The sequence below is a fragment of the Setaria italica genome, chromosome IX, assembly GCF_000263155.2.
Source record: "Setaria italica strain Yugu1 chromosome IX, Setaria_italica_v2.0, whole genome shotgun sequence".
NCBI lineage: Eukaryota > Viridiplantae > Streptophyta > Magnoliopsida > Poales > Poaceae > Setaria > Setaria italica.
The window spans coordinates 31,874,516-31,946,179 of record NC_028458.1 but is presented as its reverse complement, the minus strand read 5'-3'; the positions used below and the strand labels follow the sequence as shown (position 1 = coordinate 31,946,179).

At 44.5% G+C, this 71,664-nt stretch overlaps 4 protein-coding genes and 1 pseudogene across 5 annotated transcripts; 2 read left to right on the top strand and 3 right to left on the bottom strand.

Annotated features, from left to right (window-relative positions):
* Positions 1 to 28,563: 28,563 nt before the first annotated feature.
* Positions 28,564 to 31,208, top strand: LOC101764317 (aldose 1-epimerase). Of its 2 annotated transcripts, XM_004983321.2 has the most exons (5): positions 28,564 to 28,763; positions 28,846 to 28,895; positions 29,668 to 29,794; positions 30,180 to 30,284; positions 30,372 to 31,208. In XM_004983321.2, exons 1-5 carry the CDS (start codon positions 28,658 to 28,660, stop codon positions 30,989 to 30,991), a joined length of 1,008 nt encoding a protein of 335 aa, XP_004983378.1. In that variant the 5' UTR covers positions 28,564 to 28,657; the 3' UTR covers positions 30,992 to 31,208. The 2 variants fall into 2 exon arrangements, with proteins under 2 accessions (XP_004983378.1, XP_022685522.1); XM_022829787.1 differs by lacking the exons at positions 28,564 to 28,763; positions 28,846 to 28,895 and adding an exon at positions 28,919 to 29,330.
* Positions 31,209 to 33,786: 2,578 nt separating this feature from the next.
* Positions 33,787 to 37,792, bottom strand: LOC101763910 (putative amidase C869.01). The gene is made up of 5 exons (XM_004983320.2): positions 37,220 to 37,792; positions 36,876 to 37,090; positions 35,931 to 36,173; positions 34,517 to 34,715; positions 33,787 to 34,429 (listed from the first exon to the last, which is right to left on the bottom strand). Exons 1-5 carry the CDS (start codon positions 37,733 to 37,735, stop codon positions 34,064 to 34,066), a joined length of 1,539 nt encoding a protein of 512 aa, XP_004983377.1. The 5' UTR covers positions 37,736 to 37,792; the 3' UTR covers positions 33,787 to 34,063.
* A 5,482-nt stretch (positions 37,793 to 43,274) lies between these two features.
* LOC101779213 lies at positions 43,275 to 46,262 on the bottom strand (annotated as a pseudogene).
* A 261-nt stretch (positions 46,263 to 46,523) lies between these two features.
* Positions 46,524 to 48,068, bottom strand: LOC101763506 (acyl-[acyl-carrier-protein] desaturase 6, chloroplastic). The gene is made up of 2 exons (XM_004983319.2): positions 47,840 to 48,068; positions 46,524 to 47,705 (listed from the first exon to the last, which is right to left on the bottom strand). The coding sequence occupies exons 1-2, from the start codon at positions 47,974 to 47,976 to the stop codon at positions 46,571 to 46,573; spliced, it is 1,272 nt and encodes a 423-aa protein (XP_004983376.1). The 5' UTR covers positions 47,977 to 48,068; the 3' UTR covers positions 46,524 to 46,570.
* Positions 48,069 to 69,136: 21,068 nt separating this feature from the next.
* Positions 69,137 to 70,958, top strand: LOC101778805 (anti-sigma-I factor RsgI6). Its single transcript, XM_004986655.2, has one exon. It carries the CDS (start codon positions 69,137 to 69,139, stop codon positions 70,787 to 70,789), a length of 1,653 nt encoding a protein of 550 aa, XP_004986712.1. The 3' UTR covers positions 70,790 to 70,958.
* Positions 70,959 to 71,664: the final 706 nt, after the last annotated feature.

Sequence of the window (71,664 nt, the reverse complement as noted above, 5' to 3'; positions counted from 1 at the left end):
AAATTCAGATAGAGTTTGCATGGTTTCAAACACTGAAGAAGTAAAACATGCAAAAGCTAAACGTCGATACACGATATCAAGACAAAGCTGATCATGACATCAATGACCCTTGTCCTCACCGTCCGAGGAGGGATCCCACTCAACCGTCCAACTCGGAGGGAGCTGGGTAGGCCAAGTGACGCTAGTAGCCAATTCATTGACATCTAAGTTACCTGAAAGTAAAGCCACAAGCAAGGCTGAGTATACTAATACTCAATAAGACTTACCCGTGGGTGGCAACTACTCCACCGACTCCTAGACATGCAAGGCTTTTTGGCTGAGGGGTTTGTTTTGCCAAAAGCAGCTAAAGTAGATCCTTACTTTCAAGTTTTAGCATTAGGTTCTAGTCGATTAACCATTCTAGGTAAGCACCTATTGTAAGCAAGCATGTTTGAACATCAATTTAATCAAGCATCAGCATTATTCATCATCCTTTGTTTCACTTCTTACTCAGTGCAGAAGTGGGTCAAGGAGTCTCAAACTGTGAGAGGCAGATCATTAGAATTGAGTTTCTTAACCTTGCAAGGTGAACCTAATCCCACAACATTGCGTACCACGACGTGTCCACACATATCAGCTGTCCCCATCAATTCCCAAGCGCGTGGCTAGGGCCCACTTCCCTTGGATACAAGGCCCCACGGTCCTGGAATGTCGCCGTACCGTGACTGCACTTGTACCCACATGATGCATCAGAGGAACTCCATTCCAGAGAGAGCGGGAGTATGCCCACATCCCGGTTCAGTCAGGTACTAGGCTTCCCTATCCCACACAAGGTATGAGATTAGTACTTTCAAACACTTGACCATAGCTCTAAACACATTTCAACCTTAACATCTTTTCCTAGACAAATGGGGCAAAAAGTCCACCGAAACAGAACCAAAGCTCGGCCCCGTCCATCATCCTTATGGTTGCAGCGTAAGTAAACAGGAAACTCCTATAGCTTGCGAGTGATAGGAAATCACTCGACTTTTACCGAGTCCTATTTAGCACAACAACTACTCGGCCTGTCATGCTAGTATTCAACCATAGGCACCTGAGATCATGCAACTAAGGTTTCAAGCAACTCCTATGAACTTAAATGCACAAACATAAGCACATAAGTAGTGCATAAATTTAGGAAACCTAGGTTATGCTGGGGGGCTTGCCTTCCTGAACTATGTTTGTTAGCGGATTGTTGGAAGCTTCGAGAATCTCCTGCTTGGCCTCGACGTGGTGCAGCTCGGCAGATCCTTCCTCCTCAGCAGGCGTCTGTGGCGTAACTGCCCAACTGAAACTGGCTTAAAGTCGCCTAATCGCTGTCAGAACAGCAATTATCGAAAACGCACTTAAAATAGTGTAAGTCTGTTAGTCCGTCGAGTGTCCCTAGGACTCCGTGAAACATCCACGACATGTCTCATAGCCATACATCAGGATCACTTCCACGATGGGAAAGCATCAACAGATATTACATTTTTACATACATATCGAGATACGGATTATTACAAACCATAGTTTGAAACAAACTTAACAGTGCAGGTTAGATTTGTACTAAGAGTTTAAATCATAAACCAGTCTAGGCAAATAATTAAACAACTGAGTTTTCATTCTAGAATATCATGAGACTCGTATGATACCCTAATTCTTCAGAGCTTCTCCCTCAGTGGTCTCCTGCTGAGTTTCTGAAACAACAATAAGGATCCCCTGAGTACGAGGGTACTCAGCAAGACTTACCTGACTAACCAAAATAAATAGATTTCAAAAACTGGATGATAGCTTTATGGTGTACTGGCTGACTCACATTTTGCGAAAAAGCTTAGTATCAGTGGAACCTTGGTTTTGTAATTTTATTTCAGTTTGGTTTTTATCTAACAAGTCTAGATGAATAAAACATTTTGAGCACTCAGTGGGACTAAGTCATACAGCATATTAATTCCAGGAAAAACATTATACTCAACTGGATTACACTACGATGCTTAACGGTGATCAAGTGCATTCATAACCGAAAATTGCAGTGATCCGGACCGATTTACATCCTGCAGGAGATACCCGACCACCAGCTATGTACAACCGTCCGGGTTGCACATAACAACCTTTCGATTAGCCATACCCAAAGATTGGGAATATGACTACCTAAACCTAGGGACGCAGCCCCACATGGGACCCCACGTCTGGCCTAATCTTCATGTGAGTTTCAGGCTACGCCCCTACCATTCTCCAGCACTTCAAGCACAGGTACAAGATATTCCTGATCAAAGAGCCAACTAACCTACCGGGCGTTACTAGCCCCATACCTAGTAAGCAACCAGGTAAAATCACTTGATCAAAGGTTAATTTAACAACCTAGCCTAATTAAACCATGTATAACCTTAAGTAAGGCCATTAGAGCATTAGAGAACAGTTGGCAGTTGTGAATACAAGTAAAAAGACACATTTGCCCCTCACAAGCTAAACAACTGTTTATGCCATAACTCAAATTTTTGCTTAAGAACTTAAAAATCTGTAAGTCTGAAAGTTCAAGATTTTGACAAACTTTGAAGTGTTGTATCTTCAAATCTGCTGTGAATTGGAACTCGAACCAATTATAAGATTTGAACTTGAACCTTAGGACTACAACTTTTGTAAAGGGAGTTATTATCGCATAGTTCAAAAATCTGAGTTAAATCACGCATGAAGACCGCCCCATCGCCTGATCCCGCAAATCCCTCGCGCCCAGAGCGCGCCAGAGTGCGCGTGCACTGTGCTTCGCTCACCATCCGCCCCATGGCGCAAGCTCACCGACGCCGCTCTGTCGCCTCGTCTTCAGCCATGACAAGTTGGGTCAACGCACCGGCCACCCAGTCGAGTGTGTGGTCACCCTGCCCTCTGCCTCACCTCGCCTCGCTCGAGGGCGCCCCTGCCACGACTCTGCGCGCTCACTCCCCCGTGATGCCTTCGCCTCCGCCAACCGATGCCCCAGCCACGACAGCTCCTCCCCGCCTCGCCAATGATGCGTCCTGGCAAAGCCGTTATTTCTGCGCACACTCGCTTCGCCCCACGCCTACACGCCTCGCCTGCAGTGCCCTTGCCTGCCGTGCCACCCCTCCCTCCTCTGCGACAATGGTGCCGCCACCATTAATGGTCGTAGTAGCATGCGCAGCTCCCCTCCGGTACAATCCGCTAGCCCTGGAGCTTCGCCTCGCCTATATATGGCTCGCCAGTCTTGCCCGTGCTCTTCTCCCCTGCCCGCAAGCTCGCCGCGCCCTTGCTCTGTCTTGACAATGCGCCATCAAGCCACCTCTCCGCAGAGCTCCCACCTCTGCAGCTCCCCGCTCCTCGCCGCCGCCGCCGCTAGCTCTGCTGGGCCCACGCGAAGCTTTCCGAGCCGCTTGTTGGGCTCCCGAAGTGCCGACGACGCCGGCACACCGCTGAACTTCGCCGCCACCTGAGCTTCCTGTCCTTGCACCGTACCGTCCCCACCGAGCCTCCTCCGTGCCCCCAACCGCCGCCAATTGACTCCTGGTGAGCTCCCACGCCTCCCCCGCAACTTCTTGCCTGAGATTGGCTGGCGTATCACTGGAATTTAGCCGGACCGCCGCCGTGTGTGCCGCCAGGGACACCCTTGTATCTTTTTCCTTTTTCCATGGGCCTTAGCAAAAATATCAGGGACCCCTGCATGTTTAACCCGTAGACGTAAGGCCTAGATCGCAAGTTTACCTCGGTTTTTGTTTTGTTTGCGGCAGAAAATATGTTGAAGTTTGAAAATGCACCATAAATTGTAAAAAAATCGGAAAAATGTCAAATCAATTTTGCCAGACTTAGTATTAAGTGTAGTTTCTGATAAAAAATACTTTTGATACATGTCTCTGCTAGAATTAAAGTTATATGTTTTAATCCTTCTGTAAACTTTTTAAATCATAGTAAATCATAGAAAAATGCTAAAATGATGAATCCAACTCACAAGTGTTGGTTTCAGAGAATGGAAGCTTATAAAAATAATTTGGAGCCTAGCTCAGATGTTTATGTCTTTGTTTTAGTTTTATAATTGAAATCTAAGGATGCTTTTATCTTTTTGCATAATAATTCATCCAGAGGTGAGAAAAATGTGAAACCACATGGAGTGAATTAGTGGTGAAGTTTAGTTCACAAGAAAAATATGAAACCCGGTTCATGGAGCACACTTTCCTTTTTAGAGAAAGATAAGTAAGAGGAATGTATGGAATATAGATGTCATTCATTAAAAATCCTGAAAAATTCACCAAAGGCTCTGTTGCATCTTTGTAACACTCTGTTAAAATTTCAGCAACAGACTCTCTGAACAATTCGAGTTAAAAATGATTAAGTACTTGTCACCTTGGGATGATCAAATAATTTTAATTATTTTTGTACTAATCCAATGCACCCCAAATTTTTACAGTAACCTAATGATGTTATGTCTGATCTACTGCTAAATTAGCAATGTCATACCTCACTGTTTGATGACTGAAATAAAATTTGGAAGATGGATCTAACTAAATGGAAGAAAGAAATATTAAGTAATAATAATGGTAATTCTCCGAAGAGCTACAGAAAAACATTCAGAAATAGGATAACTTTCTGATCTAAAGTTTAATAAACTTAAGTTATATATATGTACATAATCACCATCAAGTCAACCCCAGGTTTTATACCACAACACACCTTACCTCATGAAGATAAGGAAAGTCTAGAACCTTGTTTAGGTGAATGTGGTCGTAATGTAATTTACACTTCAGCAATAATTCATGTTTTGCATCCTGTATGAGAAAGCATGGAAGTTTGAACTTAATGCATTTGCATTTCGTGTAGAAGTGAACCTTGCTAATGGAACGTACGAGCTGCATCCAGCGTCGGAAGAAGAAGCCGTAGCGGATCTGCACCACGCCGGAGTCGAGCCCGTGCTAGAGCAAGCCAAGGACCAGTTCGCTAACTCCCCGTGCGAAGGCAAGCCCCAGAGCATAATTTCCTATCTTTAAATTCTTGCAATACAATTTATTGCTTTGCTTGCGCATATACGTTCCAGGAGTTGATTGAAACCATAGATGCATGAACTTAGTACCCTTGATTTGAACACTAATATATTAAGTCGAGTAGTTGCAATGCTTAATAGGACTCGGTAAAAGTCGAGTGATTGCCTGTCACTCGCGAGTTATAGGAGTTGAATGCCCTTTTCTTTAGCTGCAACTATAAGGACGACGGGCGGAGCAGGGCTCTGTGAACTATTTTTGATGGTCCCCGTCTGTCTACATAAAATTGGACTAAGGTTGAGATGTGATGGTGTTCGTGATCAAGTGTTTGAAAGTACTAATCTCATACCTAGTATGGGATAGGAAAGCCTAGTACCTGATTGAACTAGGACATGAGCGGATCGCCCCACTGTCTCTGGAACGGAGTTCCCTTGTGGCCGCATGTGGTGACAAGTGCGGTCATAGTACGGCGGAGATCGGGTCTATCGAGCCTTGTACCAAGGGAAGTGGGCCCGACACGAGTCTGGGAATTGATGGGGACGGTTGACAAATGAAGCGACCACTCGTGGTGCACGGATGTCGTGGGATTAGGTCACCATGCATGGTTAAGGTATTGGAATCGATTCGTCTGCCTCTCACATTTTGGGACTACTTGATCGCTATGCTACATTGAGTCAAAATGGAATATGATGATGAATTAATGTTGTTACTTGTTATTAATTGGTTGAAAAACTATGCTTTTTTAGTATAGTTGCTAACTTGGAATGGTAACAACAGTAGAACTTGTGGCTAAAATATTGAAAATAAGGACCTACTTTAGTCGCTTTTGGCAAAAACAAACCCTAGAGCTAAAAAGCCTGCATGTCTAGGTGTTGGTGGATGTAGTTACCACCCGTCGGTTAAGTCTTGTTGAGCATAGTTGCTCAGCCTTGCTTGTGGCACATCTTTTTAGGTGATGTCAATACCTCTGAGCTCACTACAAGTGGTACTTGGCCTACCCAACATCCTCCAGGTTGGACGGTCGAGTGGGATCCCTCCTCAGACAACGAGGATATGGATCATTGATGTCATGATTGGCTTCTTCATGATATCCTGCAACGACGTTTAGCTTCCGCTTATTTATTTCTGCTGCTCGAAAACTCTGCAAACTATGATTGAATTTCAAACTTAATATTGTAAAAATTTGATGCACTTGTTTAACCTAGATGGACTGTTGTAATCTCTGTAACCACTCGTGCAAGTCTTGCTTTCTCGATCCTGAATTGTGTGGTTTATCGGATGAAATCCGACAGACAACCAAGTTGACTTATTTAAAGTACATGATCGCATGTTAGGCGACTTAAGTGTGCTTTAGCCATGTTAATTTGGACGGTTCCGCCACAGCTAGTATCAGAGCTTGAAAGCATGACAGAGAAAATAATAGATCTTAAACACCTTTTCTATTCTAAATAAAACTTGCAAGAAATTAGTTTGAAAATCTCGTAGGGTCGTTAAGGATGAACTTAGTACGAGAAGCCCTAGGCGAATTTTGGGTTATTTAAGCTGGCTAATAGCTATTGGTTATTTATACTGACTCCTAGCACTTTCGCCCACATGTATCGTACGTGCGCAGCTGCATCACGAGTATGCAAGGGGTGATAGGAATTCTCTTCCAATGAACCTATCATCGCGGTTGTTTTCTCCCACGTTTATTACACGTTCGCAAGGTTCCGTATGATAAATCATGCGAAGGGTGGTATGGTTCGATTCAAACGAGCCTATCATCACGGTTGTTCGCCCATGTTTATTATACGTGCGCATGATTCCGCATCACGAGTATGCGAAGGGTTATATGGTACTATTCAAAAGGAACTATTTCCACAGTTGTTGCACTGTCCATGCAGCGTTAAACGCATGGGTATCATTTCTATAGCGAATGATAATGAATGAGGACGCTTTCATGAGTGCTGGCATGAAAGGTTCAAGTTATATTGTGATCTTCTGTAGGTACACTAACCATGTTTACGTAAGAAATGATATTAGAAACTCGACTAGTTATTATAGAGAGAGAGACGTAATTGTTGCTTGCTACCGCTACTAGCCACGTAAGTTCAAAACTTTTTGGCAATTGTTTCGGTTGAGAGGACGATTTAGGACATGCATGCATCATGAAATAAAATTTGTGAAACCAAAAAGCTAAATCGATCTCGCACATGTGTTTAAAATTTTACCTCGCGTTAAGGATTTTCTAGCTGTCCTTTGCAGCAAATGCTCACCTTGTAAAAATCTTTTGGATGTTTCCATGAGTTTTCTCTAGAAACTTTATATAAGAAATTTGTGTCAAAACCTTTATTTAAGATGCTGGAAAAATTTGGTAAAATTTGCCCAAGAGAGTTGTGAACTATGGTCAGTGTTTTAACTCCCTGTTGTTGAAACACACAGTTTGTGCACCTGCTGAAGTTTTACTTTTTCGACTTCCTTAAGGACACTTTCTGCTAGGAACCTTTTGAAAAACGTTGTAAAGCACTGAATGAAGAACATTGTGGTAAAATTTCGGCTTATTTGGACCTCTGGTTTGAGAGTTATGTTCAGTTCACTTCTGCACTGTACCACCTATTAAAAACCTTAGCATATCACCCTGTTAGGATCTGTTTTTGCTCCACCTCTGAATACCAAACTTTCTACCAACTTTTTGAAGAACATGCTGGTGAAATTTGAGAATTTTTAGATGAACACTTGCAGAGTTATGGGCTTTTCTCTAACTTACTAGAAACCTATTGCTAATTTTCAAGTTTTGGTCTCATGTCTCACTTATCGATCTTTGGTTCTAGATGGACACTTCCGGGTAGGTTGTTCTCAGCGCGGATGGTACCTCCCACTCTACGTGCCTCCATTTTGAGGGCTTTCCCGCTATCTTGTGGGATATTATATGCTCGTTCGGGTACCGGTCGCCGCCCATCTATGCGGGACTTGAGTACCATTAGCACGGGATCCCGAGGAGCAGCGTACGCGTGATTGTGCCCCCGCCCCTGGAGCAGCCGCAGTGGCCACCGATCGAGATTTTGGCCTGTGGACATACACTTGAGGACACTGGGAGTCCGCAGCCTTATAGGCACTAACCGAGTTCTGCAGGCTACACCCTTTTGAGATTTTCTTGGATCCGATTGGCTTATTCCACGCTAGGGACAAGCGAGATGCTGATTGGATTGACAGGATGAATAACATGGACGTGTTGACTGCCATGAACCCACAACGCACGATCTTCACTTCAGCTTGGTGCATGAATGCACTCTATCGACTAATCGAGCTACAAGGTAGAGCTATGGCTACCTTGGCTAGGTTGGCCGTGGACACCCAAGTGGCTCTTACCACCACCAAGGGACACCTGGTGGACCGGTTGCTTGAGTTTATTCAGAGGGGCATACGGATTTCTGATATGGAGGCACGGATCACTGAGTTAGAGGGGGAGGTAGCAGATATGGAACATGACATGGAGGTGCTAGCAGAGGAGAAATTGGACGTTGAGATGGAGTTGGCTGCTGCCAATGCGCACTTGGACGAGCACCATGCCAAGTGAATGCAATCCATGCACTTGAGCAGCAGGAGCAGAATGAGCTGATGGAGGAGGAGGAGGAGGAGGACCCCGAGGAGATTGAGGGTGTTTCGAGCATGTACTTTGAGGGCATTCCACCTTAGCCTCGAGTTGGCGACGCTCCTTCTCCGGCGCCTAACGCTGCCTCCATGGGCAACTTAGATGAATTTTAGATGTTTGTTGATTTGAGTAGGTCTCTTTTGTTTTACTCTATGGCAACCTATGTTTTGGATGGTGATGTAACAGGTTAGCCCCGATTTGAATACCCCCTTGTGTTGAAGAACTTGTCGCAAGCACGAACTTGCTTTTGTCATGACTTAGTTGAAATGTTCGGAAACTTGGCAGATTTTAGTCGTTGTTTTGATCTCATTTTTACTCTCACTTCCGTCCACTTTTAAGCTGAGATTTGAATACCAAAGTTGTGTGAAAACTTGTGTTCTAACCGCTCGTAAAAATTCAGTTCCTTTGGATCTGTCGGATTTGCGTTAAAACCAAATTTTCCACCACTCAGCTCGCTGAAAAACAGCCTAGATAGCAACGCGCTAACCTCACTTTTCAACCACGTTACTTTCCTTTTCAGTTAACAAGTGTGAAACGAAAGTCACTGGGTATGAAATGTTCTAACCACTGACCAAGGATTGAAAGAAAAGATATGCATCTACTCAATAAAAGATAAGAAACAATGTGCATGACAAAGAAAAGATATGCACCTACTCAATAAAGAATTTTTCTCAGCCATCTTTGATTTATTCAAAATTCCTCTCTCACTTTTAGCCAAAATTAGAACCTAAACCCACTACCCCGTGGTTGAAATCGAAATTGCTTCATCTCAATTCATGAGAATGAATGATACCGGAGCAACTAAAATTGATGTAGTCGGAAATCTTTTCAACTTATATTTGTTTTTGATGCTTCAAAACTCCTCCAAAATATATTTGAACTCACTACTAGCTCTGAGTTAATTTTTAATTTTCAAAATTAGAGGAGGATCAACCATCTAAACATGATTTTGGAGGGTTTATGAGCTTCAGTAACACTAATGATTTGATTTGAGATCACTTGAATCATTATGGAGACACTCCTACCTACCACCACATGCAAAGGAATACAAAGGAGTGGGCAGCCATGCCTCTTTGTGCAGGTCACAAGACAAGATGATGGGCATAATTGAAGAAAGGACACCTATGACACATAGGTACCAAATAATGAGAAAGTTGACAACATTTTCAGTCCAAAGGAGTGAAGAAGGTTGTTTTGGCAGTGCCATTCATGTGAAGGATCCAAAAAATTCATTGCTATAATGGACAAGCAATCATGTGAAGAAAGAAGACAAGCAAAGGAGGAGGGAAGGCACCAGGCCGATCGGCCTAGTGAGCCTCAGGCTGATCGGCCTGAGCTCTTTTAAGCCTCCTGGCGTCCCCCTTTGGTAGGTACCACCCTCTCTCATTTGTGCATCCAATGTTTTGTCCAAAACATCAAACACACCAACACATAGGCTCTGAAAAATTCGAGAACCAAAACTCCATCCAAAATTCTAGCCACCAAAAATTTCAGCAAGCACCTCTTGTTAGTCCTTGCACTTGTGCATATTTTTCATCAGCAAGAAACCCGGCGGAGTGTTTTTCTTGAAGTGTGCAACAATGAAGAACATTGGAAGGATTTTTTGGAGATCAAACAAGTCATGTTCATCAGCTAAGGCTCTATCCATGTCAAGCGATTTGCAGCAACACATAGTCTTTGAGTCACCACGGAGCAACAACGTCGACATGGCGCCACCCCGGAGTGACCAAATGCTCCTCGACGGAATGCGAGAAACTAGAAACTCTTCCATGCAGTTTGGTGAACCATGTGGAAAACCCGAAGCCGCACCACAAACTTCAAGGAGAGCAACTCGCTCTCAAAGTGGCTTCACTGAGAAGAAGTCGAAGTACGGCTTCACAATAAAAGGCAAGAATGAAGAGGAGAGTCTGAAAAATATTGAATGAACAATTATTTCCAACCACGACTTTGATGATTATTTTCTTTTAGAAGATTGGGTTTCACAATGACATATACAAGCTTCCGAGCAACATTTGGTGGATGCAATTTGCTCTCGTCGACCCCGTCAGCATGCAATTGGACGTGGCATGTGAGATGTTCATGACCATAAAAAAGGTCATGAGGTGGAACGAAGAAGGGGATGCACAAATTCCATGCCTATCCTTTAGAATAAAGGATGAAGAGAAGATTATCACATTTGAAGGCATTACAAGACTACTGGGTTTCAATCCACAGGCCCCAAAATTTGGAGAAGTAGAAGAAGAAGACTTGAATGAGTTTTGGAAGAATATTTCCAAGGAAGATAATAGGAAAAGGAAAAATATTTGCAACCCCATCCTGCATATATTTCATTTCTGGATGTGCCATCGTAGTATCTCAGGGAGGATGAAGGAGACCAAGATTATTAATTATGACATTAACTAGCTTTATTGTGTAGTAGTGGGGAAGCATAGAACCACACTATCGGTTCAGGATGCTACCTCACCATTATAGCATCAAGTTTGAAGCTGAATATTGAAAGAACCTGTAAGTGGTTAATAAAAGTAGGAAGCATAGACGCTAGGACTATGAAAAATGCACATTTAATTAGAAGTGATGAAGAAAAAGGCTATACAGTTGGAGTCACCAATGTTAAATTGCTCGATAGAAGACTGGGAATATATCATGTGGGCAAAACAAACTAGAGAGAAGAGGGAATATTAATTCCTGCAAAGAAGCACAAAAGAGGACAAAGAATTGAAGAAGGCTCATCTTCCCAAGCAACTTAAGAAGTACCATTACCTCCACCCAACTCAAGCTGCTAGCAAACTGAGTTCCAGAGTGCACTGAGTTACGAGGGAATCCCTGAAGGATGGCAGCAACAGCAGTGGCCAGAGGTGCCAGCAGAAGCATGGGCGCAAGGCCCATATTCAGAGCTAGGATATCAGCAGCCAGCGTACCCACCACCACCACCATATGCTTATCATGGGTTTCTGCCACCTCCCTACCAAGGACGTCCCCCGCATGTTACACTGTCTTCTCAATTTAGCAACCTGCCACAGCCACAGAGAGGTGTGTGTACCATAGGCACATACGTGCAAAGGAATTTACAAGATGCAGATACTATGAGGCAAGCTGTCGACAGGATTGAAGATGGAAACATAAGTATTGCTTATCAGTTCGGCATGATGGGGATTGCACCTCTGGACCAGTATCAAGGTGGAGTGTAGGAGCAGTACAAGAAGAGATATCACGAGCACCAGTAGCAATGGGGCCACATTATGAGCCGCCGCAGGATGATTTGGATTAAAGATCGAGGGACCAAATAAATACGCACACATGTGGTTTGAGTTTTCTTTTCTTTTCTTTCTTTATTTAAGCATATGTGTTGGGTGTGCTTAGTATTTTTTGTTTATTTTTTTTCTATTTTATTTTCTCTTTATTTTTGGTTGGTGTGTATATTTCACCATGGCATGCTTAAATAAAAATGCATCACCTGAACCTAATGATATCGCTATTAATTGTGATGGTTTAAGTTCTTGTCATAATGAAAGATGATGGTCGTTGCCGCTTTGTTTAATTTTTTATACTTGGTTACTGCACCATTAAACTAATGCTCTCTCTAACACGAACTGAAATTGACTTAAATTCCACCTTATCATTTTGAGGAGGTTATGATAATTTGGACCCATATATTTATTTATTCATTTATCTTTTAAATGGATCAAATGCTCTTTTATTTTTAAATATAATTGCTATGACCTTGTCAATGATACTTCTTGCAATTGCTCTACCTATCCAAAGCCAAATATTTATGAACCATAGATTGCAATATTTATTTTTGGGTGAATTGATTCAGGATTTACTTCTATGGCATGAGACTTTGTGTAACCTTTTACTGCTAGCCTTTCTATCCATGCATTGTTGATTTCGACATTGGAAATCTCGCAAACCTCGCTGGGTATCTAAACCTAAACCTAAATATATCATTTTTGTGACTACCTCCTTGACTGCAACCCAATATGAGTATGGAAAATATTTCGACAAAGATTTAGAAAATTAATAACTGCCTTTTCAAGAAAATCAAGACCGGGAGGCAACCATCAGTGCATGGAATAAAAAATGAAGGAAACGGAGGCTAGAAGGGGCCAGGCCGATCGGCCTAGGGTGCTTTCCCCTCTACCGCCTCTAAAATTTGACGTGGAAGCCCTCCAGAGGAATAAATTAATTATTGTAGAAGATTGTAGATTTTGGTACTTACATCAGCAGTTTATCTTTCTTCCTTTTCATGCTTAAGGATGAGCATCATTTAAGCATGAGGGGAGAGTCACCGCATTATCTCTGACTGCTACTAAGTAAGTATTATGTTGCAAAGAGTTCTGAGGAGCAAAAAGAAAAACAATATATGAAAAGGAAAGAAAGAAAGAAAAAGAAAAAATGAAAAAGAAAAAGAGAAATAAAGTACTCCTCAATTCTTTGAGCTTCATAAAAATCCCTAGTGCTTTCAAGGTTAAGGATTATTCCATACTCATTTCCAACCATGTGCAATCCGATTACGAGAACTTCATCTGTGTCTCGCGATCACCCTTTGCCCTTGCACATGTCCACTATCTAAATGTGTGTGTTCATTCTCTCCCTCTCCATAAACAATTATTTTCCTTGACTTTTTGATAAGTCTTAGTAAGATCCATCAGAAGTCTTTATTATTTTGATCCAAATAAAGCCTTACACATATTATATGAGTGATGACACGTTGAAGAAGTTCTAGTACAGTTTTGAGAGCCTTGATGAGCTAAGAGAACAATGAGCAATTGCAATGAAGTTTAAATTGTTGATCTCGGTTCACTTTCTTTTTGAAAAACTTTTGTTGAAAATCTTCTAAGGTTTGTTTAAAGTTGAGAGCAAGAGAATTAATTCATTGTGGGATGTGCTTATATGATATCTACTCTCAATATTAGAGAAGACTGGTTGCAACTTGGATTTTAATTAAAAAATCCTATGAAAGCATTATGTTTTCTTGTGTGTGATCACGTGTAGGATTGAACACTAAAAGGCAACGCTGATTTCTATTGAAGACTTACTTGAGAACGAGCAAGGTTTAAGCATGGGGGATTGTTGACGCTCGTTATTGACATACTTTTACCCATGTTTATCTTCAATAATGACATGAATTTAATACCTAAACTATTGATTACACCTAATAAACCAGTCATTTTCACATGTGCAATATATTTTGGAGGATATTCAGTTTTTGCGGGAAATTGAACCTAAAGGTACATTTTTGGATAAAGCCTGAAACAAGCAACAAACTAGATGAAGTCAAAGGCCAACAGGCCTAGGCCGATCGGCCTATAGGGGCCCATGCTGATTGGCCTAGGGTCTCCTAACCCCTCTTGAGCTCGTTTTTGATAAGCAATCCTCCAAGATGATTTAAGGGCTAAGTTTGTGAAGATATGGCAAGGATTAGTTCGGGATCAAAGAGGATCAAGCGAAGATTTAAAAGGTTATCAAGGATCAATCTCATCCTGAAGCTATCGACGTGCCAGGCCCAATGCAAGTGAAAAGAAGATTCCAGAGCACCTGAGATGACATGGGAACAAAGCAGGACACAAGGGGCCAAAGGAAAGGCACAGGCCGATCAACCTAGCCCACCCAAGCTGATCAGCCCAGCGGTTTCCTTCACCCTCTCGCCTTCCAATTTTTGCCACGCACTCTCCAAACTATAAATACCCCAAAAATCCATCGAGCCCCATATCCAAGATGACGTACTCAGTGTGAAGCAGCAGAGAAGGAGAAGGAGCTTGAGGGACACCTCTTCGGAGAGCTGAGGGCCATGTAGTTGTCTAGGGATTAGCGTAGCTAAGCCCTGGCCGGCATGATCACCTTGCGAGGAAGATCCACGCCGGGGTTCTTAAGCTAGGAGTCATCAAGATCAAGGTAGGATCCCAGTGGTGATCTTGTGATGTACAATCATTCATGGTAAAGTAATAGATGTGTTCATATTTTTAGCGATCTTAGTATCTCCTTCTATGGTTTTATGCTCTTTCGAGTTTGCTTGATTTTCAATCTATGAATCGATGATAGATTTCCTAGGGTGTTCTTGTGGTCTTGGTGACTAGATTTGCATGCGTGATCTACTGATGAGTATAACATGTTCTTTTGATCGTGCCCTTAACCTGCTTGTGCTGATAGAGATGATCGTGATAGGATCTTTCTTGTGTAACGTGGGAGATTTCGAAAGCTGGACCGGAGGTGTAGATTTAAATATGCTTTTACTAAGATCATATCTGAGTTGCTTTGCTATCCATGCTCAGAATTACAACATATGCATAGTCTAGGTTGCTCTAGATTGGTTACCTCTGCTCTATCTATTATTTGTCTATACATGCTTAGTAGATTGGATCTGAATCACTAATCAACACCAAGTTAATACTAACAATGCTAGTTGAAATAGATCTTTTGTTATAAGTTCCATAGATTGATAAACCTTGGGGGAGTACTCTGAGGGAAGAGCTACAACTGATCCGTGTGCTTGAGGTTCATAAATTGGCATGCTAATTGCTGTCAACACCCGCATCTCTAATGAGTGCGTCAGTCATTGGAGACACAGGTTGTTAATACGTGTCTCCTTTGTAGGGTATAAAAGGATACACATATTTTTAAAGTGTGGCGAGATCATAGGAGACGCGCCTTGTCAACCCGCGTCTCCTATGATTGTGCAAATCGGAAACGCATGCTGGAATTAGCTGCGTCTCTGTGCTCTTCAAGCCCACGCGCCAAGGGCCAGACCACGCCAAGCCCTGCTCAGCCATCCACTCAGCTGGCCCAGCCCGATGCCCACTGCAAGGGCCTCGGCGTCACGCACTTTGTCATCTCCATTATCCTTAGCTCTCAATCCCTGGCTTGAAGGCTACCTCTTGCTTGCTTGCAAGCTCTTGCACATGGCAATTGGATCCAAGGTGCCTAGAACGTGAGGCCGCGCACCCTGCTGCCAATGCCACATGTTCCATTATGATAGCTAGTGTGTGTTTGCAGGAAGCAATAATCTTGCCTGTCTAATGTTTTATGATTAGCATATGGCAGTAGATAGTCAATTTCTTTACTATGTGATAGCACACTCCTCATTGGAACATGCATAGGAAGAGACCCAATAAAGTTCTTTGCATGGCTTACTTCTTCATGCAAAATATGTATTTTAAACTAGTTAGCATTATTTGTGTTGATCATGCTTTGCCTTTTTACCACTACCTTTCATATGAAGTAGTCATGTTCCATCGATTTGTGTTTCAGTGATGTCATAATTATTTGCTTGGATATTTATTATTTTCTTGCATGACTGTGTAGATGGCAAACTGCACCTGGATATATCTTGATAACCAGACTTGTGGAGCGTACTTAAATGGTCTAAAGTCATTCATAATCGTGGTAGAGGTGGACAAGTCGAATAAGAGCAAGTATGCCATGTGCTGTCCATGTGTTGATTGTGAGAATGTTACAAAATTCTCAAGTTCAATGCATGTGGATGCTCATCTCATCATCCGAGGGTTCATGGATGACTACAAATGTTGGAACATGCATGGCGAGGGCAAAGTTAATGATCGAAACTTGTAGGCTGGTTGTATGGGCCAAGACATCTATGAAAATCAGCAAAACACTGGTTAGGTTGGTGAGGAAGGACTCCCTAACATTCATACCTCTCAGAGTGGTGAAGCAAACTGTGGCAGTCATACTGCAGGCCATGATCTTAGTGAAGATGACTTGTTTGGTATCGGTGACAATTATGTTAATATAGCAAACAAATTGGAGGAGATGGTGCATGACGTCCTAGGGTATGCTGGGTATAATAGTATAGAATTGGAGAAACTAAAAAAGATGGTGATAGATATAAAGACCCCACTCTATCCTGACTACAAGGAAAATTGGACAAAGCTATTCACGTCACTTAAGCTCCTCCAGTCAAAGGCCACCCATCATATGATCGGTCGCTATTTCGAGGCATTGTTAGATTTGCTAAGGGACATGCTTCCAGAGAAGAATGAGATACCCATGACCACCTATGAAGCTAAGCAGAATGTTTGCCCTTTGGGACTGGAGGTGGAGAAAATATATGCTTGTAAGAATGACTGTGTCCTATTCTGTGGCGATCATGCAGATGCAACTGAATGCCCTGAGTGTGGAGCTCCTCGATACAAATGAAGAAATGATGGGGGTGATGAGAAAATACTGCATGGAGCTCTTATAACACACACAGGAGACGTAGCTTGAAGGTATTCGATGTCTTTCGCAAAGGAGATGCGGATTTTCCTCATCTCCTTTGACATGTCATCTGTTGACGCTCGTTATTTAGACACTTTTACCTTGTTTATCTTCAATATTGGCATACAAATGATATCATAACTATTGATAATACTCAATAATTGGGCCATTTTTGCATATGCATTGTATGTTGGAGGGCATTCTATTTTCACAGGAAATTGGACTAAATTGGAGTATAATTGGATGAGGCTCAGGACAAGTGATAAACCAGGGAAAGACGAAGGCCAGAGGCCAGGCCATAAAAAGGGCCTAGGCCGATCGGCCTAGGGTCCCTAGGGCCCCATTTATGCTCATCTTCGACGGGGACTCCTCCAAGACGACTTAGAGGCTAAGTTTCACATGCCAAGTTGACTTCGGGATCAAGATGAAGGCAAGCGACACTTTGAAAAGTTATCAAGATCCATACTTATCCCAAGGTTATCGCCAAGCTAGGCCCACATGCAAGTGAAAATAAGGTTCTAGAATATCGGAGGAGACTTAAGCATGTAGAAATTGAAGTTTTGGAAAGTTATCCATGAGATCAAGTCAACCCTAGAGATATTTGCGCCGCCCAAGATAACATGATCTTTCGGTGCAAATTCGGAGATCTAAACTACCTCTACTGAAGAAAGATTGACTACCAAAGTCGTCGAGAGCTTCGATTTGAACATATGGAAAGCATAATTTGGATTATGGAGCTAGGAGATATGACCCCCAAAATACATGTTTTGCAGAGAAGTCCGAAATCAGATAGATTTTCTTGTGATGCTATTTTGGGAACCTTAACTTCGTTTACATCAAAAGCAATGAATACCAAAGTTGAAGATCTTTTCGTGCTACATAGTTTAGGCACCGAATTTTCCCTATTTGGAGTTAGGATGTGGGCGATATGACATCGGTAAGGAAGGGCTATGTAAACGAAAATTCTAGGTGAGTTAGGTTTTATGGAAATCAAGGTTGCTTAACTCTCAAGCAAGGAGCTCATGCAAGGGAAGGTGGAGCACGCCCCAAGGCTTCCCAAGGGTGTAAATATGACCCTCTAGGTGCCCCCATTTGGGGGGGAGGATTGAGATTCAAAGCAGAAGAAGCAAAGGAACTTGAGGGACAACCATCTACAGAGAGTTGAGGACCGTGCAGTTGTCTGGAGGCTAGCTTAGGCTAGGCTCTGACTGGCGTGATCATCGTGCAAGGAAGATCCACGCCAGAGTTCTAGAGATAGGATTCACAAGTCGCGGGTATGACCTCAGTGGAGATCTTGTGATGAACAATCATTCATGGTGAAGTAATAGATTGATTCCGATTCAATAGCGATTTATATGTCTCCTTTTATGATTTCTGTCACACCCGATTTTAAGGACAAAATCGAGTGCATTAAATACATGTGCGCCAGGATCAAGTTACACACATGTACAACAATAGTGAATAGCAAAGACAGTGCTAAATCGAATAAAGAGAGTATTAACCATTATTACATGACCGAAAGTCTCACATAAACCACAAAGTCTAATTATTACGCAGCGGAACTCCAAAGATGACGACGACTCCACAGGCAGCTGACTGAAGAAACGTACGTCTAGAACTCCTCGAAGTCGTGGAAATACTCCTCTTCCCAGTTAACTTGGTCTAAACAGCGGTTTTGCAAGGGTGAGTACACTTATGGTTGGTACTCAACAAGTCGTGGGGAATAGTGTAGTGTAAGGCTAATTCAAGGTATGGCTAAGGCATAAATAGCATTCGCTTTTAATTAAGTTGGTCAAGTTTTATTAGCAATTAACTAAGTATAAGTTCATACCACCCGAAATTAAACATGATCATAAATAAAGCAACAAATGCATGAAATGATAACAAGTTAAGTCCATCTTCCGATAATATTATCATGTGAGGGTCCAGGCCGCTCTTAACCGTGAGCACGGCTGATCGATCAGTTTAACACTCTGCAGAGGTGGCACATCTTTACCCACAAGTCGCGTAAAAGCTCAAAAGAACTTTGGACCCAACCATGCGATGCTAGCTAGGCACCATACCACACTTCCGAGGTGTGATTGCATAGGGACGCTACGAGGCCTTTACAAAGATTCGCTAGCAATGTGGTAACCCGCTAAGGTTTCAGGTCGAAGCGAAACATAGCAGTCCCCTAGAGGGCATAGTGTCTTAGCCAAGCCCACTTCCCAAGAGAGCGAGTGCTATATCCCATCAACGCCTCCCCTCTTGCCCTTCCGGTAAGGTAACCCCAAGCTAGAGTTTCTAATTAATCAGCCAAGACCAGAGCCATTTAGTCTTGTGGTAGCACTGTTTTCCTGGGTGGTTCTCCATGTTCCGATTAACAAATAATGATCTTGTCTTAATGAAAGGTATAACAGAAGTAAATCAAGATTAAGCATTGTGTGTAGTTAAACCACCGTATACCAAGTAAGCACTAAGCATGAGCTACCCAACATAAAGTAAACCGGTTGGTCAAGGCAAAGGTAAATCAATCTAGGCGAACCTTAATTGGGACCCATCAATTTAATCTTAATATGTGCATAGCATAAATGTTGAGTACGAGAAAGTAAAGGTGTATGGGACAAAAAGGTAGTGATCAAGGACACGACTTGCCTTCTTGGCCTTGCTCCTGCTGTTCGTACTCCTCGAAGGCTTGATCGGCAACTCCCTCGAACTGCGGGGCGTCTACACGCGTCACACGAGCACATACAAGCAAACATGGGCAAAAGTAAGAAAACAGTACACCAAACATAGTTAAACAGAGAAAACAAGCTTAAAAATATGATCTACGCTTTAAAACGAACACGTGGATATAAAGAACGCGAAAAACGGAGTTAAGATGCAAAAGATATGATTAAAACAAGATCCAGGGACTTTTCTGTGAGAAAAACAAAACTTTTAGGGCCTATCCGCGAAAACCGAGGGCTTATACGTAATTATGCGTATAAACCGAGGGTCTGACGCATAAAAACAACAAACCCGGACGGCGGGTTGATTTCTGGAAAGCTCAAGGGCTAAACCGAAAAATGCGAGGGCAGATCCGTAAATACTTTCAACGCGATCTGGACCGCGGGTTGATTTGCGGAAAATGCGGGGGCTTAAGTGCAAAAGCGGCGCGGCGCGGCGACGTTGACCGGTACGCGGCCGGATCTGACTCGCGGTCGACCGTCGGATCTTGATCCGACGGCTACGGTCGACGACGACTCGCGGGCGGCGGCGGAAAAAGGAAAGCCGGCGACGGCGAGCGGCGGCGGGTCGCCGGAGTCGACCGAAACGGCGCTCCGGGGCACCATTTGACGCGCGGACTTCACCAGAAGAAAGAGGAGGGTGCGGCGATCCCGTTTTGGGGGTCCTCGTCGACGGAAGCTCACCGGAGGCGGCGGGCGACGGCGGAGAAGCAGCGGCGGCGCTTGAGCTCGTGGCGGCTAGGGTTTTGGACGCGGGCGCTGGTGGAGGAGACCGGGAGGGGCGGCGGCTTTTATAGGGCTTGGAGATAGAGCCGGCGCGGGTTCAAATCCCCCCGAAGGACGCGGAGCGGAGGTGGAGGTCGAGGCGGAGACGGCGCGCGGCGGTTGCGGAGTCCCGGCCGGATTCGGCCAGAGCAGGGGGATGACGGGTGGGGCCCACCCGTCAGCGGACGCGGGCGGAGGCAGGCCGGAGCGGTGTCGCGGGCCGGCGCGCTCGTGGGCTGCGAGGCGGGGGAGCGCGAGCGGCGGGCCGCTGTGGAGAGCTGGGCCGGCCAGGCGAGGAAGCGGAGGAGCGGGCCGAGCGGCCGGTGGCGCAGCTGGGCCGTTGCGGAGGAAACGAGAAGGGGGCCGGCGGGCGGTGGAGCAGGCCGGTGGAGGAAAAAGAAAGGAGGCGGGGTGCTGGGCCGAAAGAAGAAAAAGAAAGGGGAAGAAGGGGAGATGCGGCCCAGTTGAAGAAGAAGAAAAAGAAAGAGAAAGAGAAATAGAAAATGAGATTTGGAAATTGAATTCAAATTTGAAAATTCAAACTTTGATCAAACTCAAGCAATCAAAATTAATGCACCAGCATGAATGCACAAATAAATCCTATGATGAATTATTTGAATTAAATAAAATGAAATTAAATGCCTAAAATTTATATAACACCTTAATTTGAGCAAATTTTAATGAGTTTGAATTATTGAAATTTTGGGTGCTACAATTTCTCCTATTATGAGTTTGGCTATTCCAATCTATTTACGTAGTAGATTGCATAGGGTGTTTTTGTAGTCATGGTGACTAGAATTGTATGCCTGGTCTATCATAACAGTGCTTTATGTTCATGCCCTTAGACTGCTTGTACTAATAGGCAGGATAGGATCTGATGCTATGTAAGGTGGGGGTTTTGAGTTAGACCGGAGGTAGTGGTTTAAAGATGCTTTGTATAAGAACCATGTGTTTGCTTGCCATCTAGCTAGAACTACAACATAAGCATAGTCTAGGTTTTGCTCTAGATGAGTTACCTCTTGTTCATATCTACTTATACTTCGTATCTACTCATGTCTATTCACAATCACTTTGCAAGATAAATCATGTTTCCTCATGCTTAGTTAGTCTAGATCCTATGACCTTGTTTCAACGGATTGATAAACCTTGGAGGAATATTCTAAGGGAAAATTTATAACTGATCCGTGCGCTTGCGGTTCAAACTGGCGTGCTAACTACACCATCAACATCATCAGAGATGAAAATTTATGTGTCTCCTTTGACTCTTAAGCCGCGTCTCCTTTGAAGACGCATTACATAGTGGCTTGGATGTTCTAGGGAGAATAAAAGGAGAATTAGAACCTGTTGACACCAAGTAGACTAATCTGTTTCTACTGCCGGCGAATTTATCGGCTCAGGGTGGGATCAAGGCATCAGGCCGATGGAGTTCTTTATATTTCAAGAGGAGTCGATGTGGCTTTGAATATGGCAATCAGACGTCATTAGCTCTGAAGACAAGTATCAGACTTCTATAATTAGTTTCGGAACATGAAGTATTCATACTCCGAAACTGGGGGGCCTGTGTTGACACCGGATTTTGACCAAACCTATAAATTCGGAGTACAAGATAATTGGAGTCACGTACAACATTAAGAAGCTAGCATGCGTGCATATCGGCACGGAGTCCAAATCGGCTTCATTGGATTGATCGGCAAGGAGAGGCAAGGATGATATAAAGGAAAGGCCAGCACGTATGGATAAAAATGATTAGAATATACAACATGGATTCTGATGCACTTTGCATGCCATGTGTGGGAGGCTTCTAGAATAATTATGCATGCCGCCGATCTGTGCATGTACGGGAGGTTGTTTCATAGAATAAAATATTTTAGAGATAGAGTTGGGTTAGTTAGAGATAGAGTTTTTTATTAGAAAAGATTGTGTACGTGACTTGCCTTGTGCGTGGTTGTTGCCAATTATGTAACGTCCGCCCTATAAATATAAAGGGACGTGGCCATTGTAAAGAATCATCACACGATCAATATACAACACATCTATCTTTTATTTACCTTTTCGGCTTCACGCCATAGCATTAGGAGTAGGAGTAATGTAGCTTCTCGACGAGTTCCTTCTAGCAAGCTGGGCTGCATCGACCTCGATCTCCGGCGAGCTGCAAGTTCCGTCACTAGGTGTTCTAGGCTTTAACCACCGGGCGCATCGCTGTGGTTTCGTCTAGTTTCATCTACCAGTTATCGAGTATCTTGGATCTTTGACTTACGGCGCATCGCTTCTGTCTCGATCTACGGTATTCACCAGTTATCCCGCCTTGATTAAGCTTGCATCGGCTGATATTTATCTGTTCTATCGTCTTGCCATTTACGACATATTAATTATTATTAATTCTGTCGGAATAGACGATAGATCTATTTTTAATAGCCTGTTGCATCTTGATCTTGGCCATCCTTCGAGTGTTGTTGGGAGTAAGTTCCGTTGTGATTGGATCATCGGCTAGCGGGGTTCAGATTAATGTCCTGCTAAATATTTCTAGACTGCAACTACCGGGCGCATCGCTGTGGTTTCACCTAGAGATATTGGTGGTAACGTTAGTTTAGATCTCATCGGCTTGTGGCTCTAGCTATGGCGGGGCAACAACTCAACAGCATCCTGTTTTCTATCGGCCGTCTGGCCGATATTTATTGTAAATTATATTAAATCGGCTGGATGGCCGATGAATCACTCACATTCATCAAGGTACTGGAATCGGCTTCACATCCGATATATTTGTCATGATTTATTTTGTTGCACCATTATCGCTACTGTGCCAAGATTATATCGGCCTGATCGGCCGGTTGCCTCGGACTTCACAATAACTATCATCTCCTTGTCAGTTGAATGGTCAAACTGACTGGCACGCCCGCGCACACCGCGCGCGCCGATTTGGATTCTGCACTGGAGTTAAGCAGATCTCCCAGGTCCTCATGTGCTGATGCAGGGTCCACCACCGCCAGGATTTTGCGTCAACACATTTTGGCACGCCCAGTGGGACACGATTGACATTTTAATGGCGATTGATAATCAAGTTTATTTTCCAAGATAAGCATGCGTATAATTCCAGGGCTCTACTTATCTACGTGGTTGAAGGGCCATGTCAATATACGTATATATCCTAGGTTGAGGCATCCGATCGACTTAGCATGGTTCCCCTGTTTCGCATCTGTGCGGCTGATCAGAATTGGCCTGGGCGTTGTTCGCTCATCGGCTAGCGCTGCCGATTGCTCCCTTGGCTCCACGCCTCTACGCGCCATCGGCTGAGGCAACCGATAGCCAATCGAATCCAATCTCCGGCAGATCTGTTCCTCTCTCTATCGGCCAACTCTGAGCATGGTGCCAGACAACATAGAGAGTGACGTTACATTGATTTTGGGCGTCATTAGTACAGTACACTGGAAGAGTTCAAAAGGTCATGATCGCGCAAGGAGAAGAATTTCAAAACATAATATATTATTGTTTGCAATCAAATCGGCTGGGCACATAGTAGCCAATGGAGTTTTTTTTTTCTTCATTATCGACTAGTACAAAGAAAGCAAGAATCAGTTGGCCAGCTGATGAGATTTGTTTTAAATTCAGCTGGAGGAATTTTTCTGTTAATTCAGCCGGTGGAATCTTTTAGTTTAGCTGATGGATATTTTAATCATGGGAACCTAATCATGTTGTTATTCAGCTGATGCACACGTCCATGGCTTTTCAGCCGATCATGGACTATCAACCAATTTTGGTCAGCCGATGAAGAATTTTGGTCAGCGGATGGAATATTTTCGGCCGATTGAAATAAAAATACCATCGGCTGATTGCTTAGCAAAATAGCATCGGCCGATTTACGGCAAAGTAGCATCGGCTGATTCCAAAGTATTACCGGCCGATTTATGGAAAAATAGCATCGGCCGATTTATGGTAAAGTAGCATCGGCTGATTGAAATAAAAATAGTATCGGCTGGTCCTTTTGCATGGTGAAATAAAAATATCTCTTCATCTCGATTGACGCAAAGGATAGCCGATGGCAAGTCCGATGGGGTTAAAAATGCATCGGCCAATTGGAATAATAAAAAAGAGAGGAGTTGCATCGGCTTATTGATTGCTTGGCCAATAAAATAGAATCGGCCGATTTATGGCAAAGTAGCATCGGCTGATTTGTTGCAAAGTAGTTTCGGCTGATTTATGGCAAAATAGAATCGGCCGATTTATGGCAAAGAAGCCAATAGACAGAAGCATCGTCTGGTTGAGAAGCCGATTGAGCAAGCATCGGTTGATGAGCTATGTATGGGAAAAAATATTGGCTGCTTAAACAATTGACAAAAGCCGGTTGATGAGCTATGTATGGGAAAAAATATCGGCTGCTGGTTCAAGCGAAATGGTATCAACGGCTTGGTTCAAAATAATATCGGCCAAATATATACATATCGGTCTCCGAGCCAATGGCCAATAAAAAAAATAGTATCAGCCGATTGACTGCTTGGCAAATAAAGAAAATTGCATCAGCTGATGGAAAATGGGATCGGCCGATTGGAGTTGTATCGGCTGATTAAGAAATATACAACAGCCGATTATAGAGAAAGGCATCGGCCGATTAGCATCAGTCAGTTGGAATTAAAAAAAACAGAGAGAGGCATCGGCCGATTAGCGTCCGCCTGTTGGAATTAAAAAAAAAAAGAGGCATCGGCTGATTAGCGTCAGCCTGTTGGAATTAAAAGAAAAAAAACGGAGAGAGGCATCGGCCGATTAGCGTCAGCCAGTTGGATATTAAGAAAAATAAAGCGTGGCATCGGCCGATGGAAAATTGGTTCAGCCGATTGGGAAAAGAAAGAAAAGGAAGAGTGGCCGATGGAATTATCTTGCTGGCCATACAATAGCCGATTCCTTTCAGCCGACGGAATTAATAATGTCGGCTGGCCATATTTTCAGCTGACGGATTTGTTTTCGGCTAATGGGATTTTTGCTATATTTTAGTCCGATGAAGTTAAAACTGCATCGGCTGATTGGTCCAAGAAAAATAGTATCGGCTGCTTATAGTATCGGATATTAATTTCTAAGCATGAAATATTCATACTCCGAAGCTGGGGGGCCTGTGTTGACAACAAAAGCTTGCTGGTTACTGCACCAAGTTTTGGTGTCAACAGACTAATCTATTTCTACTGCCGGCGAATTTATCGGCTCAGGGTGGGATCAAGGCATCAGGCCGATGGAGTTCTTTATATTTCAAGAGGAGTCGATGTGGCTTTGAATATGGCAATCAGACGTCATTAGCTCTGAAGACAAGTATCAGACTTCTATAATTAGTTTCGGAACATGAAGTATTCATACTCCGAAACTGGGGGGCCTGTGTTGACACCGGATTTTGACCAAACCTATAAATTCGGAGTACAAGATAATTGGAGTCACGTACAACATTAAGAAGCTAGCATGCGTGCATATCGGCACGGAGTCCAAATCGGCTTCATTGGATTGATCGGCAAGGAGAGGCAAGGATGATATAAAGGAAAGGCCAGCACGTATGGATAAAAATGATTAGAATATACAACATGGATTCTGATGCACTTTGCATGCCATGTGTGGGAGGCTTCTAGAATAATTATGCATGCCGCCGATCTGTGCATGTACGGGAGGTTGTTTCATAGAATAAAATATTTTAGAGATAGAGTTGGGTTAGTTAGAGATAGAGTTTTTTATTAGAAAAGATTGTGTACGTGACTTGCCTTGTGCGTGGTTGTTGCCAATTATGTAACGTCCGCCCTATAAATATAAAGGGACGTGGCCATTGTAAAGAATCATCACACGATCAATATACAACACATCTATCTTTTATTTACCTTTTCGGCTTCACGCCATAGCATTAGGAGTAGGAGTAATGTAGCTTCTCGACGAGTTCCTTCTAGCAAGCTGGGCTGCATCGACCTCGATCTCCGGCGAGCTGCAAGTTCCGTCACTAGGTGTTCTAGGCTTTAACCACCGGGCGCATCGCTGTGGTTTCGTCTAGTTTCATCTACCAGTTATCGAGTATCTTGGATCTTTGACTTACGGCGCATCGCTTCTGTCTCGATCTACGGTATTCACCAGTTATCCCGCCTTGATTAAGCTTGCATCGGCTGATATTTATCTGTTCTATCGTCTTGCCATTTACGACATATTAATTATTATTAATTCTGTCGGAATAGACGATAGATCTATTTTTAATAGCCTGTTGCATCTTGATCTTGGCCATCCTTCGAGTGTTGTTGGGAGTAAGTTCCGTTGTGATTGGATCATCGGCTAGCGGGGTTCAGATTAATGTCCTGCTAAATATTTCTAGACTGCAACTACCGGGCGCATCGCTGTGGTTTCACCTAGAGATATTGGTGGTAACGTTAGTTTAGATCTCATCGGCTTGTGGCTCTAGCTATGGCGGGGCAACAACTCAACAGCATCCTGTTTTCTATCGGCCGTCTGGCCGATATTTATTGTAAATTATATTAAATCGGCTGGATGGCCGATGAATCACTCACATTCATCAAGGTACTGGAATCGGCTTCACATCCGATATATTTGTCATGATTTATTTTGTTGCACCATTATCGCTACTGTGCCAAGATTATATCGGCCTGATCGGCCGGTTGCCTCGGACTTCACAATAACTATCATCTCCTTGTCAGTTGAATGGTCAAACTGACTGGCACGCCCGCGCACACCGCGCGCGCCGATTTGGATTCTGCACTGGAGTTAAGCAGATCTCCCAGGTCCTCATGTGCTGATGCAGGGTCCACCACCGCCAGGATTTTGCGTCAACAGAACCATTCATTTACCATGCAAAATCTGTTATATCAACATTTACCATGCAAATCAGTTATATCAACATGAATCATTCGTGAATACCACTACAAGGATGCTTAACCATGAGCTGCTACATGCCTGGCTGCATGCAAACAAAGTCCAACCAACAATAGAGTACTAGGCTATGAATGAAATGCAAACAAAGTCCAACCAACAATAGAGTACTAGGCTATGAATGAAAGGATTGCTACAAATTCAACTATATAGCTAGATTACAACATTTGATGAATATGTGTTGAAGCATTTGGTTAGGCCATTCTTCGTGTGAGTTTTCATTCCCATTGAATGACGTGACACATCAATAGAGTTGATGACATGGCAATGAAGTTACGAGGAAAGAGAGGAGAGGAGTTTCATCTGATAAACCTTGGTTCACACGTTTTCCAACACATTGAAACTCTTCCATAGCCATTGGGAGCTAGAACTTATTTCATCCGATCCTGTGTCCAACTAAATGGTTTCACATTGTGCATGAATTAAATGTCGTAAACACTTATGAAACAAAACATTGCATCGAAACGGTTGTTTGATTCATCAAGTTATGACATTGTAGATGGAAATGAAACTTACCATTAAAACTAGCCTTTGCAAGATTCTTAAACTAAATTGCCAAATGGTGTGTGCGTGCGTGTATGGTGGTGGGGTGGAGGCCTATCCCACGAGCCGAGCAGTGGCTGGCCCACGACTGGCAGCCCACCAAATTAAACAGATACTCCCTCCATTCCAAATTGCAGGTCGTTTTGATGTTTTTAGTTCATAGATATTATTATGCATCTAGATATATTTAGGTGCATATCATAAACTACCTACAATTTGGAACGGAGGGAGTACTTAATATTTTTTTTTGAGTAGTTTAGATCAAGGGCTCAAAATCGAAAGGACTCGAGGGACCTGTAAGCAAGGGCCCAAAATCAAGGTTGTTTTGTCTCTGTCGTTTTTGGCTTTGTTTTGTCTCTATCGTTTTTCCTTTCCGTTTTTCTAAATCCTGATCACATTGGCTTAGACTTTCCTTATGAACCCAACAATAGCCACATGGTGTTGTGATTATTTTATGCCTTATTTTTTCTCTTTCGTAACACACTACAAACGTATATAACATATGCATACTCACGCTTAAACCCTAACTCAAGATACTATGCGCATTTTTATATGCATTCTTATATACATAGCCGCTCTGGTTTTTTAAGTGTCACAACCATGTTTGTGTCTTAATGCTTGGAACATGTATATAAATAATGGAGGTGAATCCAACAGCGGAAAACTATTTTGCCGATTTCTTCCGGGAAATAATAGTTGTAACAGATCAGCAATGGTGGTCCCCACAGGGAGACAAGGCCCCACCCTAGCGGGCCCCACGAGACCTGGAAGTGTGTGCGTTCGGATAGATAGAGACCGACCCGGATAGAAAAGCAGCAGAAAAACAGAAAGCCGTTTTGCTCTCCTACAAGCAATCGAACAAACCTCGCAAGTCGAGTCAGCCTCAGCACCCGAGCAGAGTCCCCTCCCATTCGGCGGCGTCAATGGCGGCCGAGCCCAAGATCATCGAGCTCTCCAACGGCCGGATCACCACCAGGATCGCCAGCTGGGGCGCAACCATCACCTCCCTCCTCGTCCCCGACGCCCACGGTCCGCATCATTCTCGCAGGTTCCTTCGGGTTCCTCGGTTCCTTTCTGACCCCCTTTTCTTTTGGCGAAATCGGCGGCGCAGGGAATGTCGCGGATGTGGTGCTCGGATTCGATGACCTGGAGCCGTACATGGTGAGAGAGACCCTCGAATCCTTTCGATTCCGAGCCCTTAGTCCCCGTTATCTGGTCTAGATGTCGAGTGTTGTACTTTTGACTTTTGACTCTTGGTTTGAGATGAACTGTCCCGTTCATGTGTGTTCCCTGACCAGATTGAAGTAATTTGTGGTGTGCAGTTAGATGTTCCGATAAGGAAATTGGAACTTTATGTCACTGGATGAGCATAATTAGTCACATAGATGCTGGACGACTGTTTCTGGCAATGCAGCAAATTGGTCACGAAAAATGAAAAAACGTAGTAAAGTTTCAGATGTGACACCATGGTGGTAGAGTTCTTCCAAGGAAATATTGGCAGCTTTGTGCAGACACCTTGGATGGGTGCCAAGAAACATCTACCAAATTCGCTAGTTTTTATTCCAAGTTCAGGCCTTTTGCCTTCAAAAGTACGAGGTGATTCTCTTTTAAAGAAATTGTGTGTGACCCATATCTCTGTTTGTTCTGTAAGATGTGGATCTTTAATTTCAGCCTTCATTACCATCCCCAAATATGTTCCACCCCGGGTGTCCGGGCATAGCTTGTTCAGTTCATGTCTAACTGCTTATATCCATCCATACCCTACAATCCAATGGTAATTAACGATATGTACTAATTATATCTGTATAAACATTCTAATTTTTTGATGTTCTGTTAGATTTTCATGCAGATTGTTTTAAGGAATGTAGATTGCAGATTGTTTTAAGGGATGTAAATTGCAGATGGTTTACTTCTTTCTACTCTGTATTTGCAGAAAGGCATGGCACCTTATTTTGGATGCATAGTTGGACGAGTTGCAAATAGGATCAAGGATGGGAAGTTTACCCTAAACGGAGCTGAGTATTCATTGCCTATCAACAATGGACCCAACAGCCTTCATGGTAAGGTTTCATAAATTCTGCAAAGTTGGTGTAGACTTGGTTGTAATCATGTTAGCTAGATCTCAGAGTGCAAGTGTGTGACTTAGTCTTTATCTAGAATAGTGAGTAGTTTTAATTTAATACTATTAACTGAATTAACTATTATATACCTACATATATATCAGAACTCAATACTGTACAGATAAATGTATTGCACATTGCAATCCTTCTAAGTTTAGCATCAGATCATTTGTTAATGCCTAGATGAATGAATTCTGTGGTAAATTGATGTTTCTACAAAGAAAATTAAAACCTATTCCACACTTCCAATTAATGTGTTCTACATTAATGGCTGAATTGTGGGTTGTCTTAAATTTTCATTTTTTTGCTCAATTGTGAATGTCAGGTGGGTTGACTGGATTTGACAAAGTCATGTGGGATGTTGTAGAGCATAAAGATGGCGAATGCCCTTCAGTAACCTTTCAGTATCACAGCAAGGATGGGGAAGAAGGTACATTAATTAGCATCTTTGTTTTAACTGAAGATCTCCACGCTTAAATATGTCAGCCAATTTAAGCATTGACTGTTGTATACGCAGGCTATCCAGGTGATGTAACAGTCAGAGCAACATATTCTCTTCCTGAGGCCACCACCCTAAGACTTGACATGGAAGCCATACCACATGATAAAGCCACTCCTATCAACTTGGCACAGCACACTTACTGGAACCTGGCAGGCCATAACTCTGGTGACATCTTAAATCATACAATTCAGATCTGGGGGAAGCACATCACTCCAGTTGACGAAAACACAATTCCCACTGGAGAGATAATGCCTGTTGAGGGCACTCCTTTTGACTTCACGACAGAGCACAAGATTGGGGAGCGCATCAACGATGTTCCTGGAGGGTATGATCATAACTATGTGCTGGACTGTGGGGATGAAAAAAATGGTGTGAAGCATGCAGCCAAGCTGAGAGACCCATCAAGCTCGCGAACTCTGAACCTCTGGACCGATGCACCTGGCATGCAGTTCTATACTGCCAACTATGTGACTGGCATCACTGGCAAAGGGGGTGCTGTTTATGAGAAACATGCCGGTGTATGCTTGGAAACCCAAGGGTTTCCTAATGCCATCAACCAACCAAACTTCCCCTCAGTGGTCGTGCAGCCTGGTGAGAAGTATAAGCACACTATGTTGTTTGAGTTTTCAGCCTGAATGGAGAGGCTGTGAACAGCTTATATGACTGCACAACTTGTAGAATGAAGATAAATGAGCAGAAGAATAAGGTGTAGTTAGCACATCTTCGATGATTGTATCTTTCTTGTCTTGCAACCAGAGAACAATATTCTGGAATGTTCAAAGTTTATACATTTCTTAATTAGAATGGTTGCACATAATTGTGAAGATTAACATGCGTGTGAACTATTAAACATTCTTGAGAAGGGGGCCTGTCACAGTGGTACCTCTCAACTTGTGTCCTAGAGGTCCTATGTTCAAATAAGCAAGGGTAAGGCTGCCTAGAAATTCTCTTCCCCATATCCACTTTATAAGGGAGCTTCAAGAATTTCTAGGCAGTATTAAATGCTCTTCCCCGTATCCCCATTTCTAGCCAAGAATCATGATAGCTCCACCCTTTTTTTCAATGCTTGTGAACTATCATGATTTCTATATTTTGATGCGGTGTAATGCTGCAGTATTCTTCTGTCAACTGTCATCCTTTGGCACAAGAATCATAGGCATGCCGAGTAAGTAGTTGTAATGACCTGTCATTCCCAAGGAGTATGACCGGTCTTGGAGTCATTACTTAGTAAAGTGTTGGTTCACCAAATAATGACTCGCATCGGAGTAGTACAACAGAAGCATGGCAAGTGGTACATTATGGGCGTGTTTGGGACTGCTCCGCTCCAGAAAAAATAGATCCACTCCACCAACTTCACCCAAATCAATTGAAGCAAACACCTTAGCTATTCGGATCTTAACTAACGAGTCATAAAGTTTTGTGTTCCGACATGCTTGCAAGGAGTATAGTTACCAACTTCACCCAAATCAATTGAAGCAAACACCTTAGCTATTCGGATCTTAACTAACGAGTCATAAAGTTTTGTGTTCCGACATGCTTGCAAGGAGTATAGTTAATTTGGTGCACAAATGCCATGATGGTTGAGGAGCAACAATAGCCTACAAGTCCAAGGATCATTTACACTTAAACAAAGGTTTACCTGAACATCTCAACATGATTCCAAGCAACGTACAAAGGATCTTTTAGACATGGAACAAGAATTACTCAAAGCACATATTTGAACCCACCATGTTGAAGTGCTCATCGAGATAAATGAAATGGAGTATTGGTTCACCCAATTCGAAGTCCGGACACAGAAGTTATGCCTCTCGAAAGATTGTGATACATGCTGAACACGGGAGGTAGGGTCGGCCGACCCAAACCCACTTGGGACGACCCAAACCCAAGCCCAATCACCATCAACTTTTGCCCACAGGCTCAATACTCATGCCAGGATCAAAAGATAACTCAGCCATGGACCGTCCACCACAAAAAGTAGGTCGGCTGACCCACCTAGGTTTGGCTCACCAAACCTACGCCACATCGTCAGCCCACCTTTAGTCACATGCGAAGAAACACACCCAGGAGCAATCCCAAGCATCGGACATAAGTCGGTTTCATCATAAGAACATGGTTTACTTCCCTTAGATCAATGGGTTCACCAAACTGAGTTCAAGAGAGTTACATCCATCAAACAACTCACCTCCTGAAGCAATCAAGGACGTCCACAACAATAGGAGGTGGATCAAATGGCCCCGGAGCAAAAGGGTTTAGAGCACTCGTCGTTCCCGTGGAAATCGATACTCTGGAATACTCCTAGGTGAAAGCTACATTGATATCCGTACACTTTGCGGATTTATCTGTTAGGCCATAAGAAATACCAATACCAAGCGCCATTGATATCCCTCGCTGCCGCGGATGGAGCGGAGGGAGGAAGGAGAGTAGTAGACGCGGGTGGCTGCTGCATGGGAGGGAAGAAGGGCCGTTTGGTTTGGGCTGTGCGGCAGCGGCGGCGTAGACGGCCGATGGGTCGTCTCCCTCGTGGACGGCGACTGGTGGATCTCAAGGTCCTGCCCCACCGATGATGTCCGAAGTAGATCGAGCTGGTCGTCCCCCGCGGACGCCGCCAGGAGGAGATGGAGGAGGGAGCGGAGGAGGGCGGACGCGTAGCGGATGTGCATGCGAGATGGCAGGGAGGAAGGGGAGCCGGGTGCACGAGGATTACGTAGTGAAGCGCGGCGATGGCGGAGCGGATGGGCGTGCAGGGCTGCATGATGCGACGTAGCGCAGAAGGGTGGCTGTGGATCGCGGGATGGAGGGAGTGGAAGATTGTACGGCAGAGAATCGTCGATTAATGCCGCGGAATGTGGAACGACGATCGAAGGGTGGAAATCGCAAGGAGGGAGGACCATGGGGTGGGGTAATACGACGAACCGTGAAAAAGTCCCCTTTTTACTCTGTTTAGGAGTAGAGATTAGTAAAAATTGGATCTTTCTTTTTTTTATTACAGTGACATCATGTACAGGTCACCTCTTACTCAGTTGATTTTACAATTAATATTATTGGTCATAGGATCTTTCCTTTTCTTTTTGGTTACCTTTCAAATTCTTAATTTAGTGCGACTCATGCTTTTAATTAACTAGAATTATTTTGATTGGCTAACACGTCTTTAGGTGTTGCCAGCACCTAGATCATCACTGCATAACTCTTCAATTCATTTTTTTTCGCTCATATACTGCAAACAAACCGTACAAATTTTGGTTTACTTTACTATTTCACATATTACTGCTACCAGACAAGAGCACTCAAGCAAATATCACAGCCTAAGCTATTGTTAAAACTATGGGCTATTACAGTAGTAAGGAAGAACTCGTTGGGGTTTGGTATATGTGACCACCCAGTATGCTATTTATCCAGATTTCCCAACATACAGAAGACAGTGAATCATTCCTTTTGACGTTCCGCAATCTTTACTTCTTCAAAAAGAAAATGCGTTTCGTAGCATTGTAACATACATATGTAACATACATATCATGAACAAGATGCCTGGGTTAAAACTTAAAAGAGTTCAGTAGCTGGTTTGGAACAAAATATCGCGTTTCAAGCAGTCAATGTTTCAGCATCCGATATATGTAGGTTCGTCAGCAACTCAGCATCAATATTTCCTGAGTTGAAAAATGGCAGGAAATGTGGAAAAAAAATGGCCTCATTCATTTCTGAAGTTATGTTCAAATGATAGAATGCTGCAGCGATGGAGGTTTCCGCACTTTTGTTGCCTGCTCAAATGAATAAGCTATCTCAATAAGCTTTGGCTCTGATCCTTTCAACCCACCAAAGCATATGGCGAAAGGAACACCATTTGAAGCATACCCAGCTGGAACAGTAATAGCTGGATAACCGCCAATGGCAAGCAGGCTGTGAGCAGATGCACCAGGAGCTACAATAGCATCCAGTTTATTATCTTGCATTACTTTCTCGATGCCTCTTTTACACAGTTTGTTCAATCTGGCAATGGCGTGCTTCTCGTTTGGACCAATGCCATTTGTCGCTTCAGATTGTATCAAGTAATCTTGACCAAATTCAGCCATCCTTTCCTGTTATCCATAATGCTAGATTTGTTCATTTATGCTTGACAAAATTAGTTAGGAAACTAGATGCACACAAAAAGTAAGATGATAAACCTCGATACGGTGCTTGTTGTTGAAGTCGATTATGTCAGATAATGATCTAACAGGTGAAGTGGCCAGCTCAGATAAGTAGTAGTTGAGGGACAGCTTGAATTCGGCAAGCATAAGTGCACGTTCGCCACTTTGCACAGCATCATTAATGACATCCATGCTTGGTATCTCAAGATTGTCCACCAGGACGGCACCAATTTTACTGTAAGTTTTGTCACACCACTCAGGAGTAAAGAAAAGCTCATATTGAAAAGAACATCAATGGTAATGAACAAAATGTACATCTACACAGTCATTTCTTCTGTTAGGAATTTGTTGATTCTTTTCAGAAGTATCATTCAATTTCTTACAACATCAAGGAAAAGTCATACAATAGGAAAACAAAATCAAAGGAAATGAAACAATACATATTTACACAGTAATTCCTACATTAGTAGTTCCTTGATCATGTTTTAGAAATATATGAAACTATAATCTGCACGAGGAGTTCACTACTGACATTGTCAACTAAGAGTTTTAAGGTGTTAATGATGTAGTATTAGGTATAGATCCATAGCTATTGTTTCCATTTTCTCTGCATAGCCCAGGCCCAGAGAAATGATACTGTTGAGTGAGAATCACGGTACATAGCTAAGAAGGAGAAAAACCCCAAATAAACTGGGGGTGCCGTGTGCTTGAGATGGTGGTGATGGAGATCTTTGCTTCAAATGGCTGGTGTTTTAGTAATAGACTACAATCTATTTGATATAAGTGTGTTGGATTTTATGAACTTCTATTCAAGTTCCTTTTCTTTCAGTTGGTCCTTGGTCATCATTGTAATAATGGACAGCTATATGTATCAATTGATACAGAGGCTGCAATATTAATACATATTCTCTTTTCTTAAAAAAAACATAGCTAAGAAGGAAAATTGGTTGCATGAATAACTTTGAAAATAGAATCGATGGATGATTTTTACCCTTGGTAGTCTTAGTTTTATCAGGGCCACCCTCCTAACACTTAGCATTTAGCTCTTTCAGTTAAAGAGGTAATATTTGGGTCTTTGAGTTAAAAGAGAATTAGTTGTCCCATGTTCTATTGTTCTATTGCCACCCCACCTAATTTAGCCAAACATCATTTAGACTAAATAAGTTATGGAAAATAGTTAGTTAAATTTAGGTTACAATAACCTACATTGGGTTAAGGATTGCTAACCTAGTTACCTTTTTATTTACCCGGGATTGATGCAGCCTTATGATATAAAACTTTTTCCACTGGAGCAACAGGTTCATTTATATTTTATATGGATTAATATTCCTTAAACAGCATGGTATTGGAAAAATGTATTTTTCTTGTTGAACAAAGAGCATTATTCGAGAAAACAACAAATGCCCCCATAGATAATAGATAATTGCATTAAGGTATTGAGGGAAACTACCTCATAATGTTGAAGTGCTCACTGAAGACCTTTTGTTGGACAGAGCCAGAAGGAAACCAAAAGAAATCCTTCCTGAGAATTCCCAACCTCTTCGCTCTTAGTCCATCTATGTTTAAGAATTGCCTGTAACCACCTTCTGGTATATATTGTGAAGCCATGCGAGTTGCCTCTGCATCTCGAGCATCATAGCCAACAATTGCTTCCAACACATGCACAGCATCTGAAACTGTTCTGGTGATGGGCCTACATAAAGTAGTTTGCATCACCAAAAATGGTTAAATGTGTTATGAGATCAAACTCAAGTGAGCAAACATTAAACTGTTGCAGTAACATCATTGCTCAATGAGTTGGACACAAATCAGAAGATGTTAACTGATACAAACAACAAGCTAAGAAGTTGATAAATCAAATTTTAGTATTTCTGCAAGACTCGCATATATGTTTCCCTCATTCTTTTTCAAAGGAGAAAACTTACATCAGTCAAAGCTAGCATTGCAGTCCATAAAGCAGCCTAAGCCTATAGTGATGCATTAAGTGACACAAACTCTGTTCATCCTAAAACAAAAGGCCACCATGTTTCCTGGCATTTGGGCCACTAGGAGACAATTCTGAGCTATACGGAAGGGCGCCACATTGTATGTTTTGGCAAATGATGTTTTTTTTTCTGGTCAGTTCTCCATGTTCAGTTAGGTGTGGCCATTGTTCATCTAAAATAAAGTTTGCTGTGGTAGTGAGACATGAATTCAAGAAAAATGGTACTGGAAGAACAGAGACAATAAAATTCCAATAATGCTTAAGTGATGTTTCTATTCACGACACAATCTAGTGATCTTTTGATAAGATTCAGACATTCAGTAGCATCACTGTATTTAGTCATTTAGTGTATGAGAAGCAACAGATACCTTAAAAGGCACGCATGAAAATCAGTTGAACATGATCACTCACCCAACTGTGTCCATCCTTGGTGATATGATGATGACGCCGGCACGGCTGGTGAGACCGACGGTGGGCTTTATCCCGACGACGGAGTTGAAGCTGGACGGGCACATGATGGAGCCGTCCGTTTCAGTCCCGATTGTCACTGCTGCCATGTTTGTGGCTGCGGCAATCGCAGAGCCGCTGCTGGAGGAGCAGGGCGTCGCAGATGGCACATAAGGGTTCTGCATCGGCAACCCAAAATCAATCGCCATTGCATTGCATTGCAGCATTTGGTTCCAGGGGCTGCAAGAAACCAATTTGCTATTGGAGCTTCCAGGAAACCAAGAAATGAGGCAAGGAAGGGGACGAACCTTACCCTGACCGCCACGGGGGCTCCATCCGGCTGGGATGCCGGGGCCGCGGAAGTTACACCACTCGCTGAGGCTAGCGGTGCCAAGGAGCACCGCGCCGGCGCTCCGGAGCCTCTCGACAACGCCAGCGTCGCCCGCGGGGCGTGACCCGACCATGGCTAGCGACCCGACCGTCGCGTTCAGCGGCCCGGCCGCAGCAATGTTGTCCTTGAGCAGCACTGGGATGCCGTGCAGCGGCGGGAGCGCGCTGGAGCTGGACCGCGCGGCGGCGTCGGCGCGGTCGGCGGCGGCGAGAGCGCCGTCGGGGTCGAGCTCGATGACGGCGTGGAGCGCGGGGTTCAGGGACGCGATGCGGCGCAGGTAGAGCTCGACGAGGCCGCGGGAGGTGAGCTCGCCGGCGGCGAAGGCACGGTGGATGGAGTCGATAGTGGCCTCCTCCAGCTCGAACGCAGCGGCCGTGGCTCCGCCGCTGCCGGCGACGAGCAGTAGTAGGAGAAAACGTAGCGACGGCGGCATCGCCACGGTTGCGATTTGGGAGGTCTTAACTGATGTGGCGTTGACCAAGACGAGCTCAGGATTGATATGTGCGATGTTACCGAAGAATCAAAGCCTTGTTTGGGAGGGGGGGGGGTAAAATTTAGCTTTGGGCTAAACTTTAGCCCTCTCAAATGTTGAGGCTAAAGTTTAGCCCTTTGGGTGTTTGGATGAGGGGCTAAAGGTTAGCACTTGTGTTGACAAAAGACTTATTTACCCATGTTGGAGGAGTGAGAGGGAGGAGAGAGAGAGGGGGCAAGGGGAGGAATTTTGGATAAGGGGACCACTTTTAGCCCCTTTTAGTCCATTTTAGCACCTTTTGAGGGGCTAATGGATTATAGGGGGCTAAAATTTAGCCCTTCCATTTTAGCCTAGGTGTTTGGGAGCACTAGTAGCTAAAAGTGACTAAAATGGAGGTGCTAAAATTTAGCACCCTCTCCCAAACACCCCCTAAATCGGGGTCGACCCTCGTATTTGGATCCGGAGGATAGAGAGGGATTGATTCGTTCCGATATCTTTATTTGGTTGAAAGGGTTGAGAAAAATTAGGATTAGCAACGAATCCCACCTATCAGCTGCGGATTCTATCTGTCATCCTCTTCTTCCTTTTATACCCACGCTATCTTTTTCACCCTCCACGCCTCTGCTCCTCTGCTCGCTCCCTCCCTCAGCCGGTGCCGCCCGCTCCCTCCTACCCACCTCGGCGTCGACCGCCTCCTCCCTACCCCGGCGCTGGCCGTCTCCTCCTCCTCGCCCTGCGCTGCTCGCTGGCCGCTGGCCGTCTCCTCGCCGCCGCCACGCCATGCCGCCTCCTCCCGCGCACGCACAGACGAACGCACACAACATCGATGTGGGTTGAGTGCATCCGCTCGTTTTGGGTGGATGCGTTCGACCCGCATCTTGACCGAATATTCCCCTATTGTGCTCGACCCAACCCCCATCCCTCTCCAACCAAACGCAGGTCCATGGGGTCGAAGGGGGTCGAACCCGTTCCAACCCCTCCGACCACCAAACCAAACACACCCCAAGATGCAACATGGGTTTGGGTCGAACTCACGTGACCAATGTTGTTGTTTAATACTATGTAGGTTGTAGTTTTTCTATGTACTTAGATATAGTGTATGTTTAAACACATAATAATATCTATGAATGTAGAAAAAGACAAAACGACCTATAATTTGGAAGGATGGAGTAGAGATTTAGTTTGCACAAATAATCATTAGATTCAAGATTTCAAGTACAAGTGCAAAGCTTAATAAATGGACATCAAGGACCCGTGATGTTACTTTGTGTTAAAAGTTGGAACGTAGAACAAACGTTGTTAACCAGTGTTTTTATTTTGGTGATAAGTTCATGTAGTTTCATGAAATAGCTGTCGAAAATATAGTTTCGTGGTAATTTAGATCAAATAGTGTAGCTCTCAGAGACTTCAGTCAAGGAAATATTGTAGATGGAGACGGCAAAGAGTAACTATGGCTCGAAAAAAAGCGATGAACCTTCTCGGCAGTACTGCTGATATGTAGATCTAAATCTACGTGTAAGTGACTCAGGTAAGTACCTCAAAGGATTTGTTTTAAAAAAAGTAGATGCGGCAATGAACTGCTGGAATCCCGTATGCTAATGGGCAAAAATCTCTAAAAAAAAATCCTTATACCTCCCTTAATTTTACATGGCTAAATACTTATCAACGCGAGTATGCTAATGGGCAAAAATCTCTACCCATCACATAAAGTGGATGCGGGTACACGTGCGTACTACCTGCACCCACACACAGCCTTCTATTATGTTTGTGTCAAAAATATATAATATGTGATGAACTCTAAAGTTGTAGTACTTTTTTATTGGTGGGTGATGGCTATTAATCGGTGAGGAAATCTCACTTGTCTTTCCTTTATTTACTAATATTTGTTAATCTCTGCTTTTTATCATGTAATACATTCACGATTCCTGTTGTTTTTTGTTGGGTATGTCATCGGATATGGGTTACTTTTTGGGTAAAAAAATCCAGAGTGGTACAGGTTATTGGTAAGTTAATGTACTCGTGTGCGGGGTATAGGTATCGTAGTGGTAGAGTACTTTGGCCCCGTTTGTTTCCACTTATAAGTGGTTTATCACCGATTCTCGCTTATGTGGTAAGCCGCTTCAGAGATTTAAACTATGAAAAGTGAAAAGTGAGAAGCGAGAAAATCTTCGCTTAAATTATAATCAAAGCGTGCCTAGAAGAAGCGTATCCAAACACGACCTTTGTATCTAACAGGTGTGTGTATAGGGTGGTAGTACCTAGCGAGTATCTAACCGTTGCCATTTCAAAGCCATACACTTCCTATGACTTCGAGGATAGAAGATACATAGAGGTCTAGATGGATGGGAGGATAATGGTGTAGGATTAGGTTCCTATGCACTTTGTATCACTTTGAGTCAACTCTAGCTAAGATTTAAACTAACAAAGGGTCTGTTTGGTTCTTTAGTCCAAAGTTTAGTCCCTGTCACATTGAATGTTTAGACACCCCTCAACCAGTCGTCGGCGTCCAAAGGGTTGTGAGAGTTGTCGAACGTGGGTGGTCGGAGCTTATTGAAACCTTCAACCTTCCTCTTTAGTGACTCAACTGGGGGGTTTCTGCGGGGTCCTCCAGGGGTTTCTTGGTATTTCTGGAACAAGCGTTGGCCATAGTCTGCATCAGCTGAGTCTGGACAGCCATCACCTCTGCAAGGTTGGGTGGTGGTAGCGGTGCCTACTGATTCTCCTCTCCTCCAGCGTTCTCGTTGTGCTCTTGCTCCCTCTGGTCCTCTTGGTGAACATCCTCTTCTTTGTCAGCTTGGTCCCCACGGCCGCCTCTCCCTAGGGTATGGTCTCCTCACGCATCGCGACGACCTCCATGACGTCCACTTCGGGGTGCCCGGCCTCCGCGGCGACCACGACCTCTGCTGGGGTTAGGCTCCTCCTCGTTGGCTACTTCCTCGAAACGGTGTAGCAACCGTCCCGACCTCCTTAATCCTGATATCTGTTCCAAATGAGATCGCGATCAGCAAGTTTCTTTAAAGGTTAGATAGGAATTACTTATTTAATTAAGGAGTAACTAGCTAAACACGCAAACAATTTCACCCAAACAACAAGAAGCATAAGAACCACATAAACCATGAACTTCAAATTACTCATGCAATGGCACTATTGGCCTGTTTGTTTCACCTTTTCTAAGTAGCGATTCTCTAAAAATCTAGCTACCCTGAAAAAAACTGCTGTCCACAGAATCTGTTGGTAAGAGAAGCAGAGTGTTTGGCAACCCGTTTTTTTTTGTTATGGACGAGGAGCTCGATGGCGGGATGGTGCTCGGCAGCCAGCGGCGCTAACGGGTTAAATCCTCGAAAAGAGGGGCCATGGCCGGCACCAATAGGAGTGGAGGGGCCAGGAGGGGCCGGCGGCGGGGCCACGCCAGCACCAGCGGCATGCGCCGGCACTCTGCCGCGCTACCACCGGCGGCATGCGCAGGTCAACGTGTGGGAGAAGGAGGCTGGCAGCGGGGCGCGGAGGGGCCGGCGACGGCACGCGGACCGGCTGGGAGGGGCCGCCGGTGGGGTGGGGAGGGACCAGCAGGTGTGGAGGGGTTGGCGGCAGCGAGCGGACCGGCCGGGCGCGGAGGGGCTGGCGGCGGCGCACGGACCAGCCGGGAGGGGCCGACGGTGGGGTGCGGAGGGGCCGGCGGCATCGACCGGGAGGGACGAGTGGGAAGGTGTGGAGGGATGAGCGGGTGCTAGAATTGGCAGGATTTTCACGCAAGCAGCACCTTGGGCCAATTCTCAAGTCACGTTGTAATTCCGCTCGGGAAAAAATCTGATTCTTGTGGAATCGAACGAGAATTGTGGCGTTTGGGGGGTTGTTCGTTTTTTTTCCACTAGAATCCGGCCCAGAATTGGAAACAAACACGCCCTATACAAAAGGGGTGTATCTTGAGGTCTACTCCAGAAACCTTCAAGATTACATGAGGATCAACATCATACTACTACATCGAGAATCATGGATGGTGGTAGTCTCTACTGCTACTACATCATGATGAGCCTAGCTCAGTCCTATCACTACTCATAACGGTGGTCAACTTAGTCAGAGTACTCAAAGTCGTCATCGTTGTCTATGTTTCTAGGGTGGTAGTCCGGGGTAGGTGCGTAGAACGGACCTAACTCGTCATCTGAGATGCTGGGCAACTCAAGTAGGGCACCTCCGTAAAGCTGAGTGAGAGTAGATAGTGTCTTGGTCATCTCCTCAGTAGTGATTCTAGCGGGTGGTAGCAGCACCTGTGTGTACAGTCTGGACAGGGGTAGCTCAAGGCTCTCGCGGAGCCAACGGTAGGGTGTGTTAACCAACCTCTCACGGAGCTGCGTTGCGCACCTTGCGCATGGCTCTCCTAGCACCAGTTTGGTGTGCCTCTATCACAAACATCTCGAAAGCGTGTACCACGACCTTGTCAAACTCTGGCACCTTGGGGTCGGTGGGTACAATTAGCTTCAGCTCTATGGCCACATCGTCCACGACTCCCCTCATGCGGCCCTTGTAGTGTACTCTCCCACTGCAGGGTCCTGCTCTTTCCAGTTATTCATTGAGTAGAGCGCAAAAGCCTCCGACGTACACCCCGCTTCTGGCGAATGGGTACCACTCCTCGATCGCCATCGGCAAAACGTTATTAAGGTTGTTAGTAAGTCAGATAAGTTAGAGAAATCAAGGTAATAGTAATATTCAATCAAGGAGTTGTATAGTAAACAAGGAGTATATATACTCAGTTCAAAGGATAATTTGGCTTCCTAAACTAACGTCCATTACTAGGGATCGTCCTATAGTCAAGTATGGCTCTGATACTAGCTGAAACAACCCAAATTTCCATTTCTGAGAATCTAAGCCTACACACCTCCGTGATAGTTCCAAGAAGGCTATCACGTGCGAATCCCGATCTCAGATAGTACAAATCCATACCAACACAGAAATGTATAGTAGAAACAAAGTAATAATAGCATATGTATCTGTTACATCACTTTGGTACTGAATTATTGCCTATGTTTTAGTGTATACTCCATCCAACAAAAACTGTTCCTTTAGAAAATTTTAGACAAGATAGTAGCAATGCTAAAAATCCAAAGTACCCCTAATAACTCTTCTTAATCGGATGAATTACCGAGTAGAATTAATTATGCATGCACGCTTGCAGTAATTGTCGGATCTATTAGCCTTCCTTACTTAGCGAGTCTGGCTCGGGCATCGATGGTGGGAGTAAATGATCGTTAACTAGGCTAGAAAGGATTATGAGGATCTTTATTGGATGGTCTGAAAGTTATATGAACGGTCTTTGTGGGACAAATTTTGAAGGCTAAACGAACAGTCTTTGTGGGACGGAGGGAGTATGCCTAATAAACTCTACTACTTGGTAATTTTGCAATTCTTTTTTCAATTTTGCATGTTATCTTAGCAAACATTTCTTAATTAAGTTAATGATGAATTTAATGCACAATAAACTACATATTCTGACTTGGGGTTGTATTCAATCCCTCACCAGGTTCTGGCTTTTTAGGAGCATCGGCAACAGCAGGGACACCGCAGTGGAGATGGTGATATCTTCAGGGGTCTGAGGGACATGTATGATGTACCTTTGCAAATTCACCATCCAAGTCCCTATGTGTTGCCGGGCAATCTGAGATGTTGGGTTGTGCTACATATCCACCCTCAACCTCCTTGTGCTCCTGCTTAGCTGCTATTTTCTCCTTAGCCTTTGCACCAACATCGTTGACCGCACTGGTCACCTTGCTAAAGGAACCGCTTACCTATGCTGCCCCAGTGAGGACGTATCTGTTCTTCATGATGGCTGATACAGCAGTTGAGGCGCTCTGTTCAGAAGCTGCTAGTGCTGACTTTGAGGACGTATCTGTTCTTCATGATGGCTGATACAGCAGTTGAGACGCTCTGTTTAGAAGCCGCCAGTGCTGACTTTGTCTTCTCTGACACTTGGTACTTCTGATGTTGTTGACATCGATTTTTCACCAGAATCAACCGCTACAAATAAGGTTCTGATAGCCGATGAAGGAGAGAAAAGGTTTGCTGATGAAGCCGTGTTGACCAGGACTAACCGTGGTTGGCTAGGGTTGAGGGAGTTTTTCACCAGAGTCAACTGCTGTAGATAAGGTTCTAACAGCCGATGAAGGAGAGAGAAAAGGATTGCTGATCAAGCCGCGTTGACAAAGACTAACCGCGGTTGGCCAGGATTCCAGAAGTCAATAGAAGAACAGATGGGCCTAGTTCAAAACAAAATCGACTCCACCGAATAAAGAAAAACGTGGAGATTTATCTCTAGTAGTTTTTAAAAATAGTTGTAATAGTTCATGTCGTATTTGACTAGGATTTTAGCTTGCTCCAGGGTATAAATATAAACCCATGAGCCTTGTAATCAATAATCATCAATCAATCAATACAACCTTTCAGCATCACGCCACCAAAAACCCTAGGAGTAGGAGTAGAGTAGATTCGGCGAGTTCCTTCTAGCACGTATGGCTGCATCGGCTTCGATCTCAGGCAAGCTTGTAAGTACCGTCACCTGGTCATTACGACCTCTATGAGAACTTTCAAGTTAAGTCTTATATTCTGATATTCAGTTGTGTGGCTAGTTATCGAGTTATCTTAGATTGCAAGTAGAACTTTCTAGGTCTTGTCCAATATTCTGCTTATCTTCGACGTTGCTCACAGTTATCGAGTTGCTTGATTTTATTAAGTTGTATTGTATCGATCTCTTAGTTTAATCAAGCGCTCATAGTTATCGAATGGCTTAGATCTGGCTAGGTAATTCTCATTGGCTCCCTTGCCCTGTTTTAAACGTTCACAGTTATCAGATCGTACTGGCTAGTAGATCTCGCATGCTTTTATCACTTTACATATGCTAGGTCCGATAGATCTTTACTCATGCCCCTCGTATTGCTACCCATCAGGCCTTTAACATCAGCACGCTACTGTTGAGAGCCGATGCTTCGGTTGGGTCTTATCCGTTTCTCACGGAAGTGTGATGACGTCATTGAGCCGATAGGAGCGCGTACGAGATCTTGCTACAGCAAGCTTGTCTAGTTAAGTTAATAGGCCAAAGTTAATGCCCTGTCACCGTGTTATCTTGTCTAAGTTCAATTACACGGTCATGACATTGATTAGGTTTTATTGGCTTAATTAGCTTGTAAGCGGTAGGCAAGAGGTCCTTATTTGCTATGCTCTAATATTTTAGATTAATGGATTAATGTCAATGCCATCTCGTTCGTGTTACCTTGTCTAAGTTCAATTACACTTATCAAGATATTGACTAAGATCTGTTAATCCATCTAATGTGAGCATGGTTGACAAGGGCTCCCTTTATAGTTGTTGTGTTACAATGCTTTATCTTAATCCGTCGACTCATATAGCCAATGACACATACCATTATTGTTTTACTTATTTACACCACATATTTATATTGAATATTTATTTATTATGGTGATTATTCCAAGAATGCCTACCCATAACTTTGAAAGGTTTCGCCGCCGATCAGGTCAGGAATTTAATGTTTACCTTGTCAATTTTCAGGTCAAATTGACTGGCACGCCTTGTACCACTCACGAGTCGATTTGGAGCTTGCACTAGAGTTAAGCAGATCTCCCAGATCCTCCGTGTTGTTCAACGTAAAAGTAAGTCCAGATTTTACGTCAACAGATCCATTTCCTTCACTTCGTCATTGAAGCACCAACACTAATCTTCTCACTTAAACCGATTCTCTTGTCGAAGGAAGATACTCTAGCAGTAGCAGTTAATGTGAGCTGATGCACCCCTACCAAGGATAAATCCCTTCGCCAGCATGATCCCAACAATGTCCTCGGCCTTTATAACGGCAGAAGATTTTGTCTTTGGGCTGGGGTGAAAAGCTATGATAAGAAATTGCACAACGACTAGTGCAGACGCAGTAAATAGCACGGCTCTACTCAGACCTCTAGAGCAGCTAAAACAGAGGCTGCTAATTCATATTCAGTAGCGGGCGTGACAACGACAGCCATATCAACTATTTGTGCCCCCCTGCGGCAGCAATAAAGTACACATTAGAATATGCTAGAATTTTTCTGGTATATATTTGAATTTGTTTTTCTCATTGCCATCCCAAGACATCTTGATTTTCAAACTTGAGGTAAGTGGCCTGGTGACCGTAGACTCATTGTTGAAAAATCAGTTGGAACACTAAAAGGCAACATTCAATGAGCAAACAAAGATGATCACTTGAAACAATCAATGAAAGAGCAAGTGCAAATATTTTTTGGTTGGGACTTTAGAATAGAATCGCAACAAATATTAACGTAGATGTTGCTTATATGGAGCCGATCGGGTCATCATGGATCATCATTTGGGCAATGCAAGGTGCCACTAATAACAGCTTGGCGTACTATTTTTCATGTGGGTAACGCTGATGAAGTGGAGGCCTACGAGTGCAGAGAACGAAGGGCTACTCCTTGCTGCTGAATGGACGCCACATCACGGTATCCTGGAGACAGATTGTGCGACAATTTTCCAATATCTGACCATGCCAAAGTCACAACGATTTCAAGAGTTTGCCAAGAAGATTTCAAGGATTATTGCGTTCGCTCATGTAAATTAAAGAAGAGAGCAGAATATGGTTGCCGATGAGCTTGCTAGCCTTGCCAAACGTTTGTATCAGACTCACAGTGCTGTATGGCAAGGTAGATTTCCGTCCTGTGTTTAACAGTGGTTGAGCACGATGCAAGAACTCAACGACTCTCTAATAAAGCTGTCTTTATTCGCCAACAAACAACATATACAGGATCAGGGTAGAATGACACTGATGGTCCTATCAAAGATCCAGTTGATGGGGATGGGTGTAGGCTTGTTTTTCGCCTTGACTGCTCTCTCCAAGACCACCTCTTCCATCCTCTTGATCTTGCTCGGCAGCGCACACAGGTAGTCACGCGCGTGCCTCCCCTCGCCGGAGAGCCCTGCGGCGAGCTCCTCCACGCCCCACTGCCGTATCAAGTGCTCCAGGATACCGCGGTAGTCGGAAATCGTGTACGTGCCGGCCTGCTGCGCGATGGCGATGAAACGATCGTAGAAATTGCGGCCGCTATGGCGGCCGTCGTTGATGAAGGCAGTCGGCATGTCGATCCGGTGGCGCATCAAGTACGCCATGGCGCGCACGGCGGCGTCGGGGTCGGCCTCGAAGAGCTTCCCCATGATGCGAGTGTAGGCCACCTCGTGCCGCTTCTCGTCGGCGGCGATGGTGCCGCAGATCCGCGAGAGCGTGGCGTCCCCGGCGCCGCGCGCGCCGACGAGGCGCGCCGTGTTGCCGTGCGCGATGGCCGTGGCGCGCTCCTGGAAGGTGACGTAGACGAAGCCGTGGAACGGGCTAGTCACCGGCCCCGGGAAGCTCATCCCGTCGTGGATGAGGCGCTGCACGGTTCGCTCCACCTCGCGCATGTCGAAGCGGCCGGAGAGGTGCATGTAGCGGTTAAGCACGTCGCCGTGGCGGTTCTCCTCAGCCGACCATCCGCGGATCCAGCGGGCCCACGCCGTGGCGTCGGCGCCCGTGGCGTCACGCACGACCTCGAGGCGGTTCAGGCCGCTCGGGTACGTGGGCAGCGCCTCCTCCGTGACCATGTTGGCCACGAGGCACACCAGGAGCTCGTCCGGCACCCCGGCCGCCCCCACGCGGAGGTCGAGGCACGCCGCGTGGAAGCCGTCGCTGCCCAGAGCCGCCGGGTCCGGCAGCATGTCCGACGGCTGCCAGGACTCCTCCACGGGCTTGAGTAGAGGCAGCACGTGCTCCTCCACCCACGGCTCCATCTCTCTCAGCACCTCCAGCCTCTCCGGCACCAGGTAGCTCGCGCATTCGTCTTCGTCCTTCTTGTCCTGCCGGCGTCCGGCCCCGGCCACAGTCTCTGCCCTCGCCGCAGCCGTACTACTCCTGCACGACGGCACTCTCAGCATACACAATTACGTACGTCGTCAATAATCAGACACCACACAACTCGTCTAAATTAATCTCACACTCCATGAAATCAAGCACAGTGCTACAGCGAGATGTACATGTGCACGTACCAGCTGCTGCGGTTGATCTCAAGGACGCCATTGCCAGCAGTTGTACGTGGGTTGCAGTAGCACCATGCACCAGCAGGAGGATTTGGCTTACACGACGGGTACCCAAACCTGAATAAGCAGGTTGCTGCCAACGCCATGACGCTGAAAGCTGCTGGCTGCCAGCAGAGATCGCTCGAGTTCAACACCACTACCAGATCGACGCTCTGCGAATGTTGATGAGTGTTGTTGCTGCTGGCTCACTGGCTGCACCAGGCCGTCGCAGCGTTCTTATAGTCGGATTCGGAGCTACCGTCTACCGAGTAGTTGTTTGGTGGGAGAGTGGACGGCAGGCACGAGTTATTCCGTTTCGGGGCAGTGGCCCGTGCATGCCGCTTGTCCACGTATCGAGCTGGCACATGAATAGTCCTCGTTGTCCTTCCGTATGAGAAGAGATTTCAACACATCCATGGTGGTCTCCGTTGGCCAATGAATGCAAGTACTGTGTTCTCGATAGATTTAGTGAGTAAACAGAGACCACCATTAATCCATCACCCACTTTGCTGTCTTCTTGTTTTTGGTTGTCCCGTGCGCTTTAGAGCCTGTTTGGATACACACTCATAAACTTTAGGACACTCATAAAGTTTAGAGCTAGAAATTGGTAGTCCTAGAAGTGGGCTGTTTGGATGGAATCCTAATCTTTAGGATGTTAGAGGGAAAATGACTTTTGTACCCCTAATTACTCCTGTAACTCCTGCTCTGTTTCTAGCGCTGCCCTTGCTGTAGTTATGGCGCGAGTGCTGCTTCTGGCACGAGCACCAGTTGTGGCGCGTAAGTGCTGCCTCTGCCGCTGAAGTGCTAGCTGCCGTTCTTTTTTTTTTGCCGGCCCTTTGCTGCCGCCTTTCAAACAGAAGTTTTTTTGCAATGTCCAATAAATAGTAAGCACAATCCATCGTCAATGCCATTACAACTCAAAAAATGCAAAACCTCTATGATCTACTGAACAAAGCATTAGCTATATTATCACGAAATTCGTTCATATTTTGGTCTCCGTCTGACTCTTCGGTATTTCCCTCCTGTCCTTCAAAGCTTGATTCTTCGGCCAAAGGAACAAAATTTTCATCATGATCACACATATGAAAGGCCCTATCCGTATTATTGTTCTCCCTAATGAAATCGTGAAGTGCCATACATGCTACTATTATTTTGCTTTGCTTTTCTATTGAAAAACTTGGAATTCCCAATAAAATCCTCCATTTCATCTTCAAAACTCCGAACGACCTCTCAATAACATTTCTAAGTGATGAATGTGCGTAATTAAACGTCTCTTTCATACCTTTCAGATTTGGACCACTATGGAACTCTGGAAGGTGGTACTTCGTACCTTTGTATGGTGCAAGATACCCCGGATGGTTAGATATCCAGAGTCTACTAGATAAAACTTTCCTACAAATGTACAGACAATATGGTTAGCAATATTGCCATATAAATGATTTTCACAACATGTTGTGAGTAAAGTTCTACCTGGAGGAGGGTGTGGATACTTGTCAGCAAATTTATTTATGGCATCAGTGAATACTCTCATATCATGAACTGATCCAGGCCATCCACTAACAACAAATGTGAATCTCATGTCGAAGTCACAAATGGCAAGCACGTTCTGTGTAGGATATCCATGTCTCCCCATATGTTGAACCACCTTATTATTTGGCACCACAATTGGTACATGAGTCCCATCTATAGCTCCTATGCAATTGTTGAAATATGGAGCATACCTAGGATTTCTCAACCTCTGGTGAATTGTTGTAAACTGAGGGTCCTTTGGCCTAATTATATCTACTGCTAGCTTAATAACACATGACAAAACAACATCGAATGTGCGGCTTATTGTTTCCAATGACCTTACAAACCGATCCACAACTTGTCTTAGTGATTGGGGCGTACCATTTATCCATAGGAACATAGCTAAATCCTCCATCGTTGACATTCTTCTAGTTGTCCTCAAACCATAAGACTCAACCAACAGGTCATGAAGTTGATGAAATAAAGTGCAAGACATCCTAAACATGTTGTAGCATGAAGTTGCATTTGATAGTGTCTCTTGCACCCATTGTATGCCCGGTACAGTGGGTACCCTAGGTGGCCCTTTGTTGAAGTAAGTGTCATAGTACATACCAAGCATTATTGAGGGCTCCATAATCTCTCGATTCCTCTTTCGACGTATGATTTCCATCTCCATAAACTTGCACGCCATATTTATAAATTCATCATCAGAATCTCCTTTTTCACCATCATCCTAATTGACCATTACAAAAAAATCAGTCATGCATTAGTCAAACAACTCCATAAGAGGCACATTATTATTCAAACAGCCACATGTTCAAACAGCTACAAAGACAAACATCCACAAATTCAAACAGCCACATATTGAAACAGCCACATATTCAAATAATCACATGTTCAAACAGCCACATATTCAAACAGCCACATGTTCAAACAGCCACAAATTCTTGTTCTACCAGCCACAATAACATGTTCACAAACCAACAATTGAAGGTTCAAATAGCCACATAAGTTTACTAATAAATTGTAGACTAAATTCTAGTCTAAGTTCTCCTTCTTGCACCATCTTTTCAAAAAAGCCATCCTAGCCTCTGAATCAGGAAGGTTGCAGAAAAATTCCCTGTTGTATTGATCCTTGCATATGTCCCAACATGCAAACATTTCAGCACTGTCCTTGCTTGCACCACAATCTAGTGCTAACTGTTGGCATCTCCTAACTTCATCTGCCACTACATTGGTGGTCATCTTCTGCCTTTTATCTTCTGTGAATTTAACAATTGATGCACCAACACTCCTGAAAATACTATAAGTCACATCATCCTTCTCTGATTGCCTGTTGAAGTAATTAGTCACTGCATTGATCATTGGGCTTCTTGATTCCTTGGGAGGGCTAGTAGCAGTTGACTTTGTGCTTGCATTGGACCTCTTCCTGGTGTTTGAGCTCTTTGGGCTGTCATAGAAAGAGGCATGCTGAGCATCACAGTCCTCTCCACCAACTGAAGGGTCTCCAATATCATCATCTTCACCATCTTCTTCTTCCTCCTCCTCAACTTCTGGAATGTATGCTGTGCTTCTATCAACTGCAGTTTCATGAAACATTTCTTCTAACTGATCTAAGTACTCTGGAGCACCATGCTGCAACTTCCTCAAATCAGGACGTTTCTGCAAGTGAGATGTCATTCTAAGTCAGGAGCACTACATCTTGGAAATTAAAGGGTTAGTTGAAAATTTATCTCTCACCTCTGTGTGTATATACCACCACCAACTTGGAGCTAGCACTATCCCATCTGAATTTCTACCTAGACCTGATTCCTTCTGTAGGCTTTTTCAAAAGGTATATACCTTTTTCAATTGATCTCTTCTATTCCTAAACTGAGAGAGGTCATGCTTCAAACCAGTAGCCATGTAGTACTTGTCCTGAATTATCTTCAACCCTCTAGTGGACATGTTGCCTTTGGGACAGTTTCCTTGTCTAATTTGCTCAACTGATAAATCACAGAATATCCCAGTATTCCTTTCTATCCACTGTGCTTTGTCATTTTTAATCTATTGGATACCAATACAAAAAATTACTGTACTGTAATAAACCAAGCAATATAGTTCCTAAAAAGTTGACTGAATTTCAAGGCAACACACTAATTCAAGTCAACAAAGTAATTCAGCAACTAATTCAGGTAGTATGTAGGCAATTATTTCAGCAACTAATTAATCAATTTATCTAGACACAAATTGCAGAATACATGAAGCAACAATATCAGAAACTCACAATTTCATCAGCTCACAATTTCAGCAAGTCACAATTTCAGAAAGTCACAACTTCAGCAATCCACAATTTCATCAAGCCACATTTTCATGAAGCCACATTTTCATCAAGTCACAATTGCAGCAATTCACAATTTCAGAAAGTATGAAGTTCTAAATGCACCCTAATTTCATACTAGGATACATGACCTCGGCAGTAATTCACTATACAATCCTACTAACTCACTTCTACCAGGGGATGAAGTATGAAGATTTTACCTTTGAGGTAGGAAACACAACTTCCACAGCTGCATCATCAACGACATTGTGTTCATAGACATCAAAAACATCTTCTGGAGGGCCTGGATTTCCTCCACCACGAGCACCACCTCGACGGCCTCCTCCACGACCTGCACTTCCAGAACCACCACCGCCAAACAATGACCTTGCACGCCCTACTCCACCTCTACTACCAGGCCCCCTGCTGCCGCCGGCCACCCTGCCGCCGCCTGCACCTTGACTGGAGCCGGCCCCTCTGCTGCCGCCGTCCCCTCTACTACCGTCGTCCCCTCTGCTGCCACCGGCCCTCTGCTCCCACTGGCCCTCTGCTGCCACCAGCTCCTTTGAATCTCCACCACTTGGACCTGCATTGCGAGCCGCGCGTATGCCAAGAATACGGCTACCGCGGCCTCGGGGAACATCATCTTCCCGAAAGGTAGTCTGAGTACGTGCTCAGATCTGGGAACTCCTCAGCCTGGGAGTTGAGGTCCAAGTTCTCCAAGCCGTGATGGGGGGCACTGGAAGACTCGGACTGAGAGAAAAAATCGATTTGGCAGGGGGGAATTTGTGGATGGGCCTGGGGGAACAAATCCTCCAATCCGTCGTCGCCGTTGCCCGCCATGAGGAACCGACGAATCTTTGGGGGCACGGCGGAGGACTGGAGGGGTTGAGGAAATTGTGGATCTTGTGGACGGCATGGGGAGCCCCTGACCTCCTGGATCTGCAGGCGGGTGGAGATGGCGGCAGGGAAATGGGGAGGAGGCGGCGAGAGTAGGAGGCGGCGGCGAAGGGAGGAGGAGACGGCGGGAGGAGATGGCGGCGGGGAAACGTGGAGGAGGCGGCGAGAGTAGGAGGCGGTGGTGAAGGGAGGTGATGGTGGCAGCGAAGATAGATGGCCCGGAAAGATGCAGCGAAGGGGGGTGGCGGCGGCCAAGGGAGGAGATGGCGGTGGTGAAAGGAGTAGGGGACGACGGAGGGAGGAGGTGGCGGTAGGAAGAGGAGGAAGCGGCGGAGGGAGGAGGAGGCGGTGAAGGGTGTAGATGCGCTAGAAGAACGAAAAGAGAGAGATGCGTGCGGGAGAAGAGCCGGGGGAGGAAGGATAGGGTGCGGCAATGGAGAGAGAAGGAGAGGGGCAACAGGGGTAAAGGATGGGTTGGGGACCACTTTTAGGAGAAAAATAACCCATTAGGATGGTTTGGTCCTCCTAATGAAAACAACACTCCTAAATATTATGAATGCACTTTTATGACATATGTTTGGATGCACAAGTCCTAAAAGTGGACTAAAAGTGAAGTCCTAAAGATTATGAGTGTGTATCCAAACAGGCCCTTAGGAATGGATTCGGACACACATGGAATCGAATTTGGATAACACTATTTACCCCATTTTAATTTGAAATCGGATACAAATACGAGTATTATCAAATATGAATACAAAACGAGTGGTTCAGATCGCATTCGGATACACTTATAACATAGCGTCATAACGAGTATCAATTTGATTTATCTATGGTTTATAATTGATTAAAAATCATGCTACAAGTAGGGAGTAAATTATGAGAACAGTGCATAATATATATCTTATGGAAAATAACATATTTATTAATAAATAATTACATATAGCAAAATAAATACAAAAATATGTATTTCCATAAATATATAAATATCATTTAACAATGAAAAAGTACATAAATACATTTAAATATAATTTATTCATTTGATGAATAATATAATGTATTTAAAATTAATATAATTAGTCATATTAAAATTAATTAAACTTTAGCATTATACTCCCTCCGTCCCACCAAGACCGCTCGTTTAAAAAATTTTAGCCAAGATAGTAGCAATGCTGTCTAAAGTACCCCTAATAACTCTTCTTAATCGGATGGATTACCGAATAGAATTAATTATGCATGCACGTTTGTATTAATTATTAGACCTATTAGCCTTTCTTATTTAGCGAGTCTGGCTTGGGCATTGATGGTGGGAGTAAATGATCGATTCTTTATGGGACAAGTTTTGAAGATTAAACAAACAGTCCTTATGGGACGGAGCGAGTATATCACTAGTAATATTAGGTTAACATAATTAGTCATTTGTCATATAGATAATTTTTAATAGTTTAAATGTTGTAAATAATTATTTTATTAGCAATATTACAATTAACATCATGTATAATTAGTATGTAGTAATATAAATAAATCTAGATGGTTTTATTGGGTTTATTCATCACGGATATAGACAATGTTAGATATTTCATATTTTTGTCAAATACGAATCTGGAAGTGGATAGGGGAAAACATTGAAAAAATTGGATACGGATACATCCAAGTGAGAATGAATACGAATATCCATATTTTAGTGAATACAAATATGGATAATTCGAATTTGTAGACGTCCATATCCATCCCTAGTGGGTTCTCCATTCTCTAAACGGGTAAGACGAGCTGGACCGCTAGACCAGACTCAAATTTGCTGCGAATGCAAAAACTCCTCTGCATTCACTAGGCCACAAAAGATATGTGATAGCGGCTAAAAGGGGCCTGTGCTGACAAGCCGAGCACCCGCCAACAACTTTGAGCTAGCACAAATAACATCTGTGCTGGAGGGTGCTCGCCCGCCAGCACAGAGTGGTATGTGCTGGTGGGCGACATTAGCCACCCGCCAGCACATATGCTTTCTATGTTGGTGGGTGGTTATATCACCCGCTAGCATAGGAGATTTCTGTGCTGGCATGTGCTTATGCCACCCGTCAGGAATATATATTTTCCCATTCAATATATTATTTCCCATGAATTATTTATTATTTCTATTTCCCGCTAGTTTTTAGATGCCAAATTTAAATATGTATCTCCAACCACATAACAACAAACTTAAATAATAAATAATTTGCATTATTAAAAACTACAACGTACATAATAGATAATTCACATCATTCAACAAACTTGAATAATTAATAATTCACACAATTCAACATTTGGAATAGAGCTATTCTTTGCCACGCTAATATTAAAACTACTACGTCCATCTACGAAGACCTTTGCATGCGTTCGCCATTAACACGCCATCTTTATCAAAGAATGCTCCATCCTCATGACAAATCTCGCATGGCATGAACCTCGCCATGTCCCTACAAATGTTGTCGATACCTTTGTCTTCAACCACCGCATCGCGAGTGTTGATCATAGGCATCTGTAGGTATACAATAAATGAAGATTAGGATGTATTACCATTAGGAAGTTAGCACATGATAGTGAATAAGAGACTTACGTCTTCGGGGTTCGTTCGGTACCTCTCATTGTTTCTGAGGAACTCGCACATGTAATATCCACATAGCACAGAGCCGGGAGGTTGCCTGTGGCACTGCAATCAAATAGAAAAATGATGAATTATTATTAATGAAAAGTCTACATTATATGAAAAAAACAAGTTTTTACGTTCTTACGAATCTATGATATATTATTTTCATAGCTTTCTTCTTGTTTTCAGGGCACTCCCCACCTTTTATTATGTAAAGCTTGTACACACTTTGAGGATATAAAGACAAGAGTTAGTAATACAACTTAGGTGTATAGAATCTCAACATGCATTTAAATACTGCCAAGGAATGTCTTACTTTTGTATAATGCCTATGATTTTCTTGTAACTATCTTTGCTAAATCTAGCTGAGTCCAGGACCACCGCTTCTCCATGCTTGGGTAAAATAATGATGCAAATCTAGTGGTATCTGCATTATATTAGAATAATTTATATTATAGACGGCATTAAATAGTACCAAGTATATATATAGTAATTAAAACTAGCTAGCTTACTGAAAATTGTAAGCCCCCATGATATAATCCTTGTGAGCCTTTTTCCTTATTACTCTTGCAATGTATACGAACACTTTGTGCATTTCATCTCTGTGGGCTTTTGCTTTTATAGCATTTTTCTCTGCTTGTGTCTATGCTGATTCCATTTGTTCTTTGACCATTTCCATCATTTTGAACTTGTTCTTTGGCTCGCTAATTCGTGCTGGGTCAAGGTACGCTACCTTGAACCTGCTGTTCATCAATTCTTCCTTCATCCATTGCATCCTGTAGAATAGGTAGTCACTCAGGTACTTGACATATAAAAAATATACGTATATATTTAAAACTCGTGTATGCGGTACATGTGGACTTACAAGTATCATATGGTATTGAGATTCACGTCGAGGTGTTGTCGATGGTAAAGTCTGTGCAAATCCTCGAAATCAATCACAATCTGATAATCGAGAACACTAAGGAAAACCTTTTTTGGGACATGCACGGTGAATGCTCGAATGCCTTGCTTTATTGCTTTCGTGATCCATCCATGCAGCTTATTCAGTTCCCATGGGCTATCCAGCAGATCCCATAGATACAAGAATGGTTTGCCATACTCATAATTCTCTAGGAATTCATCTGATGCAAAGAAATTGAGGTTTTCATCCTTTTCCTTTTGCCAAGAGGTGCCGCAAGCTACAAATTTCTCACTGGAAGATGAAGCCTTCTTTTTCAATACATTTAAGAACTTTTCAACTGCTATTGATGAAGCCTTTTGATCATATGTGCTAACCATACGAGGTACCGCTTTCCTCTTGGGAGGTGGAGATGTCGGCGAAGGTGATGTTGGATTAATAACTGGTAAATTATATACCCGTTCATCGCCTTGCAGTAGTGATGTCCACTCGTCCTCGGTGAGACCTTCTAGAATAGGTGATAGCATTGGCTGCTCATCCTCATTGGTAGCACCCAGCACATGTGATTACGTCGGTTGCTCCGTGTCAACATTTGAATGTAGCAGGGGTACATCTTGGCTCGGCCGTGAGGTTTCTCGTGATGCATTATTCAGAACGATATCTCGGTGATGCTATAGTATGTACTGGTTCATCGCATCATCGAGAACCTCAATCCCCTCATCAGTAGGGATGTCAATCTCGCACGACTCATCCAACACCGTAACAACTTGCACCTAGCCGAATTCTGGCGAGGGTTCCTTTGGGAACCTATGACTTGTTACTACCATGCCGGTTGCGACCTCTCAAAACTTATTTTGTTTCCTTCCACAAGGTATCACCAACCTACATGGTGTATTCACTTGTATGTCATCAACGGGATACCTCACGTTTGCAATGGAGCCAGCACTACTCAGAGCAATGAATCCAGTGTGGGCAAGCTGCATGGTTGGTTCTTCCTGTTGTTGATCATCAGATACTATCGGGTTAGCCCTTGTTTGTAGTTGTTGGGTGGCGAAGAAATCAATCAACTCCTACTTGGCAATTTCTCTCATATGCTCTTCATGGTTTTTCTTATAACGGTCCCGCTTCCTGTAGCTTGCTTGGTCGTTGTGGAATGCATTACCCCAAGGCAATGTTGATGACATCCCTTGAACATGCCCAGAGTGCTTCGTGGTTCCGATTGCGGTGGTTAGCTGATCTTTCTCTCTGTCCGGCTTGAAAAGACCCTTCTTTTGCCGCTCGGTGAGCTGTTCCAACCTCGCATAAATTTCATCTGTTGTTGGGTGTTTGAATTTAACCTTGCTGTCGCAAGCTAGTACCCAATTCCTGCTGCGCTCATCCAAGCCTTCAAACAAATCTGGTAAACCAGCTATCCTCCATTCTTTTTCCTCTCTCCTCCATTTAGCGATCTTGGCTGCGTACCCGCCCGCACCCAAGTGATGGGAGTTCTCGGCTGCTTTCATAGCCTTCTTGGTATTTTGTTCGCTCTGGGCTTTTGCTTCCGGCGTGTTCTTCTGTTGTATGAACTCTTCCCACATTTCTTGAGGAATCCTACCAAAGTCTTCCCTAGCATTCTTGCCTTTCTGTACATGTTCTTTATTAAGAGTAGACCTCCAATTCCTGAAACATCTCTCAAGGTGGCCCTCAACAAATTTTCTTGCAGATTCCTCTTGACCTTCATGAAAAGTAAACTTTTCTTTCAATGTGGCCCACAATACATCCTTTGTAGTGGTAGGCACATCCTTCCAATTACTAGTCATCATCCAGGTCTGCAATTTATCCGTGACAATAGCTCCACATATGTTTCGAAACCTAGCAGCTATCCCCTTAGGTAATATGGGCTCACATTTGGAGCCAAACAATCCTATTACGAGAATACCTTTTTCAGGTATCTAGTTTTGGCTTCTTTTCCCACGTTGCCTTTTTGGATTACTAGTGGAAGCAGTTGTAGCTGAAGCCTATGGTGCAGAGGTAGCTACCTCGCCTTCCTGCCTAGTAATGTTCTACGACGTCGTGGTGGCGAATGAACCGGGGAATGGTCATCGTTCTATAGAGAAAACAATAGTTGGAGTTTATCATCTTCATATGAACAACAAACACATCACTAGCTAGTATATGAATATGCATGTAGGTACCTAATGATCCGCGGTTGGATCGAATTCAGGGTCATCTTCATCTAGACGCCTGCGAGTCCTAGGTGGGCTTGGTTCATACTCAGGTGGAGTAGAATATGATCCACAATCGTCGTTAGAATCAAAATCCTCCTTGACGGATTTAGCATTGTTCTCGTTGGTGTCCATTGCTCTTAATATGCAAAATTGTAATACTTGTAATTAAAAATTATTTATGAATATCAATTAAACACAACATTTATTATTACATTTTCTTTGGCATTGTTCTCATTTATCAATTAATTTTATTTGCATGAAAAAAACCAACGGAGGTCCTTCAGCTTGGGGGAGGGCCGGCGGCGGCGCGACGGTGTCAGGGAGAGCTGGTGGCAGCACGGCGGCCTCGGGTAGGAGCGGCGCACCAGTGGTCTAGGAGGAGGCGCGGCTTGGGGAGGAGCAGCGGCGCAGCATCATGTCGCGGCAAAGAGGAGGGAGGCGCGGTGGCGTTGGGCATCGGGTCGGGGAGGAGCGGAGGCTAGGGGAGGGTTGGCGGGTGCAGAGGGGGGTGCGGCCGGCGGTAGCGCTTCGAGAGGTCGGCGGCATGTAGGGGCGTCTGGGAGGAGGCCGCGGCAGCCGGGGGAGGACCAGCAGGTAATAAGGGGGAAGCAGGTGGCGGCGGCACAACGCGAGAGCGGCAGCGTCAAGGGAGTCGAGGCGGCGGCACTCCGGGAGTGCAGTGGGGGCATCGGGGAGGGGACCGCAGTGGCACTACAAGAGGCGAGGTCGCGCTCCGGTGACCAGTGGTGGCGTCGAGGAGGGCGGCGGTTCCGGCGTGAAATTTTGGTAGCCTGACAGCGTAGTGAAAGTTTTGCGCCAGGACATAGAAATTTTTGAGCCTGGCGAGGGGTTATATGGTCATGCGCTGCATTGGCAGACAGTAACGCAGCCCGCCAGCATAGAGGTTCAGTGCTGGCGTGCGCTAACGTCGCCCGCCAGCGTTGAGACTTTGGGGCTGGCGGGCTGCATTAGCACCAGCCAGCGCAGTGGTTTCAAGAAATTTTCAACCAATTTAAATACTTGATAAATGATTTCAAAATTGTTTTAAACTTTTACACATGAACATAAATGTTATTTAGTGAATGTAAAAAGTATAATTTCATACATAACATAAATGAGAATGACTAGTTAGTTCACTTGTCACTATAGGTTGAAACACCTCATGAGTTATAGGGTGATCATGACTTGCATATCCATTTAGAAAGGATGTACTATTATACTATCTCACAATTGTGTTAATATTTTTGGTCCATGTTGGTTCACTGCGCAAGCTCCTGAAATCCTGCAGATTATGATTGGTCGACTCGTTCATAGACTAGTTTTAACATAGGAGAATTGTACAATCTTCGTGGATGGATGACGGGGTCATGGCATCCCGTTAACTCATGAGGTGTTTCAACCGCAACCTGCCAGCGTGCCCGCCAGCATTGACTCGTCCACATATAAACCCCGGCCAGGGGACCAAATTTTTCTAACTCCCCGCGGTTTTGCAACACACGCCGTCAGGGTGCCGAATTCCGCCGCGCCCCCCTCACACCATTGTCCTCATCCTCGAGCGCCACCGCTGCGCGTCGTCCGCCCAGCATTGTGCTTGCCGCCAGGCCGCCGTCCTACCCGTCCACCACCGCGCACCACGGGCCCACCTCCCCACCCAAGACTCCGCCGCGTCCACCGAGCGTCGTCGTCCTCCTCCCGGGCCGGCTGATGTTTTTTTCCATTTTCTTCCATTTTGCTCAAGTAGATCTGATTATTTGATTGAAATTCTATCCACATATATCTGGTTATTTATATGAATTTTACTTACATTGCAATTTCTATAAGTTGACAGTGCTACTTGTGGTGTAAATCGTTTACATGTATATGTTGTTCAAATAAGTTTTGCATTATTGTTTCTAAATTATTTGCTTTCACTATATATTATTTTTTCATATAGTCAGTGTAAATTTTGTTTACGTAAGGATTGTGTGAGAAATTAAAAGTTGTTACATTTTACAATATTCATGAGATCTAAACTAACAGTTGTCAATTTCTTCTATTATTTTAGATAATCTTTTATTCTGAGCATTTTGTAAATTTTATGTGGATAGTTTGGGCTAAATATGGCAAGTGGAAATTCTTTTCCCCATGGTGGTGGCGGCCGTGGAGGTGGCCATCGTGGTGGTGGCGGCCGTGGAGGTGGCAGGGGACATTTCGGGCACAATGACACTCCCGCTAGTCTTTCAGGACTTCAATTCCATGGCCCCATTGACTTGCCATTCGACGATCGAAGCAGAGGAACAATTCCCAACATAGTAATATTCTTTCCTTCTTTTAATTTCTTTTGTTACTACATATGAATAAATTCTAAATTTACTTCAATGCAGGTTATCAATTATATTAGATGGCTCAAAGATGTTGCCGAAACTAGGTGGTACTTCTCCTGTGGTGCAAACTGAGGACGTAGGTGAACCAAATATGGAAAGAAAACATCTCTCTTTCCAAGTACCTATTCGACATCCAGATTTCACCTCATTATCACCAGTAGAGGCCATCTCGATGGTTTCAATTGCCGCATGGGGTAGCAAAGCACCATCTAGGGTAACTATTGACAGGACCGTCGTGGAGGCCTGCCTAGAGCATCTTAAGGATCATGGGTACTTAGTGCTAGACTTTTCATATTTTTGAATTAGATAGCTCGAGGAGGGAGACAACAATGTGATTGTGACTGCTGAGAGGCTTTCTCGGCTTCCTGATATGGTATGGAATATTCTTTTATCATTCTTATAACTTTAGTAGTGTTACATCTTTTAACTTTCATCATGTTCTAATCATCTTTTATAGGATATAAATCATACTACCATTGCCGAAGTGAGCCTTCGTGCGATTCTAGATCAAGTCATGGAAAGGCTTCATTTGACTTACATGGGTGGAAACCTGATGTTCACCCCAGATTTGAAGTTCTAGGCTCAACTCATTTTCTATAGGCCACATCAGTTAACATCTCCAATGTTCTCCGTTTATAGTAATGTATGTAGTCGTCCATGTGAAGCGAAGGAGAGTGCACTCATCCGTGCTCTAACTTATTTTGATGAAGTTCTTGGCTGGGCGATTGGAGACCTTAATTATTTACAATATCTAAGGACGCAAACCGGAGTATGAAATATGTAACATGCATGGTTGTACCGTTACCCTTTTCTTATGCATTTGAACTTGTTCTCTCTAGGATCTATAATTATTGATGTAATAACTTGCACTATTATCAGAACTGGTTATGTTGTATTGTGGCATGGATGTACCCCTGCCCTTTTCTTATGCTGGCATTCAGTTATAAGATAATAAAGTCTAATCCACATTAAAAAAAGTCTTACAACATAATTAATAAGTCTTACAAGAATATTACTTAGTCTTACAACATAAGAGAAAATAAATGTAATTTATCCTTTAAAAATTCTTCCTTCATAGTCAGTACCTAACCATGGCTTCATGGATTTATCAATGCTTGCTTCAACACGCTTGATTCTTCATTCATGGTCTTTGAAAAGGTCCAATTCCTCATACTAATTGTAATCCTCAATGTTCACTACACCTTCAAGATGCTCCATGATATCGAAAAAGGATAGAGGGAAGCACATCTCGAGCTAGGCTTGATTTTCCAACACAAACAGTTGAAGCTTAGCCAACTCGACACAATCAATCACTTTCTGCAAAATCACGTTGAAGAAGCAACATATCCGTGTGATAACCATCTTTACGAATACTGGTTTGATAGCTTGAATTGCAATAGCAAGAAAAATTGTGATCATCACATGGCAATCATGAGAGTTATATCCAACAAGCATCATATCCTTTAATGAGACTAGTGATTGGATGTTTGATAAGAATTCGGTTGGCACTTTCAACCCGTGCAAGAACTTGCACATAGCCAATCTCTTATCTGGTGTTAAGTTGTAGCTAGCCGGGGGAAGGTAATGCTTACCATTAGGTAGTTCTTGCGGGTAGAGCTCTAGCCTAATTTGAAGGTCAACCAGATCCTTACGTGATTTTAGTCTGTCCTTTGCCTTGCCTGATAAGCTCAAGAATCCGATGCTGCTATCGAACACATTCTTTTGAAGATGCATCCCATCAATAGCATGGCGCACTGCCAGCTCTCGCCAGTATGGCAAATATTTAAAGAAGATAGACATCTTCTTAAACGGCACTTCTATGACGTCTGTAGTTTCGGCTTGCTTCCTTTACCTTTTCGAATTATCAGAACCACCTAATGACTTCTTACCAAGTTTGAACTTGACTTTCTCGCACATTTCAAATACTATTTTACCAGTAGCCGGTTTTAGAGCAAAGTCATTCTCATTGGTGCCATCAAAAAAGTCCTTCATCCTACAGTATTTATGCATCTTCAATAAGAAGCGACTATGCCGCATGAACACTGTCTTCATAGATCCCTTAAGGTACACATATGATGTTCCATCCAAGCAAACTACGCATGTTGTCTTACCTTTCACCTGACCTGTTAGGGCAAATAGGGTGGGATAATCATTGATGGTAACAAAGATAATTGCCCTTAGTGTGAAGTGCTCATGTCTGTACTCATCCCACATCCGAACCCCATCTTCCCAAAGCTTCTGCATATCTTCCATCAATGGCTCAAGGAAGACATCTATGTCGATGCCAGGCTGCTTTGGGCTTTGTATGAGAATGGTTAGCAAAAGAAACTTTCTCTTGTGACATAGTCATGGGGGAAGGTTGTATATGGTCATCAGCGCTGGCCATGTGCTGTGTATGCTGCTTCTTTCACCAAATGGATTCATACCGTCTGTACTCAACGCGAACCGTACATTCCTTTTTTCATCTAAAAACTCTAGATGATTGGCATCGAAGGTCCTCCACTAGCAAGCATCGGAAGGATGACAAAACTTTCTGTCATCCTTTACTGGGAGATCAGCATTCCAAGTCATCATTTCAGCAGTCTTTAGGTTTGAGAACAAATGCCTTAGATGGTCCACCACCCGTAAGTACCACATCACCAAGGCAGAGACTCTGCACTAAGTCGTTGTGTCAGTACCTATATAAGACTCTTCCTCCACTTGAGCACCAGCACTTTTCTTTGCAACCTTCTTTCTCTTATTCCCGATGGAGGAACCAGCACGATCCTCACAGAAATCGGCATTACTTTTGTAACGGCTAGCATTGCAATTTGGACACTTTTCCAATATCATGTACTCACCGCAGTACAATATGCAGTGGTTCCTGCACGCATGTATTCTTTGCACACGCATCTTCAATGGATTGATAACCTTATTTGCTTCGTATGTGTTTTTTGGCACAGAGTTAGGATTCGGGAGCAAATTGCCCAGTAGAGTAAGGAGATCATTGAAACTATTGTCTAACCAGCCGAATTTAGCCTTCAGGATCAGAAGATGAAGGAGGAAACGCAGCACTCTCCACTCCTTCCTACATCCAACATACATACGGTCTTTTGCTGCCTTTTTGAGTGTCTCAAAATTCTCTAACCCTTTAGCACTCCCTAGCAACACTTTCGGTTCAATGAGGTGCAACATGTCCTCCATATCAACATCACGTTCCTCGTCCACCTGTGATTCCACACGCGCATCTATTTGATCACCATTTTGATCTCCACGGTCGTAATCATCATCCATCATAACATGATCATTGTTGTTTGCTTCATCACCACCCACTTCATCACAGCCAATATCAATGTCTGTGTTGTTGGAAGTACCTCATGCCTCACCATGGTGGGACCAAATTGTGTATCCATCCACAAAATCTCGTTTTATCAAATAACTCTTGATGACATTAGTATTCTCTCATACAATATTGTTGCTAATGTCAAAACATGGACAACATATTTGCTTTATCTTGCAAATGAGAGTGTGCTTCTTCACAGCCTCCACAAACTTCGATACCTCTGACATGAAAGTATGCGAATGTCTCTTCCCTCCTCTCTCTCTCTCCTAGTTCTAGATCTAGATCTAGATGACAAGCTAATGAAGCTAGAAATGATGGATAGAAGTTGAAAAAGAAGGTTGGAATGGCACAAACTCACCTTATATAGCCACTTCCTCTAAAGAAATCAAGAGTAAAATCTTCCCCCTTAGATTTGGTATTTTTGGAGCTTTTCCCGAGTAGATAAACCTATGATGTAATAATTAATAAGAAGAAGGAAAAAAATCAAACTCAATTATATATTAACTCAATCAACTTCATTAATTAAAACTATGGATGTAATAATTAATAAGTAGGAAAAATATAATAAAAACTAATTATATAATACCCTAAATGAGAATCAATTGAACCATGGATGTAATAATTAATAATAAGAAGGGAAAAATCAAACTCAATATATATTAAGATAATCAACTTTATTAATTAAAACTATGGATATAATAATTAATAAGTAGGAAAAATATAATCAAATTCAATTCTATATTACATTAAAATGACAAACATAGCATTGCAATGGTTATAATATGACCATAGAATTTTATTTACAAAAATAATCCATTTCTAGTTATTTTCTCTCTCTTCCCTCCTATCTCTCCTAGTTCTAGATCTAGATCTAGATCTAGATGACAAACTAATAAAGCTATAAATGATGGATAGAAGTTGAAAAAGAAAGTTGAAATGGCACAAACTAACCTTATATACCCACCTCCTCCAAAGAAATCAAGAGCAAAACTTTCCCCCTTAGATTTGGTATTTTTAGAGATTTTCCCGAGTCCTCTCAAGAAGGTTGCCTAGGGAAGAAGATGCACAGGAGCATAAATGGGCGAGCTCTGTGCTAGTGGGCAACATAAGCCCACCGCCAACACAGATGGGGTGCATCTATGCTAGCGGGTGCTTGCGTTGCCCGCCAGCACAGGCCACTGTGCTGGCGGGTGCTCCCCCGCTGACCCAAGGAAGCTTTGTGCTGGCGGGTTCCAATCACGCTCGCCAACTCGCTAATTTGCCTGCGCCAGCACAAATCAAATCTGACGTAGTGATTAGCCTCTACCCAGAGATGTCCATCCCAATATCAATAAAATGGATACCATTACTTGCTATAGTATGTTGCTGCTACAGTACCAAACCTGGTTCCAAGACTCAAATTTTAACACTCAAATTGTAACAGTACCAAACCTGGTTCCAAGACTCAAATTATCGTGGAAATAGGGATTCAAGACATTAGTCAGTTAATGTAGAGGATCAGAGGTCATCTAAGACTAGCTGACCCAACATTTACCACTGAAGCTCTATTTGGCATGGTTCCAACTCTGGGTGGAGCTGCTCCACTCCAGAACTCCAATTACCACTAATGCCCTATTTGGCATGGCTCCAACTCTGGGTGGAGCTGCTCCACTCCAGAACTCCAGGTGGAGCCAGCTCTGGGTGGAGTTGGAGCTATCTGATGGAGGTGTTTGGCTGGGAGGGTGTCCCCAACTCTAGAAAAGAGGAGTTTGAAGGTGAATTGTCATTCTTGCCCCCAACTCATGGTCCCACCTGTCATCCTCTTATCCCCCTCTTTTCTTCCTCAGGAACAGCAGCGCCTCGGATGCGACGCGCTCCATGATGTCGAGTGCCGACCGCCAGTTCGTCCGCGCGTCCACGACGTCCCCAAAGTGAGAAAAAGGTCACATAATCAATTAACAAAGAAGCACTGCACATTTCATCATTTCAAGAGAGAATACAGTCTATAGAGTCAAATAGAGATGACTACGAATCAAGAAATCTGGACTAGCACAAGGTGAAAATTCTATAAAAAGACCATTCAATGCATACATTCAGAACATTCCATACTAGACTTCAACATGATTTTGTTCTCATCTCACAACACAAGCACACGAATTAAATGAGAAAAGGGAAAATTTTCCTCACCTTGAAGCTCGGCACTGACAGAGGAGGGGATTGACAGTGTCACCTGGCTCCCCTTGGTGCTTGCCTAATAGTGATTGGACGGAGGGCGGCCGGTTGCTGGTCAGTCTTCGGCGGAGGAGGATCCTGGCAGCGGAAGATCTCCTCCCATGGAGTTGCCGAGGTGGCGGTGGACTAGCGCACGAGGGGGCATGAGATAGCTGTGCCCAGCGGGTGGCGTGGACGTCAGGGCGCCCAAGGTTGGGTCAGGGCTAGCAAGGCGGGCGGCGCGTAGAGGTGGGCAGATGCAGGGAAGCCAAGTAGGGAGCGAGCCGCTAGGGGTAGGGCGGCACACGGCCAGGCGTGGCACGGGCTGCTCCGAGTCTCTGAAGGGCGGCCGGAGATGGGAAGGGCAGTGGTGGCGCGGGAACGGAGGAAGAGATGGCGACGGCGGCGCGAGCGGTGGAGGAAAAAGAATGAGGGCAGCCGCGGGGGATTGGCGGCGGCCAAACGCAGCGGCGTCCTGCGGGCAAATGGAAGGAGGCGCGAGGAGGGGTCTCGGGAGAAAGAAAGAAGTGAATCATTTTTGTGAAATTAGTGACATTGGTGGGTAATTACCCACCAACTCCACGAGGAGGTTCATATTGGGTGGTTTTGGAGCTGCAAAAGAGGTGCTCCAAAACTCCATCCCCATTTGCACTATAGCTCCATGGAGTTGGCAGCTCCATGGAGTTGGCAGCTCCATGGAGTTTTGGAGCTAGGATGTTTGGCTAGAAAATTGGCTGGAGTTGCTGGAGTTCAGCTCAAGAGCCATGCCAAACACGCCCTAACTCTTGAAATATAAGGAATTTTGAGGTTATCCTCAGTCAAATAATTGTAAGGTTAACCAAGTTTATGCAAAACTATAATAATATTTGTGATATCAAACTAGCATAATTAGATCCACTATGGAATATATTTTTATAGTTTACTTTTCTATGTGTAGATATTAATATTATTCTCTATAAATTTTCTCTAACTTAGAGTATTTTAACTGTTGTTTTTGTCTTCTCAAAGATTCACAAAATCTGGAAAATATCTACTAAGTTTGTTACTCCCTCCGTTCCAAATTATAAGTCATTCCAACTTTCTTGGAGAGTCAAACATTTTTATGTTTGACTAAAATTATAGAGAAAATCACAAAAATTTATGGCATCGAATAGATATATTATGAAAATATATTTAATGAAGAAACTAATGGTACCTATTTGATATCATGAATGTTAGCACTTTATTGTATAAATTTGGTCAAACTTGAGATGTTTTGACTCTCCAAGAAAGTTGGAATGACTTATAATTTGGAACGGAGGGAGTACTCGGCACTTTTCATATAGGACACTGAAAAAAAACATGCTTGAATTTCACCATAACCGCGTGGTGTCCTATAGATAAAGTTTGGGGAAAAAATGTGATTGTGTCTCCATGACACATGGTCTATTTCAAACAAATTAACATATTCACAGCGTCCGCTAGGCAAAATAAATGAACGCTGTCTTAGAGACCGAACCACTTTTTTTCATAATGTCCTGTAGACGAAAAATCCCTTTACCCAACTAAAGTGTATGAATTGAACTGGCCGTTGGTTGATCGGAGTGCAGCGTGCGTGTGCGTCGACTGGGTTGGTCAGGTACACCGTACACGCCGTTTGATCCGTGTGGAAATTAAACTGGTTCGCACAGGCTGATGAGATGCATGGCCCGTGAAAAATTGCCTCATAATAAACCGACCAAGCCGATAGGTGCGATATGATAGCCACCCAATTTAGCTGATGACGGTCGTCGACCAAAGCTGGAGATATACTAATCTAAACTCCAGCTCGCCCGGTTGCTTTTTTCTACAGGGCGAGTAATAATTACTGTACACGTCAGCACAGCGAGAGCGACGTTCCGGTGTATCTCCACATGTAGATACGCGCACATGCATGCGCGAGCTATGTGCTTTTGCTTTTAGCCGGTATCCGTGGCTTGAAGCTATGCATGGATTTTTGGTGACGCCCCACGCCTAAACCAAGTGCATCATGCGGAGTGCCGGTGGCGGCTGCAACTTGCACCCGGCGCCAATTGAAGCTAAGTACTTTGTACATACTCGATGTGCATGCTCCGTTCCATGGTATTGGTAAATTTGCTATGTGTCCATGGCTAAAGCTTTACTACTACTGCTGCTGCCGCCGCCGCCGCCGCTACTGGAGTTCATAGCGGTTGCTATTTGCATTCTTGATTGTACATATATGCACTTGCTAGAATCAAAATAAAGAACTGTGTAATCCTAACAATCATTTTATAAATGGTTGTGCAGTCCACCAATATAATTTGGAGCCTAGACTCTTGATTTGTTTGCACGAGTGTTTCCAGCTGAAAATGGAATTAAATATAGAGAAATTGCAACGGTGGCAAGTAGGAGTACTACTCGTCACACGCGGACCAGAGATACATGGTACATTGCACACACCAGGATATTAGAGAATCTATCTAATTCAACTCCCATGTGTTTGTGAAGTAGCTAGTGACAGTTATCTTCCTGTGTAAATCTCATCTAGCCAATGAGAGTGCCGCGAGGTGATGTAGTTCTTGCTTCACCGTAACTCAATTGGATAAGCATTGTTGCAATGCAACTCGCGCAATATTTTTTCTGCCACAACTTGACGGCCGAATGCCTATAAATGCGGCATCTCCCTCGACCCGTCTCCTCAATCTCACAACACAAAAACCAATCACACGAGCAAACAAGCGCTCCCTGCTTCCGTCCCAACATCGAACTCCCGGGTCCAGCTCGGTGGCCAACATTTTGCTCTAGCTGCCTCGCCGGTAATCGCCTAATACGAGCCATGGCCAGCACTCACCAGGTACGTGCAGGAAAAACTTACATGCAGCTAGCACCGTTTCCTCCATTATTGCACCGTCATTTCTTATACAGTCTAGCTCACTTCCTTTGTGTCGTGCGCACCTCATGCGTGCATGTGTCGACCATGCAGGATGTCGTGTTCGAGGTGAACGCCGTCGGCTGGGCTCCCTGCGGCGCGCGCACGGCGTTGTCCCAGCACCACGACGACCCGGCGAGGCTCCCCACGGCAGCCGTCGGGCACGGCCACAAGCCCAGCGGCCGGTACGTCCTCGCCGCGGCCCGCGCCGACGAGGAGGATGGACTGCGCCAGGCGATCACTCTCGGCGCGCTCAGGCCCCGCGTCACGTACCGTGTCGCCGGCTGGATCAGCGTGGCCTGTGAAGCAGCGGAGGAGGAGGATGGAAACCAGCAGGGCGGCCACCCCGTTCGTGTCAGCATCCGCGTAGGCGACGACGACGGGGGCTGCGTCATCGACGGCGGCGCCGTCTGCGCCGAGCCGGGCAGGTGGGCGGAGATCAAGGGCGCGTTCCGGCTCAGGGAGAGCCCCCGCAGCGCCGCGGTTCACGTGCACGGGCCGCCTGCCGGCGTCGACGTGAAGGTCATGGATCTTCGGATCATTGCCATCGACCGCAAAGCGCGCTTCAGCTACCTCAAGGACAAGACGGACAAGGTGCGCAAGCGTGACGTGGTTCTCAAGTTGGGCGGGGCGGCGGGGGCGTCCGTGCGCGTGGTGCAGCTGGACAGTGGGTTCCCGCTGGGCAGCTGCATCAACGGCGAGGTGATCCAGAACCCCGCCTTCGTGGACTTCTTCACGAACCACCTGGACTGGGCCGTCTTCGAGAACGAGCTCAAGTGGTACTGGACGGAGGCGCATCGCGGGCAGCTCAACTACGGCGACGCCGACCGGCTGCTCGACTTCTGCGACCGCGCCGGCAAGCCCGCGCGGGGCCACTGCATCTTCTGGGCCGTCGATGGCGACGTGCAGCAGTGGATCAAGGACATCGGCGGCGACCGCGACCAGCTCATGGCGGTCGTGCAGGAGCGCATCCGCGGCCTCCTGGGCCGCTACGCGGGGAGGTTCCCGCACTACGACGTCAACAACGAGATGCTGCACGGCCGCTTCTTCCGCGACCGCCTCGGCGACGACGTCGCCGCGCTCATGTTCCGCGAGGCCGCGCGGCTCGACCCGGGCGCCGCGCTCTTCGTCAACGACTACAACGTCGAGTGCGGCAACGACCCCAACGCCACGCCCGACAAGTACATCGGCCTCATCCGCGACCTGCAGCGCGGCGGCGCGCAGGTGGGCGGCATCGGCCTGCAGGGACACGTCAGCAACCCCGTCGGGGAGGTCATCTGCGACGCGCTCGACAAGCTCTCCGCCACCGACCTGCCCGTCTGGATCACCGAGCTCGACGTCGGCGAGCCCGACGAGGCCCTCCGCGCCGACGACCTCGAGGTCGTGCTCCGCGAGGCGTACGCGCACCCGTCCGTGCAGGGCGTCGTGCTCTGGGGGTTCATGCAGGGACACATGTGGCGCCAAGACGCCGCCCTCGTCAACGCCGACGGCACCGTCAATGACGCCGGACAGAGGTTCATTGAGCTCCGGAGGGAGTGGACCTCCGATGCGCGTGGCCGCCTCGACGGCGATGGGCAGTTCAAGTTCAGGGGCTTCCACGGCTCGTACGTGGCGCAGGTCACGACGGCGACAGGGAAGATGCTCAAGGCATTCACCGTCGACAAAGGCGACGCGGCTCTCGTGCTGGACATGGATATATGACTATCACACAGTGGTCTATGGACGATTACCTTATAGGTACAATTTACCATAGCAAGTCCCCCTCACCAAAGATGAGTCCACTCAGGACCTATTTGGATAGGGTACTTGATCCAAACCCCCTAATATCCCAGTATAATGTGTATTGTAAGAGTGATGTGTTGTATTGGCTGAGCCCAGCCCAACTGAGATAAATAAAGTAAACGAGCTATTGGTCGTTTTCTATATATATATACATGAGGATTATCACTTGTCCTATTCTAGTTTCATTGTAAACTTCTAAAAGGTACAGGACAAATTCACCACAACAAAAACGGTTGGTTAAAGAACGGATATACATTCTGTTAGTTTAGATTTGTGAGGGCCTAAAAATCATGGGCTAACAGGGGCGGATTAGAGGTGTTTACGTATCGGGGTCAGCTGACCCCAATGAACTTTGATAAATACAGTGGAAAATAACTGTCTAATACTGTTCAACAAAGGAGCTCCTGCACGCAATAGAGCTGACCCGGCGGTGTTCTCGCCTGGATTGGCCCCTGGGCTAACGAACCGATAGTACAAACATTACCAGTACTGTTGGTTGCAATATACAGCAGTATAAATGAGTCTTATTATTATTACCTTCGGTTCGTACCGGTGAACGCAAAAAACGGATCGCCCCGTGTCATCCCGAAGGGTGACATGGGCGGCACCGCGATCCCGCCGGCGGCCCTCCGCCTCCACCACCGCTGGTCCCCTTCCTTCCCACCTCCAGCATCTCGCCGGAGTCCGGAGGGAGTGGGATCCATCTTTCTAATAGGTTTTAGTAGATCGAGTCCAATTTTAGGCTTTAGGTTTCTCCATACCACGGTACCATGGTTCGTGGTATTGGAGATTTG

What these genes read in the sequence shown, in the direction of transcription:
- LOC101764317 (XM_004983321.2), top strand. Translation starts at nt 28,658, where the DNA reads ATGGCGGCCGAGCCCAAGATCATCGAGCTCTCCAACGGCCGGATCACC. An exon ending in TGGACCCAACAGCCTTCATG is followed by an intron (nt 29,795 to 30,179) that starts GTAAGGTTTCAT and finishes TGTGAATGTCAG; the next exon opens with GTGGGTTGACTGGATTTGAC. An exon ending in CAGCAAGGATGGGGAAGAAG is followed by an intron (nt 30,285 to 30,371) that starts GTACATTAATTA and finishes TTGTATACGCAG; the next exon opens with GCTATCCAGGTGATGTAACA.
- LOC101763910 (XM_004983320.2), bottom strand. Translation starts at nt 37,735, where the DNA reads ATGCCGCCGTCGCTACGTTTTCTCCTACTACTGCTCGTCGCCGGCAGC. An exon ending in CCCGTGGCGGTCAGGGTAAG is followed by an intron (nt 37,091 to 37,219) that starts GTTCGTCCCCTT and finishes TTGCCGATGCAG; the next exon opens with AACCCTTATGTGCCATCTGC. An exon ending in GAGCACTTCAACATTATGAG is followed by an intron (nt 34,716 to 35,930) that starts GTAGTTTCCCTC and finishes CAAAACTTACAG; the next exon opens with TAAAATTGGTGCCGTCCTGG.
- LOC101763506 (XM_004983319.2), bottom strand. Translation starts at nt 47,976, where the DNA reads ATGGCGTTGGCAGCAACCTGCTTATTCAGGTTTGGGTACCCGTCGTGT. An exon ending in GAGATCAACCGCAGCAGCTG is followed by an intron (nt 47,706 to 47,839) that starts GTACGTGCACAT and finishes GCCGTCGTGCAG; the next exon opens with GAGTAGTACGGCTGCGGCGA.
- LOC101778805 (XM_004986655.2), top strand. Translation starts at nt 69,137, where the DNA reads ATGCAGGATGTCGTGTTCGAGGTGAACGCCGTCGGCTGGGCTCCCTGC.